Source organism: Aegilops tauschii, chromosome 1 (genome assembly GCF_002575655.3).
Source record: "Aegilops tauschii subsp. strangulata cultivar AL8/78 chromosome 1, Aet v6.0, whole genome shotgun sequence".
NCBI lineage: Eukaryota > Viridiplantae > Streptophyta > Magnoliopsida > Poales > Poaceae > Aegilops > Aegilops tauschii.
The window spans coordinates 447,634,245-447,706,333 of NC_053035.3; the positions used below are offsets into that span (position 1 = coordinate 447,634,245).

The 72,089-nt window shown below is 46.8% G+C and overlaps 1 protein-coding gene across 3 annotated transcripts; it reads left to right on the forward strand.

Moving 5' to 3' along the window:
• Positions 1 to 18,505: 18,505 nt before the first annotated feature.
• Positions 18,506 to 23,514, forward strand: LOC109751075 (pentatricopeptide repeat-containing protein At4g14050, mitochondrial). Of its 3 annotated transcripts, XM_073500605.1 has the most exons (4): positions 18,506 to 21,594; positions 21,693 to 21,823; positions 22,121 to 22,239; positions 22,923 to 23,514. In XM_073500605.1, the coding sequence occupies exon 1, from the start codon at positions 18,558 to 18,560 to the stop codon at positions 21,357 to 21,359; it is 2,802 nt and encodes a 933-aa protein (XP_073356706.1). In that variant the 5' UTR covers positions 18,506 to 18,557; the 3' UTR covers positions 21,360 to 21,594; positions 21,693 to 21,823; positions 22,121 to 22,239; positions 22,923 to 23,514. The 3 variants fall into 3 exon arrangements, with proteins under 3 accessions (XP_073356706.1, XP_020165571.1, XP_073356701.1); XM_020309982.4 differs by having other exon boundaries at positions 21,693 to 22,239; XM_073500600.1 differs by having other exon boundaries at positions 18,506 to 22,239.
• The last annotated feature ends 48,575 nt before the right edge of the window (positions 23,515 to 72,089 follow it).

The window sequence follows — 72,089 nt, forward strand, 5'->3', positions numbered from 1 at the left end:
GAGAGATCACATCAAAGCTTAATCATTTTTATAAGGGGAGAGAATGCTCAGGGGGAGAGTGTAGAAACCCCGGATGCTTGGTGTTCAAGAGGAGAGAAGTCACATGTCTTTAAGAGGGGAAAGACATGTTCATATTTGATTGTTTGCATTAGCTCTGTTTCTTGTCTTTGCTCTAATTTTCTGTTCCCTATCTTCTCCCAGTATCCCATGCTAGATTCAGGGGGAGCAAGACATCTAAGGGAAGGAAATTCTTGAATTCATTGCACATCTTTACCTTTGGGGACATGTCTATATCCAATAGAGTACTTAGTACTCACTCTCTACATGTCATCCCAGTCTTGGTACTCTTGTGGTTTCTTTTGTTTGCTCTAGCTAGTAGGTGCATCTGTGTTATCTAACCTTGTTTACTCAGGTTCATTCCTTCCTAAGCCAACTCAAGACCACAAGGTAAGTATATGCATCACAGTCATGTGTATGAGGATTTCTTGCTGTTGTACATACTGTTTGCAAGAAGGACTCATGAGCATGAAGGTACGTTTCCCATATTCACATCATTTGCTCCGATGCATATAGCCAAGATACATGTAACACATTGCTTACTCTGTCATGCTTATGCATTCACATGCTCCTATATTCCATATTTACATGTTTGCATACATGTAGGGGGAGCCTATGCATGCTACATGTCTTTCCAAAGCTTTACTTGCTATTCTCTATATCTTTATCTAAAGCTTTGATGTATGTTGTCATCAATTACCAAAAAGGGGGAGATTGAAAGCACAAGTGCTCCCTGGGTGATTTTGGTAATTAATGACAACATATCTCTTGTTGGACTAATGATTCTACCTAGTATGTTTCAGATAAGTTCAACAATGGAGTGGCATGGACTAGATGATGTGGAACCCCTTCAAGATGCTGAGGACAAAGGATTGGCTCAAGCTCAAAGCTCAGGACTCTACATTTTCTATTTTAGTGGTCCAAGATCACATTGAGTCCATAGGAAAGCCAATACTATTAAGAGGGGATGAGGTGTTGCTTAATGGCTTGCTTGCTCAAAGTGTTTAGTGATATGCTCCAAAGCCCTCAACTACTTTCTCACATCCACATATGTCCCAAACCAAAAGTCAAACTCGGCCCCACCAAAACTTTCTATCCGGCGCCACCGAGTTCAGTTGACATAGCCACTGCTAGAAACCCTAATCAGTTCCGTCTCACCGATGGGATCTCGGTCTCGCCGAGATGGGCTTGCAAACTCTCTGTTGCCTATTGCAATAATATCGGTCCCACCGAGATAAGCAATCGGTCCCACCGAGTTTGCTTGGCCAACTCTCTGTTTTGCTTATTACCCAAATCGGTCCCACCGAGTTTGTGTAATCGGTCAAACCAAGTTCAGGCTTTACCCTAAACCTAGCACATCGGTCCTACCGAGTTGATCATATCGGTCCCACCGAAATGCCTAACGGTCACATTATGAACTAAATCGGTCTGACCGAGTTTCACGATTTGGTCCCACCGAGTTTGGTAAATTGTGTAACAGTTAGATTTTGTGTGGAGGATATATATACCCCTCCACCCACTCTTCATTCGTGGAGAGAGCCATCAGAACATGCCTACACTTCCAACATACATTTTTCTGAGAGAGAACCACCTACACTTGTGTTGAGGTCAAGATATTCCATTCCAACCACATAAATCTTGATCTCTAGCCTTCCCCAAGTTGCTTTCCACTCAAATCATCTTTCCACCAAATCCAATCCTATGAGAGAGAGTTGAGTGTTGGGGAGACTATCATTTGAAGCACAAGAGCAAGGAGTTCATCATCAACACACCATTTGTTACCTCTTGGAGAGTGGTGTCTCCTAGATTGGCTAGGTGTCACTTGGGAGCCTCCGTCAAGATTGTGGAGTTGAACCAAGGAGTTTGTAAGGGCAAGGAGATCGTCTACTTCGTGAAGATCTACCCGAGTGAGGCAAGTCCTTCGTGGGCGACGGCCATGGTGGGATAGACAAGGTTGCTTCTTTGTGGACCCTTCGTGGGTGGAGCCCTCCGTGGACTCGCGCAACCGTTACCCTTCATGGGTTGAAGTCTCCAACAACGTGGATGTACGATAGCACCACCTATCGGAACCACGAATAAAAAATCTTCGTGTCTCCAAATTGCGTTTGCACACTCCAATCCCATCCCTTTACATTCTTGCAACTTGCATGCTCTACTTTCCGCTGCTCATATACTCTTGTCATGCTTGCTTGATATGTATTGTGAATGTTTAAACTTGTGCTAAAACTCCACATCAACTTAAGGAAATTAAAAACTGCAACCTTTCTTTTTAGAGTCTATTCATCCCCCCCTCTAGACACCTCTTCTCGATCCTTTCAAATAGGCATACCTGAGATATAATGTTTTATTCATTGCCCGTTGACAACCTTCGGGTTAGTACCTTCGAAATTATTTATTTTGATAGCTCCAGACCGGTAAACCTCCTCGATGACATAGGGGCCTTCCCATTTTGAGAGGATTTTGCCTGCAAAGAATCTGAAACGAGAGTTTTACAAAAGAACATACTCTCCGACTTTAAACTCACGTTTTTGAATTCTTTTGTCATGCCACCTTTTAACTTTTTCTTTGAATAACTTTGCATTTTCATAAGCTTGGGTTCTCCATTCATCTAATTGTTGGAAATATGCCCTAGAGGCAATAATAAATGGTTATTATTATATTTCTGTGTTCATGATAATAGTCTTTTATTCATGCTATAATTGTATTGTCCGGAAATCGTAATACATGTGTGAATACATAGACCACAACCTGTCCCTAGTAAGCCTCTAGTTGACTAGCTCGTTGATCAACAGATAGTCATGGTTTCCTGACTATGGACATAGGATGTCATTGATAACGGGATCACATCATTAGGAGAATGATGTGATGGACAAGACCCAACTTAAGCATAGCATAAAAGATCGTGTAGTTTCGTTTGCTAGAGCTTTTCCAATGTCAAGTATCTTTTCCTTAGACCATGAGATCGTGCAACTCCCGGATACCGTAGGAGTGCTTTGGGTGTGCCAAACGTCACAACGTAACTGGGTGACTATAAAGGTGCATTACGGGTATCTCCGAAAGTGTCTGTTGGGTTGGCACGGATCGAGACTGGGATTTGTCACTCCGTGTAAACGGAGAGGTATCTCTGGGCCCACTCGGTAATGCATCATCATAATGAGCTCAATGTGACTAAGGCGTTAGTCACGGGATCATGCATTGCGGTACGAGTAAAGAGACTTGCCGGTAACGAGATTGAACTAGGTATTGGGATACCGACGATCGAATCTCGGGCAAGTAACATACCGATTGACAAAGGGAATTGCATACGGATTGATTGAATCCTCGACACCGTGGTTCATCCGATGATATCATCGTGGAACATGTGGGAGCCAACATGGGTATCCAGATCCCGCTGTTGGTTATTGACCGGAGAGGCGTCTCGGTCATGTCTGCATGTCTCCCGAACCCGTAGGGTCTACACACTTAAGGTCCGGTGACGCTAGGGTTGTAGAGATATATGTATGCGGAAACCCGAAAGTTGTTCGGAGTCCCGGATGAGATCCCGGACGTCACGAGAGGTTCCCGAATGGTCCGGAGGTGAAGAATTATATATAGGAAGTCCAGTTTTGGCCACCGGGAAAGTTTCGGGGGTTATCGGTATTGTACCGGGACCACCGGAAGGGTCCCGGGGGTCCACCGGGTGGGGCCACCTGTCCCGGAGGGCCCCGTGGGCTGAAAGTGGAGGGGAACCAGCCCCTAATGGGCTGGGGCGCCACTTTGGGCCTCCCCCCCATGCGCCTAGGGTTGGGAACCCTAGGGGGGGGAGTTTCCCCTTGCCTTGGGGGGCAAGGCAACCCCTTCCCCCTTGGCCGCCGCCCCCCCTTGGAGATCCCATCTCCAAGGGCTGCGCACCCCCCTTGGGGGCCTATATAAAGGGGGGGAGGGAGGGCAGCACACTACAGCCTTTGGCGCCTCCCTCCTCCCCTGCAACACCTCTCTCTCGCGCGCAGAAGCTCGGCGAAGCCTTGCCGGAGAGCCGCTACATCCACCACCACGCCGTCGTGCTGTTGGATCTCCATCAACCTCTCCTCCCCCCTTGCTGGATCAAGAAAGGAGGAGACGTCGCTGCACCGTACGTGTGTTGAACGCGGAGGTGCCGTCCGTTCGGCACTCGGTCATCGGTGATTTGGATCACGGCGAGTACGACTCCGTCATCCACGTTCATTGGAACGCTTCCGCTCGCGATCTACAAGGGTATGTAGATCCACTCCTTTCCCCTCGTTGCTAGTAGACTCCATAGATGCATCTTGGTGAGCGTAGGAAAATTTTAAATTATGCTACGATTCCCAACAGTGGCATCATGAGCCAGGCCTATGCGTAGTTACTATGCACGAGTAGAACACAAAGAAGTTGTGGGCGTTGATGTTGCCAATTCTTCTTGCCGCTACTAGTCGTTTCTTGTTTCGGCGGCATTGTAGGATGAAGCGGCCCGGACCGACCTTACACGTACGCTTACGTGAGACAGGTTCCACCGACTGACATGCACTAGTTGCATAAGGTGGCTAGCGGGTGTCTGTCTCTCCTACTTTAGTCGGAACGGATTCGATGAAAAGGGTCCTTATGAAGGGTAAATAGAAATTGGCAAATCACGTTGTGGTCATACGTAGGTAAGAAATCGTTCTTGCTAGAAACCTACAAACCACGTAAAAACTTGCAACAACAATTAGAGGACGTCTAACTTGTTTTTGCAGCAAGTGATATATGTGATATGATATGGCCAGAAGATGTGATGAATGATATATGTGATGTATGAGATTGATCATATTCTTGTAATAGGAATCACGACTTGCATGTCGATGAGTATGACAACCGGCAGGAGCCATAGGAGTTGTCTTTATTATTTTGCATGACCTGCGTGTCATTGAATAACGCCATGTAATTTACTTTACTTTGTTGCTAAACGGTTAGCCATAGAAGTAGAAGTAATCGTTGGCGTGACAACTTCATGAAGACACAATGATGGAGATCATGATGATGGAGATCATGGTGTCATGCCGGTGACGAAGATGATCATGGTGCCCCGAAGATGGAGATCAAAGGAGCATGATGATATTGGCCATATCATGTCACTATTTGATTGCATGTGATGTTTATCATGTTTTTGCATCTTATTTGCTTAGAACGATGGTAGCAAGTAGGATGATCCCTTATAATAATTTCAAGAAAGTGTTCACCCTAACTGTGCACCGTTGCGAAGGTTCGTCGTTTCGAAGCACCACGTGATGATCGGGTGTGATAGATTCTTACGTTCGCATACAACGGGTGTTGACGAGCCTAGCATGTACAGACATGGCCTCGGAACACACGCAATACACTTAGGTTGACTTGACGAGCCTAGCATGTACAGACATGGCCTCGGAACACGGAGGACCGAAAGGTCGAGCATGAGTCGTATAGAAGATACGATCAACATGGAGATGTTCACCGATCTTGACTAGTCCGTCTCACGTGATGATCGGACACGGCCTAGTTGAGTTCGGATCATGTTTCACTTAGATAACTAGAGGGATGTCTATCTGAGTGGGAGTTCATTAGATCATTTGATTATATGAACTTAATTATCATGAACTTAGTCTAAAAATCTTTACACTATGTATTGTAGATCAAATGGCCCACGTTGTCCTCAATTTCAACGCGTTCCTAGAGAAAACCAAGCTGAAAGATGATGGCAGCAACTATACGGACTGGGTCCGGAACCTGAGGCTCATCCTCATAGTTGCCAAGAAAGATTATGTCTTAGAAGCACCGCTAGGTGAAGCACCAATCCCTGAGAACCAAGACGTTATGAACGCTTGGCAGCAGCGTGCTGATGATTACTCCCTCGTTCAGTGCGGCATGCTTTACAGCTTAGAACCGGGTCTCCAAAAGCGTTTTGAGAAACATGGAGCATACGAGATGTTCGAGGAGCTGAAACTGGTTTTTCAAGCTCATGCCCGGGTCGAGAGATATGATGTCTCCGACAAGTTCTTCAGCTGTAAAATGGAGGAGAACAGTTCTGTTAGTGAGCACATACTCCGAATGTCTGGGTTGCACAACCGCTTGTCTCAGCTGGGAGTTAATCTCCCGGATGACGCGGTCATTGACAGAATCCTCCAGTCGCTTCCACCAAGCTACAAGAGCTTTGTGATGAACTACAATATGCAGGGGATGGAAAAGACCATTCCCGAGGTATATTCAATGCTAAAATCAGCGGAAGGGGAGATCAAAAAGGAACATCAAGTGTTGATGGTGAATAAAACCACTAAGTTCAAGAAGGGCAAGGGTAAGAAGAACTTCAAAAAGGACGGCAAGGGAATTGCCGCGCCCGGTAAGCCAGTTACCGGGAAGAAGTCAAAGAATGGACCCAAGCCCGAGACTGAGTGCTTTTATTGCAAGGGAAGTGGTCACTGGAAGCGGAACTGCCCCAAATATTTAGCGGACAAGAAGAAGGCCGGCAACACCCAAGGTATATGTGATATACAAGTAATTGATGTGTACCTTACCAGTACTCGTGGTAGCTCCTGGGTATTTGATACCGGTGCGGTTGCTCATATTTGTAACTCAAATCAGGAACTACGGAATAAACGGAGACTGGCAAAAGACGAGGTGACGATGCACGTCGGGAATGGTTCCAAGGTCGATGTGATCGCCGTCGGCACGCTACCTCTGCATCTACCCACGGGATTAGTTATAAACCTCAATAATTGTTATTTAGTGCCAGCTTTGAGCATGAACATTGTATCTGGATCTCGTTTAATTCGAGATGGCTACTCATTTAAATCTGAGAATAATGGTTGTTCTATTTATTTGAGAGATATGTTTTATGGTCATGCCCCGCTGGTCAATGGTTTATTCTTGATGAATCTCGAACGTGATGCTACACATGTTCATAGTGTGAATACCAAAATATGTAAAGTTGATAATGATAGTCCCACATACTTGTGGCACTGCCGCCTTGGTCACATTGGTGTCAAGCGCATGAAGAAGCTCCATGCAGATGGACTTTTGGAGTCTCTTGATTACGAATCATTTGACACGTGCGAACCATGCCTCATGGGTAAGATGACCAAGACTCCGTTCTCCGGAACAATGGAGCGAGCGACCAACTTATTGGAAATCATACATACCGATGTGTGCGGTCCAATGAGCGTTGAGGCTCGCGGAGGATATCGTTATGTTCTCACTCTCACTGATGATTTAAGTAGATATGGGTATGTCTACCTAATGAAACACAAGTCTGAAACCTTTGAAAAGTTCAAGGAATTTCAGAGTGAAGTCGAGAATCAACGTGACAGGAAAATAAAATTCTTACGATCAGATCGTGGTGGAGAATATTTAAGTCACGAATTTGGTACACACTTAAGGAAATGTGGAATAGTTTCACAACTCACGCCGCCTGGAACACCTCAGAGAAATGGTGTGTCCGAACGTCGTAATCGCACTCTATTGGATATGGTGCGATCTATGATGTCTCTTACCGATTTACCGCTCTCATTTTGGGGTTATGCTTTAGAGACTGCCGCATTCACTTTAAATAGGGCACCGTCTAAATCCGTTGAGACGACACCGTATGAATTATGGTTTGGGAAGAAACCTAAGCTGTCGTTTCTAAAAGTTTGGGGATGCGATGCTTATGTCAAGAAACTTCAACCTGAAAAGCTCGAACCCAAATCGGAAAAATGCGTCTTCATAGGATACCCTAAGGAAACTATTGGGTATACCTTCTACCTCAGATCCGAAGGCAAGATCTTCGTTGCCAAGAACGGGTCCTTTCTAGAGAAGGAGTTTCTCTCGAAAGAATTGAGTGGGAGGAAAGTGGAACTTGATGAGGTGATAGTCACCCCTTCCGAACCGGAAAGTAGCGCAGCGCGGGAAAATGTTCCTGTGGTGCCTACACCGACTGGGGAGGAAGTTAATGATGATGATCATGAAGCTTCAGATCAAGTTACTGAACTTCGTAGGTCCACAAGGACACGTTCCGCACCAAAGTGGTACGGCAACCCTGTCCTGGAAATCATGTTGTTAGACAACGGTGAACCTTCGAACTATGAAGAAGCGATGGCGGGCCCGGATTCCGACAAATGGCTAGAAGCCATGAAATCCGAGATAGAATCCATGTATGAAAACAAAGTATGGACTTTGACTGACTTGCCCGATGAGCGGCGAGCCATAGAAAACAAATGGATCTTTAAGAAGAAGACGGACGCAGATGGTAATGTGACCATCTACAAAGCTCGACTTGTCGCTAAGGGTTATCGACAAGTTCAAGGGGTTGACTACGATGAGACTTTCTCACCCGTAGCGAAGCTGAAGTCCGTCCGAATCATGTTAGCAATTGCCGCATACTATGATTATGAGATATGGCAGATGGACGTCAAAACGGCATTCCTTAACGGCTTCCTTAAGGAAGAGTTGTATATGATGCAGCCGGAAGGTTTTGTCGATCCTAAGAATGCTAACAAAGTATGCAAGCTCCAGCGCTCAATCTATGGGCTGGTGCAAGCATCTCGGAGTTGGAACATTCGCTTTGATGAGATGATCAAAGCGTTTGGGTTTACACAGACTTATGGAGAAGCCTGTGTTTACAAGAAAGTGAGTGGGAGCTCTGTAGCATTTCTCATATTATATGTGGATGACATATTATTGATGGGAAATGATATAGAATTCTTGGAAAGTATAAAGGCCTATTTGAATAAATGTTTTTCAATGAAGGACCTTGGAGAAGCTGCTTATATATTAGGCATCAAGATCTATAGAGATAGATCAAGACGCCTCATTGGTCTTTCACAGAGTACATACCTTGACAAGATATTGAAGAAGTTCAGTATGGATCAGTCCAAGAAGGGGTTCTTGCCTGTATTGCAAGGTGTGCAATTGAGCACGGCTCAATGCCCGACCACGGCAGAAGATATAGAAGAGATGAGTGTCATCCCCTATGCCTCGGCCATAGGGTCTATTATGTATGCCATGCTGTGTACCAGACCTGATGTAAACCTTGCCGTAAGTTTGGTAGGAAGGTACCAAAGTAATCCCGGCAAGGAACACTGGACAGCGGTCAAGAATATCCTGAAGTACCTGAAGAGGACTAAGGATATGTTTCTCGTCTATGGAGGTGACGAAGAGCTCGTCGTAAAGGGTTACGTCGACGCTAGCTTCGACACAAATCCGGATGACTCGAAGTCACAGACCGGATACGTGTATATTTTGAATAGAGGAGCAGTAAGCTGGTGCAATTGCAAGCAAAGCGTCGTGGCGGGATCTACATGTGAAGCGGAATACATGGCAGCCTCGGAGGCAGCACAGGAAGCAGTCTGGATGAAGGAGTTCATTACCGACCTAGGGGTGATTCCCAATGCGTCGGGCCCAATGACTCTCTTATGTGACAACACTGGAGCTATTGCCCTTGCGAAGGAGCCCAGGTTTCACAGGAAGACCAGGCATATCAAGCGTCGCTTCAACTCCATTCGTGAAAGTGTTCAAAATGGAGACATAGATATTTGTAAAGTACACACGGACCTGAATGTAGCAGATCCGTTGACTAAACCTCTCCCTAGGGCAAAACATGATCAACACCAGGACGCAATGGGTGTTCGATTCATCACAATGTAACTAGATTATTGACTCTAGTGCAAGTGGGAGACTGTTGGAAATATGCCCTAGAGGCAATAATAAATGGTTATTATTATATTTCTGTGTTCATGATAATAGTCTTTTATTCATGCTATAATTGTATTGTCCGGAAATCGTAATACATGTGTGAATACATAGACCACAACCTGTCCCTAGTAAGCCTCTAGTTGACTAGCTCGTTGATCAACAGATAGTCATGGTTTCCTGACTATGGACATAGGATGTCATTGATAACGGGATCACATCATTAGGAGAATGATGTGATGGACAAGACCCAACTTAAGCATAGCATAAAAGATCGTGTAGTTTCGTTTGCTAGAGCTTTTCCAATGTCAAGTATCTTTTCCTTAGACCATGAGATCGTGCAACTCCCGGATACCGTAGGAGTGCTTTGGGTGTGCCAAACGTCACAACGTAACTGGGTGACTATAAAGGTGCATTACGGGTATCTCCGAAAGTGTCTGTTGGGTTGGCACGGATCGAGACTGGGATTTGTCACTCCGTGTAAACGGAGAGGTATCTCTGGGCCCACTCGGTAATGCATCATCATAATGAGCTCAATGTGACTAAGGCGTTAGTCACGGGATCATGCATTGCGGTACGAGTAAAGAGACTTGCCGGTAACGAGATTGAACTAGGTATTGGGATACCGACGATCGAATCTCGGGCAAGTAACATACCGATTGACAAAGGGAATTGCATACGGATTGATTGAATCCTCGACACCGTGGTTCATCCGATGATATCATCGTGGAACATGTGGGAGCCAACATGGGTATCCAGATCCCGCTGTTGGTTATTGACCGGAGAGGCGTCTCGGTCATGTCTGCATGTCTCCCGAACCCGTAGGGTCTACACACTTAAGGTCCGGTGACGCTAGGGTTGTAGAGATATATGTATGCGGAAACCCGAAAGTTGTTCGGAGTCCCGGATGAGATCCCGGACGTCACGAGAGGTTCCGGAATGGTCCGGAGGTGAAGAATTATATATAGGAAGTCCAGTTTTGGCCACCGGGAAAGTTTCGGGGGTTATCGGTATTGTACCGGGACCACCGGAAGGGTCCCGGGGGTCCACCGGGTGGGGCCACCTGTCCCGGAGGGCCCCGTGGGCTGAAAGTGGAGGGGAACCAGCCCGTAATGGGCTGGGGCGCCACTTTGGGCCTCCCCCCATGCGCCTAGGGTTGGGAACCCTAGGGGGGGAGTTTCCCCTTGCCTTGGGGGGCAAGGCAACCCCTTCCCCCTTGGCCGCCGCCCCCCCTTGGAGATCCCATCTCCAAGGGCTGCGCACCCCCCTTGGGGGCCTATATAAAGGGGGGGGGAGGGAGGGCAGCACACTACAGCCTTTGGCGCCTCCCTCCTCCCCTGCAACACCTCTCTCTCGCGCGCAGAAGCTCGGCGAAGCCTTGCCGGAGAGCCGCTACATCCACCACCACGCCGTCGTGCTGTTGGATCTCCATCAACCTCTCCTCCCCCCTTGCTGGATCAAGAAAGGAGGAGACGTCGCTGCACCGTACGTGTGTTGAACGCGGAGGTGCCGTCCGTTCGGCACTCGGTCATCGGTGATTTGGATCACGGCGAGTACGACTCCGTCATCCACGTTCATTGGAACGCTTCCGCTCGCGATCTACAAGGGTATGTAGATCCACTCCTTTCCCCTCGTTGCTAGTAGACTCCATAGATGCATCTTGGTGAGCGTAGGAAAATTTTAAATTATGCTACGATTCCCAACACTAATGAGCTTATATCAAATAGCCTCTTTTCACCAGCAAGTTTGAAGTCATAGTTAAGTTCTTTAACTGCCCAATATGCTTTATGTTCTAACTCAAGAGGTAAATGACAAGCTTTTCCATAAACCATTTTATAAGGAGACATACCCATAGGATTTTCATAAGCTGTTCTATAAGCCCAAAGTGCATCATCTAATTTCCTAGACCAATTCTTCCTGGACCTATTAACAGTCTTTTCCAAAATAAATTTTATTTCTCTATTGCTAAGCTCAACTTGACCACTAGACTGAAGATGATAAGGTGATGCAATTCTATGGTTAACATCATACTTAGCAAGCATCTTAAGAAAAGCACCATGAATAAAGTGTGAACCACCATTAATCATTAAATATCTAGGGACTCCAAACCTTGGGAAAATAACTTCCTTGAGCATTTTAATAGAGGTGTTGTGATCAGCACTACTAGTTGGAATAGCTTCTACCCATTTAGTAACATAATCAACAGCAACCAAAATGTGTGTATACCCATTAGAAGAAGGAAAAGGTCCCATGTAATCAAATCCCCAAACAACAAATGGTTCAACAGCAAGTGAGTAATTCATAGGCATTTGTTGACGCTTACCGATATTACCTATTCTTTGACATTGATCACAAGATGAGACATACTTACGAGCATCCTTGAAGAGAGTAGGCCAATAAAATCCAGATTGCAATACCTTGTGAGCAGTTCTGTCTCCAGCACGATGCCCTCCATAAGGTTCGGAGTGACATTTCCGTAGAATTTGTCCCTGTTCATGCTCAGGTACACAACGTCTAATAATACCATCTACTCCTTCTTTATGAAGATGTGGGTCATCCAAAAAGTAATGTCTTAAATCATAGAAGAATTTTTTCTTTTGTTGGTAAGTAAAGCTAGGTGGTAAATATTTAGCAACAATGTAATTAGCATGGTCAGCATACCAAGGAGTACTATTAGCAACATTTATTACTGCTAACTGCTCATCAGGAAAACTATCATCAATAGGTAGTGGGTCATCAAGCACATTTTCAAGCCTAGACAAGTTATCAGCTACGGGGTTCTCAGCTCCTTTTCTATCAATGATATGTAAATCAAATTCTTGTAACAAGAGAACCCAACGAATAAGTCTAGGTTTAGCATCTTTCTTCTCCATAAGATATTTAATAGCAGCATGGTCTGTGTGAACAGTTACTTTAGAATCAACAATATAAGGTCTAAACTTATCACAAGCAAAAACCACTGCTAAGAATTCCTTTTCAGTAGTAGCATAATTTCTTTGAGCACTGTCTAGAGTTTTACTAGCATAATGAATAACATTCAATTTCTTATCAACTCTTCGTCCTAGAACAGCACCAACAACATAATCACTAGCATCACACATAATTTCAAAAGGCAAATTCCAATCAGGTGGTTGAACTATAGGTGCAGTAATTAAAGCTTTCTTGAGTGTTTCAAAGGCTTCAAGACAATCATCATCAAAGACAAAAGGAATATCCTTTTGCAAAAGATTAGTAAGAGGCCTAGAAATTTTAGAAAAGTCTTTGATAAATCCCCTATAGAAACCAGCATGACCTAGGAAACTACGAATACCTTTGATGTCCTTCAGACACGGCATTTTCTCAATAGCATCAACCTTAGCTTGGTCCACTTCAATACCTCTTTCAGAAATTTTATGACCCAAGACAATGCCTTCATTAACCGTAAAGTGGCACTTCTCCCAATTCAAAACAAGATTTGTTTGTTCACATCTCTGCAAAACTCGATCAAGATTGCTTAAACTATCATCAAAAGACTTCCCATAAACAGGAAGTCATCCATGAATACCTCAACAATCTTTTCACAAAAGTCAGAGAATATAGCCATCATACATCTTTCAAAGGTAGCAGGTGCATTACATAAACCAAAAGGCATACGTCTATAAGCATAGGTTCCAAAAGGACAAGTAAAAGTGGTCTTTTTTTGATCGGGTTGAGAAACAGGTATTTGTGAAAAACCAGAATATCCATCAAGGAAGCAAAAGTGTGTGTGCTTAGAAAATATTTCAAGCATTTGATCAATAAAAGGCAAAGGGTAATGATCTTTTCTAGTTGCTTTATTTAATTTTCTAAAATCAATTACCATTCTGTAGCCTATAACAATTCTTTCTGGAATAAGTTCATTCTTATCAATTACCATTCTCTGTAGGTGCTATGTCTTCCCTAATTTCTTGATATAACTTGTAAAGAATAGCACTCACACTAGCACCCATGTCACATAAACCATGATAACAGTGATCTCCTATTTTAACTGAAATAACAGGCAGGCCAACAACTGGTCTATTTTTATCCCTTTTTCGGGTTTAGCAATTCTAGCAGCTTCTGCACAGAAGTAAATAACATGCCCATCTATGTCTTATTCTAATAGATCTTTAACCATAGCAACATTAGGTTCCACTCTAATTTGTTCATCAGATTTAGGTGTTCTAACATAACTTTTGTTAACCACAATTGAAACTTTAGCATGTTCCTTTATCCTAACAGGAAAAGGGGGTTTCTCAATATAAGCAGTAGGAACAACTAGATCAACATTATAGAGTATAGTTTCTTCTTTAACTAGTACCGGTTCTTTAATTTCTTCTTTAATAGGTGGGTGATATTTAAGCCACTTCTCTTTAGGGAGTTCAACATGAGTAGCAAATGATTCACAAAAGGAGGCTACTATCTCACAGTCAAGTCCATATTTAGTGCTAAACTTTTGAAAAGCATCGGTATCCATAAAAGATTTAACACAATCATACTTAAGCTTTATACCTGACTCTTTACCTTCGTCGAGTTCCCAATCTTCAGAGTTGAGTTTAATTCTTTCCAGAAGATCCCACCGGAATTCAATAGTTTTCTTCATAAAACAACCAGCACAAGAAGTATCCAGCATGGTTTGATCATTACGAGAAAGCCGAGCATAAAAGTTTTGAATAATAATTTCTCTTGAGAGCTCATGATTGGGGCATGAATATAACATTGACTTAAGCCTCCCCCAGGCTAGAGCGATACTTTCTCTGTCACAAAGCCAAAAATTATATATATACAATTCCGATCACGATGAACTAGATGCACAGGATAATTTTTTTGATGAAACTCCAATTTTAAACGATTCCAATTCCATGATCCAATATCATCGCATAGCCTATACCATGCCAATGCTTTTCCCTTCAAAGATAAAGGGAAAAGCTTTTTCATAACTTCATCCCTAGGTAAACCTGCAATCTTAAACAATCCACAAATTTGTTCCACATATATCAAGTGCATGTCAGGATGTTCGGTTCCATCTCCTACATAAGGATTAGCTAGCAGTTGTTCTATCACACCCGAAGGAATTTCATATTCAATATTTTCAGTAGGTGCAGTACGTTGAGGGGCAATTAATTATGGTTCCGGACAAGGTGAAGATACCCCGAACAAACCCCTCAAAGGATTGTTTTCCATAGTAACAAGTGACAATAAATTTCAGCACACTATATAAATGTTTCCTTACCAAGTTCCACTTACCAAAGGCGCTTCACTCCCCGACAACGGCGCCAGAAAATAGCCTTGATGGCCCACAAGTATAGGGGATCAAGTGTAGCTCTTTTCGATAAGTAAGAGTGTCGAACCCAACGAGGAGCAGAAGGAAATGACAAGTAGTTTTCAGTAAGGTAATGTCTGCAAGTGCTGAAATTGTAAGTAGTAGAGTAGTTTGATAGCAAGATAATTTGTAACGAGCAAGTAATGATAATAGTAACAAGTATGCAGCAAGGTATCCCAATCCTTTTGAGGCAAAGGACAGGCCAAAATGGTCTCTTATGATAAGCAAAGCGTTCTTGAGGGTACACGGGAATTTCATCTAGTCACTTTCATCATGTTGGTTTGATTCGTGTTCGCTACTTTGATAATTTGATATGTGGGTGGACCGGTGCTTAGGTGTTGTTCTTACTTGAACAAACCTCCTACTTATGATTAACCCTCCCGCAAGCATCCGCAACTATGAGAAAAGTATTAAGAATAAATTCTAACCATAGCATTAAACTCTAGGATCCCATCGGTCCCTTACGGAATAGTGCATAAACTAGGGTTTAAGTTTCTATCACTCTCGCAACCCACCATCTATTTACTACTCCACAATGCATTCCCTTAGGCCCAAAATATGGTGAAGTGTCATGTAGTCGACGTTCACATGACACCACTAAGGGAATCACAACATACATACCATCAAAATATCGAACACATATCAAATTCACATGATTACTTGCAACATGATTTATCCCGTGACCTCAAGAACGAAAGTAACTACTCACAAACAATAAACATGCACATGATCAGAGGGGTATTAATATGCATAATGGATCTGAACATATAATCTTCCACCAAATAAACCATATAGTAATCAACTACAAGATGTAATCAACACTACTAGTAACCCCTAGCAACAATCTATAGTTCTGGTAACAAGATACAAGAGATGGACTAGGGTTTGAGATGAGATGGTGCTGGTGAAGATGTTGATGGAGATTGCCCTCCCCAAGATGGGAGAGCTGTTGGTGATGATGACGACGATGATTTCCCCCTCCGGGAGGGAAGTTCCCCCGACAGAATCGCTCCGCCGGAGGGCAAAAGTGCTCCTGCCCAAGTTCCGCCTCGAGACAGCGGCACTCCGTCCCGAAAGTCTTCTCTTTATTTTTTCTAGGTCAAAATGACTTATATACCAGAAGATGGGCACCGGAGGTGGGCCGAGGAGGCCACAACCCACCAGGGCGCGCCAGGCCCCCCTCTGGTGCCCCCCCCTCTGGTGTTTATTGGCTCCAGTATTTCTTAAATATTCCATAAAAATCCTTGTGGAGTTTCAGCTCATTTGGAGTTGTGCAGAATAGGTGGCCTGACGTAGCTTTTTCAGGTCCAGATTTCCAGCTGCCGGAATTCTCCCTTTTTGTGTGTACCTTGCAAATTATGAGAGAAAAGGCATTAGAATTGCTCCAAAAAGCATTATTATGGATAAAAACATTATAAATAACAGTAAGAAAACATGATGCAAAATGGACGTATCAGTTGCCGCGCCGGTCTGCCTCCATTGATGCCTCACGGGCGGCGCAGTGAAGGCGCCACCGACGCGCGTCCGCCCGCTCCCACCACGCGTCGCCCGGCATGCAGGCTCTCGCCGCCCGCCGTGACTATAAGAGCCGATCCCCCGTCGGTGAACGCCACAGCTGCCACACTTCACCTCACATCGCCACACAAAGCAGCACACTCCCCCCCTTCCCGCCGACGAGCAAATGGCTGAGAGGTTCCCAGGCGACGGTGCGGCGGCGAACGGCTTCGGCCGCCGCCATCTCCAAGAGCTGGAGGCGCGCCTCCCCTACGAGGCCGACTATCCGGCGCCCCCGGACATGCGTGTGTCGGGGTCGTGGAAGCTGAGCGTCGGCGGTGTCCCGGTGCCGCCGGTGCCCGAAGGGGCGGCATGGCGGGCCGAGATCGCCCGCATCCGCTCGTCGCTGATGAAGGAGCAGCGGAAGGAGCCGAGGTACGCCGCCGACAGCCACACGCTGTGGACGATGTACTTCGAGCGCCGCCGCGAAGACCAGATCGCCTCCACCAACGGCATCCTCCCCTGCGGACGCCTCAACGTCGATGGGCGGCGCGACTGGTGGGGCGTGCCCGGCCCCACCCTCGAGGCCATCCTCGACCACATCGAGACCGGCAACACGCCGCGGCTCGAGTACCCGCCGCGGTCGTCCTTCTCTCACCGCCGTGGTAGCTCCTGGATGCTGCGGCGAATGGAGCCGGGGACGTCCTCGTCGTCGGGCTCCGACTCGCTCTCCTCCGGCTCGCCGGCGCTCCACCCCGTCAAGCCGGAGCCGGAGGAGACGCCGCTCCGGCGCCGCACCCACAGCGGCGCCCTCGTCATCAACGAGGCTGCCCGCCCCTCCCCGCGCTCCCTCCGCCTGGTCCGGCCGAAGCCCGAGCCGGGGCTGCTCCCCGTGCAGCCGGAGCACGCGGACATGGTGGCCCCCGACGACGAGGCCGCCCTCAAGTGGGCGAGGGAGGATTACGTCCGTGAGCAGGTGCTCCGCCAGCGCCGGGCATATGCGGAGCTCCAGGCCCGGTGCCGCGGACGCAAGGAGGGTGTCGTCATCATCCTCGACAGTGACGAGGAGGACGAGGTCGGGCCGTCCAACCCCCCACCGCGCGTCGGCGACCCTGGCCAGGGGTGCAGTAGGGACGGCGGCGGCTCCGGCGGGGGGCGCGACGACGACGACTACACCTGTTTCTACAGGCTTCTCGGCATGTAGATGGCGGACGGTGTCCACGGCGCAGCAGGGCTAGGCGTAGTTTGGCGTAGTTTGCATGTTTTATCTGTTTTTGTACAAATTTCAATGAAGTTTCGCCGAGTTTGTGCAAATTTGTATGAAATATCGCCGAGTTCGCACGATTTTATCGGCGACCTGGGGGCGTCGACTGAGAACGCAGTCGCCCCCACACGGCAAGCAAGCGCCGGTTCGCCCCCAGGCGGCTCTTTTTCGGCGTCCTGAGGGGCCGAACGGCTAGAGATGCTCTAAGGTTGTCAAAAAATAAGGATGGCTGCTAGACCGGTACACTTTGAAACGATTAGGCCTTGTACTTTTATGTCTCATTTCTGTACAAGGTGATTAGGGGGTGCTTGCGGATATAGACCCTTTTTTTCGTAATCACCGATGTTTATTTGTAGATGATAGACATTGTTTTTATTTTAGACGCTTAATTAGGTACCTCTCCCATAGAGGTAAGCACGGGTGCTTAAGAAAAAGTCAATTTATTTTACTAAGCATCCCTCTATGCATGCCTTAGAGGGTGTGCTTCTCATTATAATCTCTCCGGTCTTTTTTATTCCGCGTATTAGATTTGTGTCAAGACTTATATACTGACTAAAAAGAACCGACGGAATCTACGAAATTACTCTACGTTTTTCAAAAGTGGAGACGGGTAATGAGTAAGCCGTGTCCCTGTTATCCATGACAAGTTTCCAGTTCCCATCTTAACGGGTGCATTTGTTCCCAACTTCCCCTGACATGTGGGCCCAAATGTAGGTCACCACCATAATTCGCCGTTTTTCCGGTTTTTTGATGCTGTTCCCCACCAAATGGAGCAAGCCCATGGCGCGCTGCCTGCTCCTCCGCCGCCGCCTCACGGCCGCGGCTGCCACCGCTGCAGCCACGGCGCCGCTCCCCGCGAGGAGCGCCCACCGGGTGTTCGACAGGAGCGCGCACACCGACCGTATCCAGGAGCTCGCGTGGCTCGGCCGCCTGCGGGAGGCCCGGGAGGTGTTCGACGCCATGCCACACCGCAGCATCTTCGCCTGGAACACCATGATCTCCGCCTACTGCAACAGCGGGATGCTCGAGGACGCGAGGTCCCTCGTCGACGCCATCTCCGGAGGGAACGTGCGCACGAGCACCATCCTGCTGTCGGGGTACGCCCGCCTCGGCCGCGTGCTCGACGCCCGCAGGGTGTTCGACGGAATGCTCGAGCGGAACACCATCGCGTGGAACGCCATGGTCAGCTGCTATGTCCGCAACGGGGACGTCACTATGGCGCGCAGGCTGTTCGACGCGATGCCGAGCAAGGACGTCACGTCGTGGAACTCGATGCTCACCGGGTACTGCCACAGCCGGCAGATGGTGGATGCATGGCATCTGTTTGAGCAAATGCCAGAGCGCAACTTGGTTTCTTGGACAGTGGTGATCTCTGGGTATGCTAGAATCGAGCAGCATGGCAAGGCTTGGGACATCTTTCGCATGATGCATCGTGAAGGCGTGTCACCAGACCAGTCAAACTTCGCGTCTGTGCTTTTAGCTGTGACAGGTCTACGGGATCTTGGTGTTCTAGAGGGCCTACGCCCTTTAGCCCTTAAGACAGGCTTTGAGAGTGATGTGGTCATTGGGACATCGATGTTAAATGCGTATACTAGGGATGCAAGTGCGCTTGACACTGCAATGAAATTCTTTGAGGGTATGCCAGAGAGGAATGAGTACACATGGTCAACTATGATCGCTGCACTATCTCATGGTGGTCGAATCGATGCTGCTACTGCCGTCTATGAAAGAGACCCTGTAAAGTCCATTCCATGCCAGACTGCACTGCTCACAGGCTTAGCTCGATGTGGCAGGATTACTGATGCAAGGATTTTATTTGATCAGATTCCTGATCCTATTGTTGTGTCCTGGAACGCCATGATTACTGGGTATATGCAGAATGGAATGGTTGATGAGGCAAAGGAGCTGTTCGATAGGATGCCTTTCAGGAACACAATATCCTGGGCTGGAATGATTGCGGGGTATGCACAGAATGGAAGGAATCAAGAAGCTTTGGATTTACTCCAAGCACAGCATAGGAACGGGATGTTACCTAGCCTATCTAGTTTGACCAGTAGCTTCTTTGCTTGTTCAAATATTGGAGCTCTTGAGACAGGAAACCAAGTGCATTCACTTGCGGTCAAGGCCGGTTGCCAGTTCAATAGCTATATAGGTAATGCTCTCATTACTATGTATGGCAAGTGCGGAAACATGGAGTATGTGAGACAGGTCTTCAGTCGAATGCGAGTGAAAGACACTGTGTCATGGAACTCCTTTATTTCGGCACTTGTGCACAATAATATGCTGGAGGATGCAAGACATATATTTGACAATATGCTCAGTCGGGATGTTGTCTCTTGGACTACGATAATATCTGCATATGCACAGGCTGAGCGGGGGACTGAGGCAGTGGAGTTTTTCAAAATAATGTTACACAAGCATGAAGTACCAAATTCCCCGATATTAACTATACTTCTCAGCATGTGTGGAAGTCTTGGTGCTCCTAAGCTTGGGCAGCAAATCCACACAGTAGCCATCAAACACGGAAGGGATTCAGAACTTATAGTCGCTAATGCTCTCATGTCAATGTATTTCAAGTGTGGTTCTGCAGATTCTCATAAGGTTTTTGATTCAATGGAGGAACGGGACATATTTACATGGAATTCCTTCATTACAGGTTGTGCACAACATGGCCTTGGCAGAGAGGCCATCAAGATGTATAAACATATGAGATCTGCAGGGGTGTTGCCAAATGAGGTCACTTTTGTGGGGCTTTTAAATGCATGCAGCCATGCTGGTTTGGTAGATGAAGGTTGGCAATTTTTCAAGTCAATGAGCAGGGATTATGGACTGACTCCTCTGCTGGAACACTATGCGTGCATGGTGGATCTACTTGGGCGAACTGGTAATGTGCAAGGAGCTGAACAATTTATATATGATATGCCTATTGAGCCAGATGCAGTGATTTGGAGTGCTCTTCTTGGGGCATGCAAGATTCACAAGAATGCGGAAATCGGTAGAAGGGCTGCTGAGAGACTCTTTGCTATTGAGCCATCAAATTCTGGCAACTATGTCATGTTATCAAATATATATTCTTCTCTAGGGATGTGGGTAGAAGTTGCGGAGGTACGGAGAATTATGAAACAACAAGGTGTCACAAAAGAGCCTGGCTGTAGCTGGATGCAGATTAGGAACAAAGTGTACTCATTTGTCACTGGAGATAAACAGCATGAGCAAATTGAAGAGGTAGAATCTACCCTCCAGGATTTGTACACTTCGTTAAGGACTGCAGGCTATGTACCTGACACTGAATTTGTTCTCCATGACATCGATGAAGAGCAGAAGGAGAGTTCCCTTCTGTATCACAGTGAGAAGCTTGCTGTTGCTTATGGCCTTCTTGTTACACCCCAGGGCATGCCTATACAGATAATGAAGAACCTTAGGATATGTGGTGACTGTCACACTTTCTTCAAGTTTGTGTCACAAGTCACCAAGAGAGATATTGACATTAGGGACGGAAATCGGTTTCATCATTTTAGGAATGGAAGTTGTTCATGTGGTGACTTCTGGTGATACCCTGTTTTGACTTCTTTTTTTCTATAAGCCCCAAAGTAGATACATTCTGATGATTCCAGATGAGATGTTGGGTTGCCATTCAGAAAATTTTGTTGAGTTATAACACACAAAGCAGAGAAGAGTATACTGACTGACTATGTTGCTATGCTGTGGCCTGCCATGGGTTCGTGGATGCAATATTGAGATAGCCAACAGTCTGTTAACCCCCTAGAAGCGCCTGGATTGGAATCTGGTGAGTGCTTAAAATATATGCTTATCCAGTTTGCTTTTCGCTGCATGTCAATTATCAATCTATTCAACAGCAAACCTTGTGACCATTTTGCATGGTAGCGAAAAGCAAACAGGAAACAAAGGGAAGCTGGATAGGTGCAGCTGAAAGACTTAAACATCATCTCATTGCTCATGCAAGAGCGCGATGCTGCATGACAGATAAACTATCAATGTATATCAACTGTATGCAGGCAAGTTGACACTGTTGATGAAAAGAGACATTTCCTATGTCGCCTAATTCCTGTTCTCTTACCATGCGTGTTCAGTGTAACGGCCTAGTCTTAGTGTTGTATAGGATTCTTTTCTATCAGTGCAATGAAACGCAAAGCTTTTGTGTGTTCCCGGGAGGGAATCCTATGGCTCGACAAGAGAAGAAATTGATACTGAATTCATACCTCTTCCTGGGTTGACGCTTGGACAGACATGCTCTCTACCAAATGAAACCATTAGAGATGTGACTAACATATATGGATAACTTTTGGCTGCAGTTTTTGTAGGTTAACACGGGATAAATCTGCTGAAGATTTATTCAGGGCATTACATAATGCACGTGCAAAGCATATTGTTGATTGGAAGTATGGGGTCCATAATACAACAAAACTTTCCGGTAATCCATACCTCATTCAGTTCTATCATGTTGGCCATAATGTTCTTCTTCGCTGAGGTTCAATTGTTTATGAATAAAGTCATAGCTAGTGCTGTCAAAAGTGTTCTGGGTTGACAAACTATTGTAGCTTGTCTCGAGCCCAGTTAAGCTGAGATCGAGCTTGTCTAAATTAGGCTCGAATCCATACTTGTATATAATATAACATATGTATGTATTATGTATGTATTCCATTTCAAGCCTTACCAGGTGGAACTCGAGCATATTGTAAGCTTGGCCTGAGCCCAGTTGAGCTGAGATCGAGCTTGTGAAGATTAGGCTCAAATTCATACTTGTGTAATATACCACATTAATGTGCCAGGCCAAGCTCAACCATATATTATACTCATATATGTGTATTTACAGAATAATTCGGCCTTAGTATAGTCATATATGTGTATTTGTAGAGTTACGGATCCTTATCAAATCAAGCTAGAGTCAATTCAAGCTTTGATGAGTTCCACTCTGCTCCAGCTAGTTGGCAGCCCTGGTATATGATAGGCTAGCAACATCACCATGATGTCTGTTTCTCTCAGCAACATGTACATTGTTTAAACAATAATGTGGCATTGAAGATTTCAATTGTCTGAATTGCTTGTACTCAATTTGATGTGCTAATCACTGTTGTCCTTTTTTGGTTGTGGCAGGGAACTATGGCTGAATGACAGTGATGTTATGTGTGTCATATATCATGGGTGATCATTCTGTTTATGTCGAAAGGCCTTTATATTCTTGTAAACTGAGAGTTTGCAGACCCCACACATGATCTGGCTCTGAAGATAACTTAGACAAGATTATCGGTGGAAGCTAACTTTCTGTCTTACTCAAAAGGCTTGCTGACATCCCAAATTGCAGCTTTTGTAACTATATATGGGAGATTCAAATTGATGTGTGACCACACTCGTATGACTTTTGAAAAATGATGGTACCCGTGGGAGAGGTAAATGGACGGTGCTGCAAATTTATGCCAAATCTGTTTCAACCCATACTCTAGTCAAATGTGGGAGTTTGTGGGTAACTGAATAAATAAATTGGAGAAAAGTAGTTCCTGGATGATAGACTGTACGTATGATAGTACATGTACAGCAGTTGTAAACCAGCCCCTGTGTACACCACGATGCCCACGTAGTGGCGCACGATGGTCTGAGTAGTGGCACACGATCACCCGACGGTGCTCCCTGTAACCTGTATATATCGCCCCGTCGATGGATGAATCAAGTGTGTCGTGTTGAGTCTCCTACCTAGCTTCTCCCTTAACATGGTATCAGATGCTCCTGGTCTGACCAATCCATTTGCTAAGTGTGTTGAGTCTCCTACCTAGCTTCTCCCTTAACACTGAAGATTCTAGTAGTTCTGTAGTGAAAATCACTACGAAACTACGAGTACTACGTAACATTCTAGCAGTTCTGTACTGAAGATTCAAATGTAGTTCTATATAGTGGAATGTGTAAGGCTGTTCACAATCCTGCCTGATTTTGTCCTTCAGTGTCAGTGTCAGTTCATTCGTGTGTAGCAGACCGCAGAGATGATTCGTAAGATGCAGAGGTGATTTTCTGGGAGTTTACAACATGGTGCATCTGACTTTGGCCACCCTGCTGCATGTGGTTCCAATTAAAATGGGAGTCTGGAGCTCCTTCACTCCAAAAATATACAGTACAATGTATGTGCATGTGACGATGCATAACAAAGCCATTTGCGCAATATGATAGCAGCCTGCCATACATGGTGCATATCTAGGACGTGTTCGGATTCTCTCCACTCCTCAACTCCGCTCCTGGAGTTGGTGGAGCTGTGCCGAACACCTGAACTCTGCGGAGTTGAAAATCTGGAGTGGAGCAGGCTACAATGCAATTCCACGGAGCTACAGTTTTCAGGATCTCAAATCTTTAAAATCAGAGAGTTGGTAAGATTTACAAAAGGATTACCACCGCCAAGTGGAAAACGGTTCGAGCGGCCGCGCCCGACTCGCTCGCGTATACGGTTCTGCCTCTCCTCGTGAATCGGGAGCGAAGCTGCTTGCCGAACAGTTTTTTCAGCGCTATTTTTTTACAAGGAGCAGCATCTTGGATGGAGGAGTGGGAGTTGAGGATTCAGAGGAGCTGGACCATTTCCGAACAGGCTCCTAATCTACGACCCTCTGTTTTCAGTAGTACCAAATTCTGTACTACGATAGCAGGAAGCGTTCCCAAGTGGGAACACATCCTTACTCTCCTCCAACAGAGAGGGTTCCCAAGTAAGTTCAGAGATTGGATCATGGCACTCCTTTGCTCTTCTTCCTCAAGGATCCTTTTGAATGGCGTAGCCGGCCCCCTCATCAAGAATGGCCATGGTCTTCAGCAAGGGGACCCCCTCTCCTTCCGCTTCGTCATCGCTACTGACCCGTTACAACAAATCATTGAATTGGCAACACGTAAGGGGTTTGTCCATATGATTCATCGGAGGGGTGCCATGGTGCGAACCTCCCTCTATGTGGATGATGCGGTGATGTTTATGGCCCCAATTAAAAGAGATACTGACAAACTTTTGGTCATATTGAGAGGTTTCAGGGAGGTCACGGTCTTATGCACCAACTTTCATAAAAGTTCAGTGGTGCCCATTCGATGCAACCATCTAAACTTTGGACATATTTTTCAAAACTTGCAGATGTCTAGAACTTAGTTCCCAATGAGATAATTGCCCCCCCCCCCCTTTCATTTGAGAATTGAAGAAGGTGGATCTTCAATTTCTTGAGGACAAAGTTGCAAACAAGTTGGTCACTTACGAAGGCCAAAACATCACCACGATTGGGCGCACAACCCTTGTCAAGTATGTGATCACCTCCCAAGCGGTCTACTTCACCATGCCTCTTGTTATTCCACCAAGTTTCCTACATAATGTCAACGATCTTGAATGGGCATCCTTTGGCCCGGCTCCGATAGGACGACGAATGCGAAATGCAAGGTCAATTGGGTGGTCGTTTGCCGGCCACATGAGTATGATGGCTTAGGGGTCCTCAACACCTCCAAGTTCATGTGCGCTTTGCGCTTGAGATGGCCTTGGTACGAGTGGAAGGAACCAACCAAGATGTGGGTTGGCATAGGAATTCCATGTGACGAGGAGGACCTCAACTTTTTCTATGCCTCAACAACCATCGCCATGGGGAATGGTACCAAGACCCCCTTTTGGGGCTCTCCATGACTCCTTGGGAGAAAACCCACAGACATCGCTCCTCTCATCTTGGAGGCCTCTTTGAGAAAGAATTGGAAGGTGCGAGAGGCTCGAAAGGAAAATGCGTGGATCCTCAAGATCAACCGATCCACCATCGTTTTCATTGAGCACATCCGCCAATTATTTTCCTTTGGATGCTCGTTCGCGACTTCCATCTCGATGAACACTTCGAGGATGCCATTGCATGGAAGCACACGATTAGTGGGCACTACTCAGTGACCTCCACATAAAAGGCTCAATTCTTAGGCTTGATTCTCTCTCATGTGGAGCAAATGGTTTGGAAGGTTTGTGAAGGAAATATGCCCTAGAGGCAATAATAAAGTTGTTATTTATATTTCCTTATATCATGAAAATGTTTGTTATTCATGCTATAATTGTATTAACTGGAAACTTAGTACATGTGTGAATACATAGACAAACAGAGTGTCACTAGTATGCCTCTACTTGACTAGCTCGTTAATCAAATATGGTTAAGTTTCATAGCCATAGACATGAGTTATCATTTGATGAACGGGATCACATCATTAGAGAATGATGTGATTGACTTGACCCATTACGTTAGCTTAGCACTTGATCGTTTAGTATGTTGCTATTGCTTTCTTCATGACTTATACATGTTCCTATGACTATGAGATTATGCAACTCCCGAATACCGGAGGAACACTTTGTGTGCTATCAAACATCACAACGTAACTAGGTGATTATAAAGATGCTCTACAGGTGTCTCCGATGGTGTTTGTTGAGTTGGCATAGATCGAGATTAGGATTTGTCACTCCGATTGTCAGAGAGGTATCTCTGGGCCCTCTCGGTAATGCACATCATTATAAGCCTTGCAAGCAATGTGACTAATGAGTTAGTTGCGGGATGATGCATTACGAAACGAGTAAAGAGACTTGCCGGTAACAAGATTGAACTAGGTATTGAGATACCGACGATCGAATCTTGGGCAAGTAACATACCGATGACAAAGGGAACAACGTATGTTGTATGCGGTTTGACCGATAAAGATCTTCCTAGAATATGTGAGAGCCAATATGAACATCCAGGTTCCGCTATTGGTTATTGACCGGAGACGTGTCTCGGTCATGTCTACATAGTTCTCGAACCCATAGGGTCCGCACGCTTAATGTTCGGTGACGATCGGTATTATGAGTTTATGTGTTTTGATGTACCGAAGGTAGTTCGGAGTCCCGTATATGATCACGGACATGACGAGGAGTCTCGAAATGGTCGAGACATAAAGATTGATATATTGGACGGCTATATTCGGACACCGGAAGTGTTCCGGGTGATTTCGGAGAAAACTGGAGTGCCGGAGGGTTACCGGAACGCCCCCCCCCCCCGGGGGGGGGGGAACTAGTGGGCCTAGATGGGCCTTAGTGGAGAGAGAGAGGGGCTACCAGGGCAGGCCGCGCCGCCCTCCCCCTTGAGTCCGAATTGGACTAGGAGGGGGGTGGCGCCTGAAGGAAATATGCCCTAGAGGCAATAATAAAGTTATTATTTATTTCCTTATATCATGATAAATGTTTATTATTCATGCTAGAATTGTATTAACCGGAAACATAATACATGTGTGAATACATAGACAAACAGAGTGTAACTAGTATGCCTCTACTTGACTAGCTCGTTAATCAAAGATGTTTTTGTTTCCTAACCATAGACATGAGTTGTCATTTGATTAACGGGATCACATCATTAGGAGAATGATGTGATTGACTTGACCCATTCCGTTAGCTTAGCACTTGATCGTTTAGTATGTTGCTATTGCTTTCTTCATGACTTATACATGTTCCTATGGCTATGAGATTATGCAACTCCCGTTTACCGGAGGAACACTTTGTGTGCTACCAAACGTCACAACGTAACTGGGTGATTATAAAGGTGCTCTACAGGTGTCTCCGAAGGTACTTGTTGGGTTGGCGTATTTCAAGATTAGGATTTGTCACTCCGATTGTCGGAGAGGTATCTCTAGGCCCTCTCGGTAATGCACATCACTATAAGCCTTGCAAGCAATGTGACTAATGAGTTAGTTGCGGGATGATGCATTACGTAACGAGTAAAGAGACTTGCTGGTAACGAGATTGAACTAGGTATTGAGATACCGACGATCGAATCTCAGGCAAGTAACATACCGATGACAAAGGGAACAACGTATGTTGTTATGCGGTTTGACCGATAAATATCTTCGTAGAATATGTGGGAGCCAATATGAGCATCCAGGTTCCGCTATTGGTTATTGACCAGAGACGTGCCTCGTTCATGTCTACATAGTTCTCGAACCCGTAGGGTCCGCACGCTTAAAGTTCGATGACGGTTATATTATGAGTTTATGTGTTTTGATGTACCGAAGGTAGTTCAGAGTCCCGGATGTGATCACGGACATGACGAGGAGTCTCGAAATGGTCGAGACATGAAGATTGATATATTGGACGACTATATTCGGACACCAGAATGGTTCCGGGGGTTATCGAATATATACCGGAGTACCGGGGGGTTACCGGAACCCCCCGGAGGTTATTGGGCCTCATGGGCCCAAGTGGTGGAAGAGGAGAGGCGGCCAAGGGGTAGTCGCGCGCCCCTCCCCCCCCAAGTCCGAATTCGACAAGGAGGGGGGCGGCGCCCCCCTTTCCTTTCCCCCTCTCTCTCCTTCCCTCTCCTCTCCTACTCCAACATGGAAGGGGGGAGTCCTACTCCCGGTGGGAGTAGGACTCCTCATGGGGCGCGCCAAGGGTGGCCGGCCCCCTCCCCCTCCTCCGCTCCTTTATATAGGGGGAGGGAGGCACCCCCTAGAGACACGACAATTGATCCCTTGGATCTCTTAGCCGTGTGCGGTGCCCCCCTCCACCATAATCCACCTCGATAATATCGTAGCGGTGCTTAGGCGAAGCCTTGCGTCGGTAGAACATCATCATCGTCACCACGCCGTCGTGCTGACGGAACTCTCCCTCAAAGCTCGGCTCGATGGGAGTTTGAGGGACGTCATCGAGTTGAACGTGTGCTGAACTCGGAGGTGCCGTGCGTTCGGTACTTGATCAGTCGGATCGTGAAGACGTACGACTACATCAACCGCGTTGTGCTAACGCTTCCGCTTTCGGTCTACGAGGGTACGTGGACACACTCTCCCCTCTCGTTGCTATGCATCACCATGATCTTGCGTGTGCGTAGGAATTTTTTTGAAATTACTACATTCCCCAACAGTGGCATCCGAGCCAGGTTTTGTGCGTAGATGTTATATGCACGAGTAGAACACAAGCGAGTTGTGGGTGATACAAGTCATACTGCTTACCAGCATGTCATACTTTGGTTCGGCGGTATTGTTGGATGAAGCGGCCCGGACCGACATTACGCGTACGCTTACGCGAGACTGGTTCTACCGACGTGCTTTGCACACAGGTGGCTGGCGGGTGTCAGTTTCTTCAACTTTAGTTGAACCGAGTGTGACTACGCCCAGTCCTTGTGTCGGTGTCAAAACTGGAGGATCTCGGGTAGGGGGTCCCGAACTGTGCGTCTAAGGCGGATGGTAACAGGAGGCAGGGGACACAATGTTTTAGAGGGTCCCGAAAAAGACCGTACTAGGGGCATTATGCGGGAGAAATCCTTAAAGATTTTATGACCACTCGAACAGCTGACCAGCTCTCGCCGTATCATGGCAGTCAGTTTTCGGCTTTCTCTACTGAGGTGCTCGTCCGGAAGAACCGGGACACAATCGCAGTAGTTCTCCCAGTGCTACCTTAGCCGATATAGCGGAACGTAAGGTACCAAAACATGGTAGCCGGGCCAACCCAACTATTGACCCAAGACATGATTTGGAGCTGATGCATATAATGCTATAGGTTCGGGGTGCCGAACTTCCATGAAGGTGTTCGGACTTTATTGCCATGTTATGGGTAAAACGAAGCCCCTGGCATATTTTAAGGCATATCGCTGTGTATGGATGCCATTTGACAAAAGAATTTTGATAAGAAATAACAGCAGGTAAACGTCATATAAATCCACATGTTGTATTTGAATAGTACGTCTATGCGTATGAGTACAAGTAATGTGATAGAAATGGAATATGATTGCGGAACCTGCTGAGACCAGGGGGGAGAAGCTGAGTGCGGATCCGTGATATAGCCGGATGGTCATTGCGGGGAATGTCTAAGGATTCCCTTGCACGTTCAAGCTGCCTCCGTATGGCCCGTCCTGGTCGGCGCAAAGGTGAACCTGCGAAGGAAATGTAAGAAATATTTGCGTGCCGGAGAGCGGTTGAGCCGCTGAGCTCGGCCTGTCCTGGCCTTTGCCGGAGTGTTTAATTGAGCTCTGGACGAGCCGGGCTATCCTTCCGCGAAGCAGTTCGGAGTCCCTTGACGGTGTCCGGGAGCCTGGACGTCGACTCGAGGTTCGGCTGCAAGGTGCTGCTCGTTGCTTCTGCTGCTAAAGCAGTGGTGTATTTGTTTGTGTCGGGGGAAGGTTCGGCCTTGCCATTGACCGTGATGACGCGCGTGGACCGGGCATCTTGAGCTTATGGTAGGCATAATGTGGCACCGCGTTGAATCGAGCGAACGCGGCTCGTTCGAGCAGTGCGTGATAATCACTGCGGAAAGGGACGATTTCGAAGATTAACTCTTCGGTACGGTAATTTTCTGGTGATCCGAAGACTACCTCAAGGGCAATGGAGCTTGTACAGCTGGCTTCCACACCTGGTATAATGCCTCTGAAAGTGGCTTTAGTGGGTTTGATCGCCGAATGATCGATGCCCATCTTGCACACTGTGTCCTGGTAAAGCAGATTTAGGCTGCTGCCTCCGTCCATAAGGACTCGAGTGAGGTGGAACCCGTCTATTATTGGGTCGAGGACTAGTGCGGTTGGATTGCCATGATTGGCGTTAACCGGACGATCCGTGCGGTTGAAGGTGACCGGCCCTAGTTTATATTGTGGGACGGCTAGTTCCGTTAAGTCGGCATCCTTAAGGGTGCGTATCCGGTCCGAGTTGGTAATTTGGGTGGTATTTACCACATTCACCAATTGAATATGCGGGGGAAACTTCTTTTGCCCTCTCCCGTGTTCAGTGATCTGGGCTCTTCGTCGCCATCATCGCTTTGGGACCCCCCCTTCTCCGTTTTTGGCGCTTGCCCTGCCGTGTTGTTTGAAGACCCAGCATTCTCTGTTGGTATGGGTGGCTGGCACTCCTGGGGTGCCATGAATTTGGCATTGGCGATCGAGTATGCGGTCCAAACTGGATGGACCCGAATTATTATTTTTGAGTGGCCCCTTCCGCTGACCGGACTTTGAGCCCCTGAATCCGGCATTGACTGCCGTATCTTTGGCGTTTTCACCATATTTGCGGTGCTTGTGTTTGTTGCGTCGTGGTTCGCCGTTGCTATCCCTGGCCTTTGATGTGCCAGGTTTGCTTGCTGTATTGTTACTATGAGCCAACCGGCTATCTTCGCCCGCGCAAAAGTGGGTCATAAGTGTCGTGAGGGCTGCCATGGATTTTGGCTTCTCTTGACCGAGGTGTCGGGCGAGCCATTCGTCATGGATGTTATGTTTAAATGCCGCTAAGGCCTCTGCATCCGGACAGTCGAAAATTTGTTTTTTCTTAGTTAGGAACCGGGTCTAGAATTTCCTGGCCGATTCCCCTGGCTGCTGAGTTATATGACTTAAATCGTCAGCATCCGGCGGTCGCACATAAGTGCCCTGGAAATTGTCCAAGAATGCATCTGCCAGGCTCTCCCAATTTCCGATGGAGTTTGCCGGCAAGCTATTAAGCCAATGTCGAGCCGGCCCTTTGAGTTTTAGCGGGAGATACTTGATGGCATGTAGGTCATCCTCGCGGGCCATGTGAATGTGGAGGAAGAAGTCTTCTATCCATACCGCGGGGTCTGTAGTACCATCATATGATTCAATTTTTACGGGTTTAAACCCTTCTGGGAATTCGTGATCCATTACTTCATCAGTGAAGCATAGGGGGTGTGTGGCGCCTCTGTGCCGGGCTATATCACGACGTAGTTCATCCGAGTCTTGTCTGCTGTGTTTGGCCCGACCGGATTTGCTTTTAGTGTATCCGGCGTGACGATCATCGTCACGTGTTGGGGCGCGACCCCGTGATTCGTAGATCGACCTTGCATGTTTTTTTGTTTTCCAATACGTCTCGCAGGTCCCGCGTATTGCCCCGGGCCTTGGTATTTTTGTTTGAATGGCGGCGGGGTGCGGGCTGGTCTTCGGGCTGATATGCCTCTCTGTCTCGGCCATGAGGTCGCCGATCAGCCGCATCATACGCTGGTGATGTAGGTTTTAATGCTTCCTCTTCGAGTTGAGGTAGCAACCTGTGCTTTGGGTAACTCTTGGTTGGGCGCTCGAGTTCGTATTCCTCGGCTGCCAGGACTTCAGTACATCTATCCGCTAGCAAATCTTGATCAGCTCGAAGGTGTTGTTGCTTTTTCTTCAGGCTGTTTGCTGTGGCTATAAGCCGGCGCTTGAAGTGCTCCTGCTCGACGGGATCCTCAGGCACGACAAATTCTTCGTCGCCGAGGCTCACTTCGTCTTCGGAGAGAGGCATGTAATTGTCATCCTCTGATTCTCCGTTTGCTGCCTGTTCCGGAGGGCTAGCTTGTTCATCCTCCCGCTCGAAGTCTGGCTGGAGGGGATTATCGTCGTCTTCGGCACTATCCGGAGCGTTATTGTCTCTTGTGCCGGTATCGCTGCTTTTGCTATGGCGAGACTTAGAGCGGCGGCGCTGACGTCGGTGCTTGGGTTGCTTCTTGGAGGGATTATCCTCCGTTGTCTTATAGCCATCCCCTTCTTTGGGGGTGTCCACCATGTATATGTCATACGATGAGGTGGCAGTCCAGCGCCCTGTGGGCGGTGGTTCTTGTTCGTCTCCTGCATCGTCGTCCATACCGTCGATGTCTTCGGAGCCGAAGTCGAGCATGTCGGTTAAATCGTCGATAGTGGCTACTAAGTGGGTGGTGGGTGGGGCGCGAATTTCTTCGTCGTCCGCATCCCATTCTAGCCGGACATAGTTCGCCCAAGGGTCTCCCGACAGGGAGAGAGACTTCAACGAGTTTAGTACGTCGCCAAAAGGCGAGTGCTGAAAGATATCCGCGGAGGTAAACTCCATGATCGGTGCCCAATCGGATTTGATGGGCACGGACACAAGCGGCTCGGAGTCCGTGGCCTGGGACGAATCCAACAGTACGGCAACACGGGTCTCGTAGGAGGTGAAGTCAGTATTTGGCGCTATCGCCACTGAGTGTGCGGCCTCTGTGGCGGGGTCCATCCACCCATCCACAGATGGCGCAATTTGTTCCAGATTGAGGGCCGGAGTAGTTGCAGGTGTGATCTCCCGAACACAGTCCGACGGCAGAGCTAAATCATGCTCGTCGTGATCGTGCGGCGCACCTGATATGGGCTCGAATCCGTCGAAGATCAAGTCTCCGCGGATGTCGGCAGTATAGTTCAAGTTTCCAAACCTGACCTGATGGCCAGGGGCGTAGCTATCGATCTGCTCCAGATGGCCAAGCGAGTTAGCCCACAGTACGAAGCCGCCGAATACGAAGATCTGTCCGGGGAGGAAAACCTCACCCTGGATCGCATTATTGCCGATGATCGAAGGAGCCATCAAGCCTTACAGTGACGGCACAGTGGAACTCTCAATGAAAGCACCAATGTCGGTGTCAAAACCGGCGGATCTCGGGTAGGGGGTCCCGAACTGTGCATCTAAGGTGGATGGTAACAGGAGGCAGGGGACACAACGTTTACCCAGGTTCGGGCCCTCTCGATGGAGGTAATACCCTACTTCCTGCTTGATTGATCTTAATGATATGAGTATTACAAGAGTTGATCTACAACGAGATCGTAGAGGCTAAACCCTAGAAGCTAGCCTATGGTATGATTGTTGTCGTCCTACGGACTAAACCCTCTGGTTTATATAGGCACCGGAGGGGGCTAGGGTTACACATAGTCGGTTACAAGGCAGGAGATCTACATATCCGTATTGCCAAGCTTGCCTTCCACGTCAAGGAGAGTCCCATCCGGACACGGGACGAAGTCTTCAATCTTGTATCTTCATAGTCCAACAGTCCGGCCAAAGGATATAGTCTGGCTGTCCGAGGACCCCCTAATCCAGGACTCCCTCACCTTGAGAAGGTTAAAATAGCACTAACTTGACGAACTATCGTTGTGGTTTTGATGTGTAGGTAAGAACGGTTCTTGCTCAGCCCGTAGCAGCCACGTAAAACTTGCAATAACAAAGTAGAGGACGTCTAACTTGTTTTTGCAGGGCATGTTGTGATGTGATATGGTCAAGGCATGATGCTATATTTTATTGTATGAGATGATCATGTTTTGTAACCGAGTTGTCGGCAACTGGCAGGAGCCATATGGTTGTCGCTTTATTGTATGCAATGCAATCGCCCTGTAATTACTTTACTTTATCACTAAGCGGTAGCAATAGTCGTAGAAGCAATAGTTGGCGAGACGACAATGATGCTACGATGGAGATCAAGGTGTCGCGCCGGTGACGATGGTGATCATGACGGTGCTTCAGAGATGGAGATCACAAGCACAAGATGATGATGGCCATATCATATCACTTATATTGATTGCATGTGATGTTTATCTTTTACGCATCTTATCTTGCTTTGATTGACGGTAGCATTATAAGATGATCTCTCACTAAATTTCAAGATAAAAGTGTTCTCCCTGAGTATGCACCGTTGCCAAAGTTCGTCGTGCCCAGACACCACGTGATGATCGGGTGTGATAAGCTCTACGTCCATCTACAACGGGTGTAAGCCAGTTTTGCACACGCAGAATACTCAGGTTAAACTTGCACTGGTAGAAAAGAGGGCTTTGGTTCAGGCCGGGTCAGCCCATTAGTCCTGGTTCAGTCCAGAACCGGGACCAATGGGGGCACTGGTCCCGGTTCGTGAGGCCAGGGGCCTGCCGGGCCTTGTGGGGGCATTGGTCCCGGTTCGTCTGGCCCCTTTGGTCCCGGTTGGTGGGACGAACCGGGACCAATGGGCCTCGCTCCTCGCCCACCACCATTGGTCCCGGTTGGTGGCTTGAACCGGGACCACAGGCTGCCCTTTAGTCCCGGTTCATGCCACGAACCAGGACCAATGAGGTGCCTATATATACCCCTCGCCCGCGAGCAGAGCACTCCAGTGCTCTGTTTTTCTCTGGCCGACGAGGGGAGGGCTTTGTGGTGCTCTAGCTCACCTCCTATGCACATGAGGTGTTCGATGAAATGCCCGAGCCACACTAGTTAAGCTTTATCCTCTCGAAGCTCGACCTCAAAGCTCCATTTTCCTCGAGATTTGTCTAGGTTTAGCGGCCCGTCACGTCCCATTCCCGTCTTCACCGCCGTCGATCACCCGCGCCGATCTCGTCGCCGGCACCACCGTGGTGAGCCTCTTGTTCTTATCTTCTTTCTGAAAGAAAAAAAATTCTTACTTTAGATAGATACTTGTCTAATTTTCTTACTATTGTATTGCTTGTTATTATGTAGTGCAATGGTTTTGGTATCCGCCCCCGTCGGCCCTCATCCTGTCTATGATTCGGATGTGGTATATATTATCTTTATAACTATTGGTTCATTTATTGTTTATGAAAATTATGCCGACCAACGTGACATAGATTTTATTTATCTAGGAGGTATGTGAACCGGAAATTCCAACCGACCCTATTGTCGAGAGCTTAAATTTAGTTGAAGAAGAAAACAATTTCTTGAAGGAAAAAATAAAAAAATTGAGGAGGAGAAGATGGTATTGGAGTTGCATGTTGCGGATGTCGTCGATGATCACAAGATCAAGATGGATGCAATGCACTTGAAGATTAGAAAGATTAGAAAATATGCCATTCATACCGAGGCTTGGTATCATTATGCTGTTGGATCAATTGTTACCATGGTTGCGATTATGATCGCATTTGTTTTCGCATTGAAATGTTTTACATAGTTTCAATGTACGGTTTAATTAATTAGATGCTCTGGAGAGCTATATGTTGTTAGATGAGAACTATGTATGTACTTTGGTTTTAATGTGATGATGAACTTCTATTAATTTGGTCACTTAATTATCTATTCTTGATGTTCTGTAATGGTTTTTGACACACTTAATTATATATAATGCACGCAGATGAACCGGCAATGGATGTACGGTGACAGACACACCTCCGAGTACATTAAGGGCGTGCATGATTTTCTCGAAGTGGCTGAGGCAAACAAGCAGAATGGTTTTATGTGTTGTCCATGCCCTAAATGTGGGAATACGAAGTCTTACTCTGACAGGAAAATCCTTCACACCCACCTGCTTTACAAGGGTTTCATGTCACACTATAATGTTTGGATGAGGCACGGAGAAATAGGGGTTATGATGGAAGACGGCGAAGAAGAAGAGGACGATGACAACTATGTGCCCCTGAATACGGTGATGCTGCAACGGGAGAAGCTGCTGAAGATCAAGAGGAACCAGACGATGTGCCCAATGATGCTGCAACGGGGGAAGCTGCTGAAGATCAAGAGGAACCAGTGCCCGATGATGATGATCTCCACCGGGTCATTGTCGATGCAAGGACGCAATGCAAAAGTCAAAAGGAGAAGCTGAAGTTCGATCGCAAGTTAGAGGATCACAAAAAAAGGGTTGTACCCCAATTGCGAAGATGGCAACACAAAGCTCGGTACCGTACTGGAATTGCTGCAGTGGAAGGCAGAGAATGCTGTGCCTGACAAAGGATTTGAGAAGCTATTGAAAATATTGAAGAATAAGCTTCCAAAGGATAACGAATTGCCCGACGGTACATACGCAGCAAAGAAGGTCGTATGCCCTCTAGGATTGGAGGTGCAGAAGATACATGCATGCCCTAATGACTGCATCCTCTACCGCGGTGCGTACAAGGATCTGAACGCATGCCCGGTATGCGGTGCATTGTGGTATAAGATCAGACGAGATGACCCTGGTGATGTTGACGGCGAGCCCCGCAGGAAGAGGGTTCCTGTGAAGGTGATGTGGTATGCTCCTATAATACCATGGTTGAAACGTCTGTTCAGAAACGAAGAGCATGCCAAGTTGATGCGATGGCACAGTGAGGACCGTAAGAAAGACGGGAAGTTGAGAGCACCCGCTGGCGGGTCGCAGTGGAGAAAAATCGAGAGAAAGTACTGGGCTGAGTTTGCAGCTGACCCAAGGAACGTATGGTTTGGTTTTAGCGCGGATGGCATTAATCCTTTCGGGGAGCAGAGCAGCAACCGCAGCACCTGGCCCGTGACTCTATGTATGTATAACCTTCCTCCTTGGATGTGCATGAAGCGGAAGTTCATTATGATGCCAGTTCTCATCCAAGGCCCTAAGCAACCCGGCAACGACATTGATGTGTACCTAAGGCCATTAGTTGAAGAACTTTTACAGCTGTGGAATGGAAACGGTGTACGTACGTGGGATGAGCACAAACAGGAGGAATTTAACCTGCACGCGTTGCTGTTTGTAACCATCAACGATTGGCCCGCTCTCAGTAACCTTTCAGGACAGACAAACAAGGGATACCACGCATGCACGCACTGTTTAGATGACATTGAAAGTATATACCTAGACAAATGCAGGAAGAATGTGTACCTAGGCCATCGTCGATTTCTTCTGACCAACCATCAATGTCGAAAGAAAGGCAAGCATTTCAAAGGCGAGGCAGATCACCGGAAGAAGCCCGTCATGCGTACCGGTGATCACGTACTTGCTAGGGTCAATGATTTACACGTAATCTTTGGAAAGGGTCCCGGCGGACTAGCTGTTCTGAATGACGCTGAGGGACACGCACCCATGTGGAAGAAGAAATCTATATTTTGGGACCTACCCTACTGGAAAGACCTAGAGGTCCGCTCTTCAATCGACGTGATGCACGTGACGAAGAACCTTTGCGTGAACCTGCTAGGCTTCTTGGGTGTGTATGGGAAGACAAAAGATACACCTGAGGCACAGGAGGACCTGCAACGTTTGCACGAAAAAGACGGCATGCCTCCGAAGCAGTATGAAGGTCCTGCCAGCTACACTCTTACGAAAGAATAGAAAGAAATCTTCTTTGAATGCCTGCTCAGTATGAAGGTCCCGACTGGCTTGTCTTCGAATATAAAGGGAATAATAAATATGCCAGAGAAAAAGTTCCAGAACCTAAAGTCTCATGACTGCCACGTGATTATGACGCAATTGCTTCCGGTTGCATTGAGGTGGCTTCTACCGGAAAATGTCCGATTAGCCATTGTGAAGCTATGTGCATTCCTCAATGCAATCTCTCAGAAGGTGATCGATCCAGAAATCATACCAAGGCTAAGGAGTGATGTGGCGCAATGTCTTGTCAGTTTCGAGCTGGTGTTCCCACCATCCTTCTTCAATATCATGACGCACGTCCTAGTTCATCTAGTCGACGAGATTGTCATTCTGGGGCCCGTATTTCTACACAATATGTTCCCCTTTGAGAGGTTCATGGGAGTCCTAAAGAAATATGTCCGTAACCGCGCTAGGCCAGAAGGAAGCATCTCCATGGGCCATCAAACAGAGGATGTCATTGGGTTTTGTGTTGACTTCATTCCTGGCCTTAAGAAGATAGGCCTCCCTAAATCGCGGTATGAGGGGAGACTGACTGGAAAAGGCACGCTAGGAGCGGACTCAATAATATGCAGGGACAGGCATTCTTGGTCTCAAGCACACTACACAGTTCTACAGAACTCTACCTTGGTGACCCCGTATGTCGATGAACACAAGAACAGTCTGCACTCCAAACACCCGGAGCAGTGTGAGAACACATCAGGACTTTCAGCAGTTGGTTGGAAACACGTCTCAGAGGTGACACCACTGTTTGTGATGAGTTGTACTCGTTGTCCAGGGGACCATCTTCGACTGTATTGACTTACAAAGGATACGAGATAAATGGGAATACATTTTACACGATCGCCCAAGATCAAAAGAGCACCAACCAAAACAGCGGTGTTCGCTTTGATGCAGCAACCGAGAGGGGAAAGGATACATATTATGGTTACATAATGGACATACGGGAACTTGACTACGAAAATGATTTTAAGGTCCCTTTGTTTAAGTGCAAATGGGTCAATCTGTCAGGAGGCGGGGTACAGGTAGACCCACAGTACGGAATGACAACAATGGATCTGAGCAATCTTGGGTACACTGACGAACCGTTCGTCCTAGCCAATGATGTGGCACAGGTTATCTATGTGAAGGACATGTCTACCAGACTGAGAAAAAGAAAAGATAAGGAAGCGAATACATCATACGATGAGCCAAAGCGCCACATAGTTCTTTCAGGAAAAAGGGACATTGTGGGAGTGGAGGGCAAGACAGACATGTCTGAAGATTATGAAAAGTTTCATGAAATTCCTCCCTTCAATGTCAAGGCCAACCCAAGCATCCTGATAAACGATGAAGATTATCCATGGTTACGGTGCAATAAGCAAATGACACAAGCGAAGAAAAAGTGAAGACTTTCTCCCGCAACTATTATGATGATACCATGCCAACTTTGTAACAGACGAGTATGATACCATTGTCCGTTTTGTACACGAAGTGCATCCAGTTTTTGCCGTCACCCTCTCAACTTTCTTGCACATGCTACCATGCCAACTTTCAACCTTTTCAGAGTTCATTTGAAATGCTTTTCAATTTCAGGGTCTTATAGCTCAAAATAATCAATAAATGCATGAAAAATAACAACTCAAGTCAGAAAGGGTTGAAAATTGATGATGTGGCTTTGAATGGTGCATTTTGAACACACAAAAAGTCAGGAGTTCAAATAGGTTTAAAAAAATGAAATCCCTTTGTAACAGACGACTTTCCGTATGAAATCCTGATACTTCGAAAGAGATTGTCTGTTTTATACACGAAGTGCATCCAGTTTTTGCCGTAACCCTCTCAACTTTCTTGCACATGCTATGTGGATGAAATGATGATACCATGCCAACTTTCAACCTTTTCAGAGTTCATTTGAAATGCTTTTCAATTTTAGGGTCTTATAGCTCAAAATAATCAGTAAATGCATGAAAAATGGTGCATGAAAAATAAAAAATAAAATAAATAAGTAATTAGAAACAAAATAATATAAACTTTAATAAAATATATAAGTAGAAACAAAATAAAATAAACTTTAATAACATAAATAAAATTTATGAAACTAAAATTATCAAAGTATTTTCTGTTCAAAACATTATAAGCAACCTCTAGTATTATTGAAACTAAAATTATATAAAATTGATGCAACTAAAATTATCGAAGTATTTTCTGTTCAAAATCATTAAAAGCAAAAAGAATTTTCATAAAGAACTTTTTTTGTTAGAAACTTTAATTGCAAAAAGAATTATCATAAAGTAAAATAAATAAGTAATTAGAAACAAAATAAAATAAAATAAATATGTTTTTTGTTGTAAGTAGAAACAAAACAAAATAAATAAAGCAAAAAAGAAAACAAAAAAACAGGCAAAAAATAAAAATTATGCCACCTACTGGGCCACCACGGCCTGAATACGACTAGAAACCCATCCATGGGCCAGGATTCAGGCCCGCAGAAGGCCCAGTAGGCCCACAGGCATGTACAGAGAGGTTAGGCCCGTAAGCCTACTTTAGAGAGGAGCTCGACAGCTTAGGCGCACCGCACCTTATAAACAGGTGCGGCTCTCTCTCAGCTAGCGAGGTGGGACTAAACTCCCATCACCACGCCGCTGTGCAAGGCTTTCCGTCCCGGTTGGTGGCACCAACCGGGACTAAAGGGGGCCTTTGGTCCTGGTTGGTGGCACCAACTGGGACCAATGCCCCCCCTTTAGTCCCGGTTGGTGCCACCAACCGGGACCAAAGGCCGCCTTTGGTCCCGGTTGGTGGCACCAACCGGGACTAAAGGGTGTCTTTGGTCCCGGTTGGTGCTATGAACCGGGACCAAAGGCCTGGGTATATAAGTAGCACTTAGGAAAATTTGACGAACTCATCGCCAGTTGGCCCGACGACGCCGAGCTCATCGACACCGCCAGGCTGCCCAAATCGACGCCGTCCGCTGGCCCGACGCCTCCCGCCGCCCAGACGCCGTTCGTGCGCCCCCGTCGACGCCTCCCGCTGCCCCGACGCCGCCCGCCGCCCCCGCCGACGCCATCGTCGTCGCCCGCGCCCATCGTCGCCGTCGCCCGCGCCCGTCGTCGCCGTCGCTGCGGGGAAGCACCACGCCGGCTCCCGCGACCCGTTCATCCCCGAGGCCGTTCGTCCGCCGCCGCAGCGATTCCGGCTAGTGACCTCGACCCCTCCCCGCATTGTGAGCCCCTGCCTCCTCCCCGTTCCTTCTCATTGCCGTCCCCGCACGCCATCCGTAAGCGCGCGCCACCGCCAACCATCGTCGCCGTCGTCGACCACCGGCCTATTTTTCATTTTTTTGTTACGATGTATGTATGTATGTATGTATGTTCACTGTATAATGCTCTGTATATGTTGTATATGCTCATTTAAGAAAATGTTCATATGTACATTTAAGAAAAAAAGTAAATGTATGTATGTTCATATGCAAAGAATTATTTTTGGATGAAATGAGATGAGATGAGATGTGTTTTGTGTTGGAGAAGAAAAGAGGAAGAAGGAAGAAGGAAGAAGAAGGAAAAGAGGGTCGAGGGGGGGTCGATATACCCCCTCCCCGATAACATTTTTTTTCCATGTATATATGCAAAAGTTACATTTTTAGAAAAGTTTTATATATCTAGCTAGGAAAGGAAGAAGAAGAAAAAGAATGAGAGGAAAAAGGAAAATAAGAAGAGGAAGAAAGGAGAAGAAGAGGAGAGGAAGAAGAGGAGAAATAAATAAGAAGAAGAAAAAAGAAAAAAAAGAAGAGGAGAAGAAGAAAGGAATAGAGGAGAAGAAGAGAAAATAGAATATCTATTTTCTCTTCTTCTCCTCTATTCCTTTCTTCTTCTCCTCTTTTTTTTCTTGTTTTTTTATTCAATCTTCTCCTCTATTAATATCTTCTTCTCCTCTTTTTATTTCTTCTTCGTCTTCTTATTTTTTATCGGATATGTCGTTGTCGATATACCCCGTGTCCCGATAACTTCAACACGAGGGGGGGGTTCGACCTACCCCCTCCCCGATAACATTATTTTCCCATATATATATGTCGTCCTTGTCGATATAACCCCCTCCCGGATAACTTCGACCGTGATAACTTATACCACGGGAGCACCCCCCGGCCCTCTCGCTCGACCAAAACTCTCGAGGACACCCAAACCCTAGAAAAAAACGATGTCGGTCTCCTACCCCTCCCGCCGCGCCCCTACCCTTGAAGCGTTGCCGAGGCCACCCCAAACCCGGAATAAGCTAGGTCTACGTTTGCACTAATATATCCACCTGCTGTCATGTTTGGGTAATAATTGCCATGTTGTAATATTTGCAGAAACAATGGAGCACAGACGAGACGAGGAAGCAGAAGAGGTGTTGGGGGATATAATCTTAGACGGAGGTGATGTCTTGTCGTATCATAACGACAATGATGATCTGGAAGAACAAGGTGAAGAAGAAGACTACGGTGATCGAAGAATGGAGGAGGAAAGACATGATTATGATGGCTCCGGCGACCCAATGCTGGTGCCAGAAGGAGCCCGTGGTGACGGCTCCGGTGACCGAACAGAGTCCGGCCAGGTAAATATATTAGTTAAGCCTGTGCTGACTAGCTAATTGATGCATTCATTGTTTTGGTATGTACACATATTAATTAACTCTCGTCTTTCTTCTTTTTTCTAGCCCTCCGGATTGAGCACAACTTCGGTAAAGAGACGAGGCCCGAAGAGAAAGTTGCGCTCGGATGAAAGGTTTGAGATCACAGCAATCGCACGCGACGGCCAACCGATTGAACCCATCCGGACAAAGGATGCATTTGCTGTCAGTGCGGGGTTCTTGTTAGGGACAAGATCCCGATCAGCATCCACCAATGGTATAAGCCTAAGAAGGAAGACCCTGAGGTGTCTTATGTCAATGATATGCAGAAAGATGATCTTTGGACTGAGCTGAAGGCAAATTTCACCCTACCGCCAGAGGAGGATCCGGAGAAGCCAGTTAAAGAGCAATTAATCAAGTCTCATGCTCTTAAGAAGATGGCAGACCTATTCAGGAGGTGGAAGAATGAGCTGAAAACGTTTGTCGACAAAGAAGAGACACCAGAATTCATCGGCAAATATGAGAAGATCAGAGATCACTGGCCCGCATTTGTGTCCCACAAGACATCGGAAAAGAGTAAGAAGTTGTCAGTGACAAACAAGAAAAATGTTGCGAAGAAGAAGCTTCACCATCGCACGGGGTCAGGTGGCTACCTCAAAGCCCGGCCTAAGTGGGCCAAGGCTGAGAATGATCTGCTTGATAAAGGGATCGAACCAGAGACAATGAACTGGCCAGACCGTTGCCAGACTTGGTTCTTCGGAGCTGGCGGAAAATTGGACCCTGTATCAGGGAAGTGCGTTTGGACGGACGAGCTTTTGAGAATACCAGTCAAGAGGCTTCAGCACTATATCGATGCAGCGCAGCAAGGGAAGTTCATTCCAGACAGAGAGAACGACGAGCTCACAATGGCCCTCGGGAATCCTGAGCACCCTCGACGGACACGAGACACGCCAGGCTCCGTTCCGTGGAAGGCTGGTTTTCCGGACGCAGGCGGTTACAAAAGCCAGGAGAGGAGGAAAAAAGTGGAGCAGACCCAAATTCAGAAGCTGCACAAAAGGGTTCAACCGCTAGAGGAACGAGACGGCAATCGACATGCCGAAACTACCCCCGAAGCTACCCCGCCATCTCAGCGGAGAAGCAGCGTGGCTTCCACCGAGCTGCTTCAGCCGGAGCATGTCTTGACGGCTCCTGCTAGCTACCCCGTGGATGCTATCACGGAGTCTCAACATTGCCACCTTATGACGCAATGGCAGAACTTCAAAGTCAAGGCGGCTGTCGGCTCTGTTCGGCCTCCTGAACCCGGCGCAACTTTTCACTGTCGTCCGATTCCAGAAGGATATGCTAGGGTGACGGTGGACGAAATAACGGAGGGATTTGAGGACCTCCAGCTTGACCACCCTACCGGTGAAGGGGAGACTCGGCTGGGTTCTGCTCTGAAGACTCCATGCCTATGGTTGAAGGAGCTCATCAACCTTCCGAACTGGACGCCTCCGGCGAGTAAGGGCACTCTGCCTCATCCTCTGCCTCCTCCTCCGGCAAGTGATCAGGGCACTCAGCCTCCTTCTCCAGCGCGTGGTGGCACTCCGCCTCCTCCTCCGGCGAGTGATCAGGGCACTCAGCCTCCTTCTCCGGGGCGTGGCGGCACTCCGCCTCCTTCTCCGCCTGTGCCGGCGCGCCCGAGCAGCCAGCCTCCTCCTTCTTCGCCTCGTCAGCAAGGGCGGAAGAGACCCGCCGCCGCTCAGGCTGCTCCGGCGCGTCGTAGTCCTTCTCCTCCGCCTCGTAAGCAAGGAAAGAAGACAGCCGCAGTCGCTCTGTCTGCCCTGCCGGCGTCTAGCAGTACAGCCAGAGGCGGGAGGCAATACAGATTCGGTCCTTCTTTGAAGACTCCAGAGAAGTTACCATACGAGAGGACCGAGGAGGAAACCACGAAGATCGTGCGAGCCGAAGTGACGAACTTCTTTGAAGGGGTGCACAAAGAAACATCCACCTCCAGAGGAGAAGGTAGATCCGGTGAAAGCGAAGCGCACTCTGGCTGCCCTGACAAAACCACCAAAGTCTCCGCCGAGAGGCAACTATGAGCGCATTATTGCAAAGACATTTGTCGAAGCGGAGCGGTCGGGAAGTACTGCCAGTGATCAAAGGTTAAAAGAACGACGAGCTGGGAAAAAAATTGCCCAACTCGGCGAACAAGCGAACCAATCGTGCCCCCCGCTCAAGGTGTCTAGCGACATCGTCGCTAATACTCCGAGGATGGTGCCCGGTTATAGCAATCTTGGAGATTACCTGCCCGACGATGTACATTATGATTTCTTGGAGGTGGACGAACACAAATACCATTACGGGAAGCCTCTCGTCAAAGATGAAAGATCTCTAACAACGATGATGCAAAGATTACATGATTGGTACATGAAAACCTGCTGAGAGTCTGGGGGGAGGAATACTTTGACGCTGAGAGTTAAAGAGGAGCATGACCTTGTTGGAATTGAATTGTTGAATGTTCCATTTGAGGAGTTCTTCCAGTTTTTCAATCAAAAGGCCCTCGATAAGTCAACGATCACTTGCTACTGTCTGTAAGTAGTACTACTTCTGTCATTAAGTCTCTCTATATAGGTCAGCTCTTTCATTGCATGTATTTATAATTATCCTCACTATATTATGCAGATTGAAGATCGCCGAATTGAAGAAAAGACAAATCGGTAATATTGGATTCATTAACACAAATCTCATAGATGCAACTGAGGTTAAATATCATGCCGAAAATACCGAGGCCAGCTTGCTACGATCGTTGGTAATAAATGAAAACAAAGATATAATACTCTTTCCTTACAACTTCAAGTGAGTGTTACTGTCTTGTGCATATTCGGTTTCCCTTATTAGTCCAGGTTATAGTAATGTAATTGATGACTTATGCATGCGTGCGCAGCTTCCACTATATTCTCCTAGAGATTAAGCTTGAGCAGGGACTAGTAACCGTCTTAGACTCGAGACAAAAAGATCCCCAGGACTATGCGGACATGACTCAAATGCTCGAGAAGTAAGTTAAATCAATCATTATCCACCATATCAGCAACTTTGTTCATTTCCTGATATCAAGTAATTGTTTTCTTTGTCTGGAAGGGTTTGGAGAAAATTCACCAAAAAAGCTCCGGGACTGCCGAAGAAGCTGCAATTTAGACACCCGAAAGTAAGTACTATAGTAGCATGTTCCGCGCATCTCCTAGTGATTCAAGCGCTAGTTTCATCAATACCATTTAGCATGCTTGCTTATCAGTTTGATTGACCTCTATTTCTTGTAAAGTGGTTGTGGCAGGAACCCGGGAGTAAGTACTGTGGATACTACGTTTGCGAGTCCATCCGCTACATGACCTGTGAGCGGGGCTACTCTGACGAACAATATGAAGTGCGTAAGCAATAATATTCACAATTTTATTTTATTACCATAATTTGTGTTGAGTTTCATTTATTCATATATATATGTATTGACCCCTTCTTCAAATTAGATCTTCCGGATGCGGGATGAACTCCAACCAGAAGATCGTATGCGAGCAATTCAAGAGGAATTGGCGGCATTCTCCTTGACCACGTGATCGCTGAAAACGGAGAATACTAGTGGACCCTGTGTTCTTACAATTTAATTAGGAGATTATATTGTAGGAGATAATTATTGTATATATGTAGCCAGTAGTGTCGGATAGATATACGAGAACTTGTTATTCGACCAATCTCTCGGAGAAGGAGAGGTGGTCGATATCACTTCTCTCTGTATGCATATGTTCATGACGATCTTCTGTTTCCTTCATTTGCTTACTAGCTAGCGTGTCTAGTCCTCTCTATACGTATATAGTACGTAGCGTCAACCAAGCACGGAGATAAGAGAGGACACTTCTCTCTATTAATTAGCTAGCTAACACAATATATGAAACACCTAAATTAACCCCCCAAAACCCCCACCCCCCTTTCAAAAAAAATACAAAAACCCCAGCCCCTGAAATGTTGACGCGTGGATGCCTATTGGTCCCGGTTAGTGCCACCAACTGGGACCAAAGGCCCTCCTGCCTGGGCTCGCCGCACCGGCCACGTGGAGGCCCATCTGTCCCGGTTCGTGTAAGAACCGGGACTAAAGGGCTAGGGCATTAGTAACGACCCTTTAGTCCCGGTTCAAAAACCGGGACAAAAGGCCCTTACCAACCGGGACAGATGACCCTTTTTCTACTAGTGTTGACGAGCCTAGCATATGCAGATATGGCCTCGGAACATTGAGACCGAAAGGTCGAGTGTGAATCATATAGTAGATATGATCAACATAGTGATGTTCACAATTGAAAACTACTCCGTTTCACGTGATGATCGGTTATGGTTTAGTTGATTTGGATCACGTGATCACTTAGATGATTAGAGGGATGTCTATCTAAGTGGGAGTTCTTAAGTAATATGATTAATTGAACTTAAATTTATCATGAACTTAGTACCTGATAGTATTTTGCATGTCTATGTTGTTGTAGATAGATGGCTCGTGCTGTTGTTCTGTTGAATTTTAATGTGTTCCTTGAGAAAGCAAAGTTAAAAGATGATGGTAGCAATTACACGGACTGGGTCCGTAACTTGAGGATTATCCTCATTGCTGCACAGAAGAATTACGTCCTGGAAGCACCGCTAGGTGCCAAACCTGCTGCAGGAGCAACACCAGATGTTATGAACGTCTGGCAGAGCAAAGCTGATGACTACTCGATAGTTCAGTGTGCCATGCTTTACGGCTTAGAACCGGGACTTCAACGGCGTTTTGAACGTCATGGAGCATATGAGATGCTTCAGGAGTTGAAGTTAATATTTCAAGCAAATGCCCGGATTGAGAGATATGAAGTCTCCAATAAGTTCTACAGCTGCAAGATGGAGGAGAATATTTCTGTCAGTGAGCATATACTCAGAATGTCTGGGTATAACAATCACTTGATTCAACTGGGAGTTAATCTTCCAGATGATAGCGTCATTGACAGAATTCTTCAATCACTGCCACCAAGCTACAAGAGCTTCGTGATGAACTATAACATGCAAGGGATGGATAAGACGATTCCCGAGCTCTTCGCAATGCTAAAGGCTGCGGAGGTAGAAATCAAGAAGGAGCATCAAGTGTTGATGGTCAATAAGACCACCAGTTTCAAGAAAAAGGGCAAAGGGAAGAAAAGGGGGAACTTCAAGAAGAACAGCAAACAAGTTGCTGCTCAGGAGAAGAAACCCAAGTCTGGACCTAAGCCTGAGACTGAGTGCTTTTACTGCAAGCAGACTGGTCACTGGAAGCGGAACTGCCCCAAGTATTTGGTGGATAAGAAGGATGGCAAGGTGAACAAAGGTATATGTGATATACATGTTATTGATGTGTACCTTACCAGAGCTTGCAGTAGCACCTGGGTATTTGATACTGGTTCTGTTGCTAATATTTGCAAATCGAAACAGGGACTGCGGATTAAGCGGACACTGGCTAAGGACGAGGTGACGATGCGCGTGGGAAACGGTTCCAAAGTCGATGTGATCGCCATCGGCACGCTACCTCTACATCTACCTTCGGGATTAGTATTAGACCTAAATAATTGTTATTTGGTGCCAGCGTTGAGCATGAACATTATATCTGGATCTTGTTTGATGCGAGATGGTTATTCATTTAAATCATAGAATAATGGTTGTTCTATTTATATGAGTAATATCTTTTATGGTCATGCACCCCTGAAGAGTGGTCTATTTTTGATGAATCTCGATAGTAGTGATACCCATATTCATAATGTTGAAGCCAAATGATGCAGAGTTGATAATGATAGTGCAACTTATTTGTGGCACTGCCGTTTGGGTCATATTGGTGTAAAGCGCATGAAGAAACTCCATACTGATGGACTTTTGGAATCACTTGATTATGAATCACTTGGTACTTACGAACCATGCCTCATGGGCAAGATGACTAAAACGCCGTTCTTCGGAACTATGGAGCGAGCAACTGATTTATTGGAGATCATACATACTGATGTATGTGGTCCAATGAATGTTGAGGCTCGTGGCGGGTATCATTATTTTCTCACCTTCACAGATGATTTAAGTAGATATGGGTACATCTACTTAATGAAACATAAGTCTGAAACATTTGAAAAGTTCAAAGAATTTCAGAGTGAAGTTGAAAATCATCGTAACAAGAAAATAAAGTTTCTACGACCTGATCGTGGAGGAGAATATTTGAGTTACGAGTTTGGTCTACATTTGAAACATTGCGGAATAGTTTCGCAACTCACGCCACCCGGAACACCACAGCATAATGGTGTGTCCGAACGTCGTAATCGTACTTTACTAGATATGGTGCGATCTATGATGTCTCTTACTGATTTACTGCTATCATTTTGGGGTTATGCTTTAGAGACGGCCGCATTCACGTTAAATAGGGCACCATCAAAATCCGTTGAGACGACGCCTTATGAACTGTGGTTTGGCAAGAAACCAAAGTTGTCGTTTCTTAAAGTTTGGGGCTGCGATGCTTATGTGAAAAAGCTTCAACCTGATAAGCTCGAACCCAAATCGGAGAAATGTGTCTTCATAGGATACCCAAAGGAAACTGTTGGGTACATGTTCTATCACAGATCCGAAGGCAAGACATTCGTTGCCAAGAATGGATCCTTTCTAGAGAAGGAGTTTCTCTCGAAAGAAGTGAGTGGGAGGAAAGTAGAACTTGATGAGGTAACTGTACCTGCTCCCTTATTGGAAAGTAGTTCATCACAGAAACCGGTTCCTGTGACGTCTATACCAATTAATGAGAAAGTTAATGATGATGATCATGAAACTTCAGATCAAGTTGTTACTGAACCTCGTAGGTCAACCAAAGTAAGATCCGCACCAGAGTGGTACGGTAATCCTGTTCTGGAGGTTATGTTACTAGACCATGACGAACCTACGAACTATGAAGAAGCGATGGTGAGCCCAGATTCCGCAAAATGGCTTGAGGCCATGAAATCTAAGATGGGATCCATGTATGAGAACAAAGTGTGGACTTTGGTTGACTTGCCCGATGATCGGTAGGCCATCGAGAATAAATGGATCTTCAAGAAGAAGACTGACGCTGACGGTAATGTTACTGTCTATAAAGCTCGACTTGTTGCAAAAGGTTTTCGACAAGTTCAAGGGGTTGACTACGATGAGACTTTCTCACCCGCAGTGATGCTTAAGTCTGTCCGAATCATGTTACCATGTGCCGCATTTTATGATTATGAAATTTGGCAAATGGATGTGAAAACTGCATTCCTGAATGGATTTCTGGAAGAAGAATTGTATATGATGCAACCGGAAGGTTTTGTCGATCCAAAGGGAGCTAACAAAGTATGCAAGCTCCAGCGATCCATTTATGGACTGGTGCAAGCCTCTCGGAGTTGGAATAAACGTTTTGATAGTGTGATCAAAGCATATGGTTTTATACTGACTTTTGGAGAAGCCTGTATTTACAAGAAAAGTGAGTGGGAGCTCTATAGCATTTCTGATATTATATGTGGATGGCATATTGTTGATCGGAAATGATATAGAATTTCTGGTAGCATTAAGGGATATTTGAATAAGAGTTTTTCAATGAAGGACCTCGGTGAAGCTGCTTATATATTGGGCATCAAGATCTATAGAGATAGATCAAGACGCTTAATAGGACTTTCACAAAGCACATACCTTGACAAAGTTTTGAAGAAATTCAAAATGGATCAAGCAAAGAAAGGGTTCTTGCCTGTGTTACAAGGTGTGAAGTTGAGTAAGACTCAATGCCCGACCACTGCAGAAGATAGAGAGAAAATGAAAGATGTTCCCTATGCTTCAGCCATAGGCTCTATCATGTATGCATTGCTGTGTACCAGACCTGATGTGTGCCTTGCTATTAGTTTAGCAGGGAGGTACCAAAGTAATCCAGGAGTGGATCACTGGACAGCGGTCAAGAACATCCTGAAATACTTGAGAAGGACTAAGGATATGTTTCTCGTTTATGGAGGTGACAAAGAGCTCGTCATAAATAGTTACGTCGATGCAAGCTTTGACACTGATCCGGGCAATTCTAAATCACAAACCGGATACGTGTTTATATTGAACGGTGGAGCTGTCAGTTGGTGCAGTTCTAAACAAAGCGTCGTAGCGGGATCTACATGTGAAGCAGAGTACATAGCTGCTTCGGAAGCAGCAAATGAAGGAGTCTAGATGAAGGAGTTCATATCCGATCTAGGTGTCATACCTAGTGCATCGGGTCCAATGAAAATCTTTTGTGACAATACTGGTGCAATTGCTTTGGCAAAGGAATCCAAATTTCACAAAAGAACCAAACACATCAAGAGACGCTTCAACTCCATCCGCGATCAAGTCCAGGTGGGAGACATAGAGATTTGCAAGATACATATGGATCTGAATGTTGCAGACCCGTTGACTAAGCCTCTTCCACGAGCAAAACATGATCAGCACCAAGACTCCATGGGTGTTAAAATCATTACTGGGTAATCTAGATTATTGACTCTAGTGCAAGTGGGAGACTGAAGGAAATATGCCCTAGAGGCAATAATAAAGTTATTATTTATTTCCTTATATCATGATAAATGTTTATTATTCATGCTAGAATTGTATTAACCGGAAACATAATACATGTGTGAATACATAGACAAACAGAGTGTCACTAGTATGCCTCTACTTGACTAGCTCGTTAATCAAAGATGGTTATGTTTCCTAACCATAGACATGAGTTGTCATTTGATTAACGGGATCACATCATTAGGAGAATGATGTGATTGACTTGACCCATTCCGTTAGCTTAGCACTTGATCGTTTAGTATGTTGCTATTGCTTTCTTCATGACTTATACATGTTCCTATGACTATGAGATTATGCAACTCCCGTTTACCGGAGGAACACTTTGTGTGCTACCAAACGTCACAACATAACTGGGTGATTATAAAGGTGCTCTACAGGTGTCTCCGAAGGTACTTGTTGGGTTGGCGTATTTCAAGATTAGGATTTGTCACTCCGATTGTCGGAGAGGTATCTCTGGGCCCTCTCGGTAATGCACATCACTATAAGACTTGCAAGAAATGTGACTAATGAGTTAGTTGCGGGATGATGCATTACGTAACGAGTAAAGAGACTTGCCGGTAACGAGATCGAACTAGGTATTGAGATACCGACGATCGAATCTCAGGCAAGTAACATACCGATGACAAAGGGAACAGCGTATGTTGTTATGCGGTTTGACCGGTAAAGATCTTCGTAGAATATCTGGGAGCCAATATGAGCATCCAGGTTCCGCTATTGGTTATTGACCGGAGACGTGTCTCGGTCATGTCTACATAGTTCTCGAACCCGTAGGGTCCGCACGCTTAAAGTTCGATGACGGTTATATTATGAGTTTATGTGTTTTGATGTACTGAAGGTAGTTCGGAGTCCCGGATGTGATCACGGACATGACGAGGAGTCTCGAAATGGTTGAGACATGAAGATTGATATATTGGATGACTATATTCGGACACCGGAATGGTTCCGGGGGTTATCGGATATATACCGGAGTACCGGGGGGTTACCAGAACCCCCCGGAGGTTATTGGGCCTCATGGGACCAAGTGGTGGAAGAGGAGAGGCGGCCAAGGGGCAGGCGCGCGCCCGTCCCCCCCAAGTCCTAATTGGACAAGGGGGGGGGGCGGCGCCCCCCTTTCCTTTCCCCCTCTCTCTCCTTGCCTCTCCTCTCCTACTCCAACATGGAAGGGGGGAGTCCTACTCCCGGTGGGAGTAGGACTCCTCATGGGGCGCGCCAAGGGTGGCCAGCCCCCTCCCCCTCCTCCACTCCTTTATATACGGGGAGGGAGGCACCCCCTAGAGACACAACAATTGATCCCTTGGATCTCTTAGCCGTGTGCGGTGCCCCCCTCCACCATAATCCACCTCGATAATATCGTAGCGGTGCTTAGGCGAAGCCCTGCGTCGGTAGAACATCATCATCGTCACCACACCGTCGTGCTGACGGAACTCTCCCTCAAAGCTCGGCTGGATCGGAGTTCGAGGGACGTCATCGAGTTGAACGTGTGCTGAACTCAGAGGTGTCGTGCGTTTGGTACTTGATCGGTCAGATCGTGAAGACGTACGACTACATCAACCGCGTTGTGCTAACACTTCCGCTTTTGGTCTACGAGGGTACGTGGACACACTCTCCCCTCTCGTTGCTATGCATCACCATGATCTTGCGTGTGCGTAGGAATTTTTTTGAAATTACTATGTTCCCCAACAGCTCCCCCCCTTTCCTTCCCTTCTCCCACTCCTTCCTTCCCCCTCCTAGTTGGACTATGAAAGGAGGAATCCTACTCCTGCTAGGAGGAGGATTCCTCCCCTCCTTGGCGCACCCTAGGGCCGGCTGGCCTCCCCCCTTTCTCCTTTATATACGGGACAGAGGGCACCCTAGAAAACACAACAGACATTGTCTTAGCCGTGTGCGGTGCCCCCCTCCACCATAATCCACCTCGGTCATATCGTTAAAGTGCTTATGCGAAGCCCTGTGCCGTTAGCTTCATCATCATCATCGTCACGCCGACGTGCTGACGAAGCTCTCCCTCGACACTCAACTGGATCAACAGTTCGTGGGACGTCTCCGAGCTGAACGTGTGCAGATCGCAGAGGTGCCGTACTTTCGGTACTAGGATCGGTCGGATAGTGAAGACGTACGACTACATCAACCGCGTTGTCATAACGCTTCCGCTTTCGGTCTACGAGGGTACGTGGACAACACTCTCCCCTCTCGTTGCTATGCATCACCTAGATGGATCTTGCATATGCGTAGGAATTTTTTTGAAATTACTGCGTTCCCCAATAGTTTGAACGCCGCCAAAAGTTAACTTCTTTGCTTGGTTGGCAATTTAAGATAGGATTTGGACCGTCAATAGGTTGGCCAAGCGGGGGTTGAACAATTGTGGTGTTTGTCTCCTTTGCAAGAGGGAACAAGAATGCGAAACACATCATTTCTTCAAATGTCGTACTCCCTTAGGCTTTAGAACTTAATCATTAAGAAGCTTCACCTTGAGAACATGGAAACATCTTCATGGCCTTTGGAGGGCTCCGTCAAGGATTGGTGTACAAGTATAACCGGTGTGGGCATCCCTCACCGAAAATCCATGACTTCCGTTTACCATGCTTGTGTTCTAGACCATTCGGAATGAGAGAACCGCATGTATCTTCCGCCACAAGAACGCCCCATGAAAATCTTACTCAACATTATCATCACTAAGGCGAACCTGTGGATCACCATGGGTGCGAAGAAAGTAAGAAACTAGGGTCAATTGTATTGTGAGAATAATCTCCATGTGGTGTCTAAGGGTCATTTGTAACCAACTCTATTCTCTTTTTTTCTCGAATATGCATGAGTATTAAAGAAGAAAGGCAAAGAGTGCCTCCACCATTGGTTACAGGATTTATATTACATGCTAATCCTCACCACTCACCCACCTCTCTACCCTACTAAAGAAGGAAGTTACATTTCCTTTTAGTAGTCCCGCAGAGGACCAGACCACACCCTCCTCTCTCACTCTTTGTAACAGCTGATCGATAGACGGCCGTGCTCCATCAAATACAATAGCATTCCCGTGCTTCCACAACTCCCACCAAACAAGCACGAATATGGTGCGTAGATCCTTCGTGCTCAAATTGTTTGCTCCCTTCTTGTCAATGGCCCACTCGGCCAGCACATCGTGAGGGAAGGGGGTCCATTCTGGCTTGCCCAACGAGCCACAAATGGCCGCCTAAGCAGTCCAAGAAAAGACACACGTAAGCATTATATGATTGATCGTTTCTTCCTCTTGATCGTAGAACGGGCATGCATCCTGGTGAGGTAGACCCCTTCACGCAAGGCGATCCGAAGTCCAGCATCGGTCCTTCATTGCCAGCCAAGTAAAGAATCTGCACTGCAAAGGGGCACGCGACTTCCATGTTAGAGCCGCCGTAGGGATGACCTCCCTTCCGCAAAAGCCAGCCACGTATGCCGATCTGACCGAGAAGTGTCCCTTCGCCTCCCACGACCAGGCTATTTCATCCGGCAAATCCTCATTAGCTTCCCAAGCAGAAAAACTTTTCTATTTTTCATTCTGAAATGTTCTTTTTATTATAATAAAGAGTAGGTGAATCAACTTACTAATTAAAAAAATTAGTTGATTCGTTCCCAATAGCCATGAGATGATCATCTTAGGGTGATCCTTTTGTCAACGGATGCTCCTATTACACTCCGCCTGCCAAAGTGCAAGGAACTCTTGCAACGTATCCGGTCCAAGGTTGGGGCCAAGATCCACTGCCCAAGACCCGTTCTCCATAGCTGCATAGACTAACCTCCTCCCTCGTGTCCGTGGTGCAATCAACTCATAAACTATGGGAGCAATCTCCTGAACTCTTCGCCCATCGATCTAACCATCGGTCCTCCCAAAAAAGCATTGTCCGACCCAGAATGTGCTGTAGACCTCATGGATGCCTGACACGGAATGGTTGCTTCTTCGGCAACCTTGATTTTGAACTCACTCCACGGTCTTGTCTCATTAGTTCTTTTTAGCCACGGCCAATGAACCTGCATGGCCACATTCATCCATCTAAGATTGGGCAGCCCCAATCCACCTGCCCATTTGGGCGTGCACACCATGTCCCATGCAACCGCGCAGTTACCACCGTTTGCTTCTGCTCTTCTGCACCACAAGAACCCTCGACAAATCTTGTTCATGGCCGCGATAGTTTTCATATGGAGATCCAGCGCCATCATTGCATGGATAGGCATGGCGCACAGCACAGATTGCGCCAGGGTTAGACGGCCACTCTTCGGCATTAGTGCTGCCTTCCACCTTGGTAGTCTATTTGCCATGTGATCAACCAAGTATTGTAGTTGTGCTGCTGATTGCTTTCTAAGCGATAGTGGCAGCCCGAGATACTTTATTGGGAAGGATCCCAAGGGGCACTGTAGGGCATTGCATGTCATTGCTATCTCCTCCTCGGAACACCTTATGGGTAGAGCTGCTGATTTGCTCATATTAATTTTCAGCCCAGCCGCCTCACCAAACAACTCCACGATGCACTTGCACACATCCAGGTCCACTAGACTCAGCTTGACAAAAAGGACTACGTCATCCGCAAAGATGGATAAACGCTTCCTCATGCCCTCACGTGCAAGAGGCGCCAGCACGCCTCTACTTGCAGCCACCTCAAACATCCTCTATAGGAGCTCCGTGGTAAGAATGAAGAGCATAGGGTGCCTCAGCCCTTTGCAGTTGCAAATCGTGCCGCCCGGATCACCATTCACCATGACCTTGGTGATAGAGGTTGCAAGTATCCCACATATCCATGCTCTCCACCTTGGCCCAAAGCCCAGCTGCTGCAAAACCTCAATAAGGAAGGGCCATTTCACAGAGTCAAATGCTTTTGATATGTCAAGCTTTAGCATGACAGTTGAGTTTCTCAGGGCATGCAGGCGTCTTGCCATACTCTGCACAAGCATGAAGTTATCATGTAGCGATCTGCCCTTGACAAACGCACTTTGATGATTTCCAACCAATTTGGGCAGATCCCCCACCAATCGGCACGCTAACACTTTTTCAAAGATCTTGATGGCCCCGTGGACAAGATTTATGGGCCTGAAATCACCCACCTCCAAGGCTCCCTCCTTCTTGGGCAAGAGCGAGACAAGAGATTTATTGGTCGAGGCCAGTCCTCTCATATCACCATTGTAAAAGCAACCCATCGCCCTCATAAAGTCCTCCTTGATGATACTCCAACACGCTGCATAGAACCTTCCAGTAAACCCGTCCGGTCCCGGAGCTTTGTCGAGGGGCATGCTCTTGATCACCTTCTCCACCTCCTCCTCCGTAAACGGCAGCTCAAGATGTGACAAGTCGAGATGTGGAAGGCCCAACATGTCCAAATTCAGCGTGTGATTCCTACTCTCCGAGTCGCCAAAGGTCGCGCCAAAGTAAGCGTCCACCGCTGAAGCAACCTCGTCCTGTCCAGCATAAATATTGCCATTGTACCGAACTGTACGTATGATGTTCTTCCTTTGCATGTGGCTGGCCTGCTGATGGAATAGCCTTGTGTTTCCATCCCCTTCCCGCAACTGCATAAGCCTTGACCTCTGCCTAGCAATCGTCCTCTCCAGAGAACTCAACCCAAGGAGTTTCTTCTTCAAGCATTTCCTCAACTCCCTCTCAGCATCCGACAAAACTCTACTCTCCATACCAGTATCAAGTTGTTTAATGACTTCAAGAGCAATTTGCAACTTCACATTGCCGATCCAATTCTCTTCTTAACTAATAGACGAGGTAAATTTTATGCCTCCGTTTCAGAAAACAAAATAGCAGAAGTCGTCCAACAAACCGACTAATCTAATAATATAAGCGGTACATTGTTGGTCACTCGGAAAACGTTTTCAATAAAGTAGTATGGAGAATCGTTCCACGGCCATACCATGCATTCCAGTGCATTCCGCCCCAGGCCGGCTCAGCCAGCCAACCATTTTTTAACATGCTACAATCGCAGATGTTTACATACGCGCACAATATTCATCTGTATGAACACATGCACGCATACCTAATCCCTATGAGCAGCTTGTAGTCAACGGAAACGTCTTCTCTCACTAAACAAACGTCGTCGACGAGAAGACTGAAATAAATCCAAAACAATAAGTCTTTCAGTCCAAGAAACCTAAACCATCCGAGGTTCACTTCAAGCGGCCAATTATTAGCGGTGGAACTGAAGCGATAACACTGCACGGGTGCACCGACGGCCTCCGAGTCCCTGTCACTGCTGCAGCAACAGCAGTCCATCCATCTTTTTAGGGAGCCAGAGCTTCAAGGGAAGGCTCGCGTTATGCCGCCCAGGAGGTCCAGGCAGCGTTCCTGCTACACCAAATCTGGCAGAACGATAAGACTCTATGAGAAACCACCAGATCCTGTCGAGGCAAGAGAAAGCGAAAGCGCAGCCGTGTTGGTGGATCGAAAAAAACAAGGAAGCGCAAGTTGCATGCGGCCTCAACTTGGGCATCAGCCGAGCAACGGGAGGTCGCCACCTGTAGATAGACACCTGCCACGGCCCCAAGCTAAGCCAAGAGCGGTGCACGCAAAGCGACGGCGCCGAAACCGTGGTCGCGGGCTCGCGTGGGCGAGAAGTATGTGCAAGAGTTGGCTACTTGGGCTGCCGCCGCCGCCGACGTGCCCCCGCACGATGCCATCTCCTGGCATGGTATGGTATGGTTAAACCGCGCGCCCCGCTCGCCGTTCCCCCGCTAAACCCGCGGCGTTGCAAGTGTTTCCAGTGTTCGGATAGGGCCGGGCTGGGCTTGGATTACGACATGCGACTCCTTCCGTGGTCACCGGATAAACAAACAAACTAGGACGATGCGTCCATGAATCGTTGCTCGGTCCGTACGGTACATGAGCAGTCAAAATTCACAGTTGCAACAACGACTTGGTCATCCAAGTTCAGCCTGCCTAGCTGCATCTGGCTCCACAATCTCAAAACACTCGCGAGGGAGGGAGGGATTAGGGGGGATGTTTCTCTCCTACTCCCCTTGCTTGTCCGTCCCCAACGATGGTGACAACACTGTAAACATCACCCTTTGTCCATGATGACAGACATCTTTGTCCGTAGCCGCTAGCCAGAGCATAGAGTGAGGGGAAACCACCCATCTCCGTCCCTCTCCGACCCACGTACTTGCATCGACCATGTCCGTAGCCACCGGGTTCATGTACACGTACTTGCATCGACCATGACAACCGCACGGCTTGATTGCCCAACTCACTGACTGATTAAACACGTAGTATCACTGATTAAGCGCATAGTATCACTATCACTAGCTATGAACTGCAACGCTTTTTTCCACGGACCTGATGCATCACCTCACCAGCAGATGAACAACCTACATCCTAGGCATGTAACCACATCTATCTATAGGATGCCAAACCACCCACTACCGAGAGAGAGAGAGAGAGACTTTTAACATCTTTACAATTTGCACATCAGCCAAAACAATAAGCAAGTCTATAACCAGAACGCACTACAGAGCCGCCCAGTTTTTCAGGTAGAGGCAGAGCATAGTCTTTGAGCAGAAGGATTCCGTCCATACACTATTTTGTAGACTTCGTTTTCTACCCAAGATAGCCTCTTGGAAACCTCCTTAAGTGTTTTTTTGCACTCCTTTTCTCTGCAGAATCACCCATTAATCCAACAAAGAACACATGGTAAATATTACATTGATAGGATTTGAAAGGAAAACACGTTCAAAACAGGATCTGTTCCTTGTTTTCCAAATTGTCCAGATCAAAGCAGCAGAACCGTTAGAAACAACAGCCCTGTCCTTACCGAAATAGGATGGTATCCAGTTTTGACAAAGATCAAAGAAAGATAAAGGTAATTTTGGGTTACCCAGCGATCCACAGTTGCAACAACGACTTGGTCAAGTTCTGCCTGCCAGCTCGACCGGGACCGCGGCGTCTCGCTTCCCTCTTGCTTTTACTACTCAACAACCTCAAAACACTCACAAGGGATTAGGGGGGATGTTTCTCGTACTCCCTTTGTTTGTCCGTCGCACCGATGGATGGTGACAAACACTGTAAACGTCACTCTTTGTCCATGACAGACATCTTTGTCCGTAGCTGGTAGCCAGAGCAGAGTGAGAGGAAACCATCCACCTCCGTCCCTCTCCCAACCCACCGGGTTCATGTACATGTACTTGCATCGACCATGAAAACCGCACGGCTTGATTGCCCAACTCACTGGTTAAGCACATAGTATCACTGATTAAGCGCATAGTATCACTAGCTATGACTCCAACGGTACACTTTGATTATATAGATAGATCGTCGGGGGCAAGCCCCCCCTCCCCCAACACACACCTTGATTATACCAAACTGGTAGATTGTTAACCTCTCTTCTTTTGGTACAAGAGGCTTTCCCCTTCCTCTCTTAACTCCCATGCCTTTGAGCCAATCAATAGAATTTAAGTCCCATAGATCATAAACTCCCGTTCTTCACGTGTTCTCGTTCCCTACCAAAAAAAGAACTGTTGGTACCATGTGATCTCGTTTGAGTACAAGTTAGAATTGATTGAGGCTTACTAGTAGCGGACAAGACGGTGAACATGCCCTCAAGGGCCAAGGAAAGTTCTTCGGACGAGCCATGCGCGTTGAGATCCACGAACATGCCCTCAAGGGCCAAGGAAAGTTCTTCGTACGAGCCATGCGCATAGAGATCCACCTTCCTGGCCACGACCTATCCATCAATCTGCACCTTCACCCGCTGCCCTTTCTTCCCCTGAACCTTGTGCGAGTCAGCTTCATTGGTGAAGACCTTGCTCGATTCGGGGTCCGAAGAACTGTCTCTTGCCTGACCCAATACTGAAGACCTTGTTCCATCGTTATTTGAAGAATGTCCCTCGCCTGGCCCAACACGCCCTTGGCCATCCCACCGCCCAACCTCCAACCCTGCCAAAACAAACATGACGTATAAGTCGAATAGTGTCAAAAACGCTCACATATTATGGAATGGAAGAAATATAATTTAAAATTATTTGATTTTAAATTCAAATTCGTTTGAATTATTTAGGCAAAAACCCTTGATGGCGTGCGCACGTCGGTGCGTGAGTGCCTTTTTATCACTATAGTTTGAATAATTCGGGGCAAAAACCCTCCACAATTCTGATTATCACTAGCTATGTTTATATAGATCATCACGGGGCCAAGCCCCCCTCCCTCCCCCAAACACACACAAACAGACCCACCCACCCCGTTCCATTATACACCCACCCCCACCGCACGGCTTGATTTCCCAACTCCCTGGTTAAGCACATAGTATCACTGATTAAGCGCATAGTATCACTAGCTATGACTGCAACGGTACACTTCGATTATATAGATAGATCATCGGGGGCAAGCCCCCCCCCCCCCAACACACACCTCGATTATACCAAACTGATAGATTGTTAACCTCTCTTCTTTTGGTACAAGAGGCTTTCCCCTTCCTCTCTTAACTCCCATGCCTTTGAGCCAATCAATAGAATTTAAGTCCCATAGATCATAAACTCCCGTTCTTCACCTGTTCTAGTTCCCTACCAAAAAAAGAACTGTTGGTACCATGTGATCTCGTTTGAGTACAAGTTAGAATTGATTGAGGCTTACTAGTAGTGGACAAGACGGTGAACATGCCCTCAAGGGCTAAGGAAAGTTCTTCGTACGAGCCATGCACGTTGAGATCCACGAACATGCCCTCAAGGGCCAAGGAAAGTTCTTCGTACGAGCCATGCGCATTGAGATCCACCTTCCTGGCCACGGCCTATCCGTCAATCTGCACCTTCACCCGCTGCCCCTTCTTCCTCTGAACCTTGTGTGAGTCAGATTCATTGGTGAGGACCTTGCTAGATTCGGGGTCCGAAAAACTGTCTCTTGCCTGACCCAACACTGAAGACCTTGTTCCATCCTTGTTTGAAGAATGTCCCTCGCCTGGCCCAACACGCCCTTGGCCATCCCACCGCCCAACCTCCAACCCTGCCAAAACAAACATGACGTATAAGTCGAATAGTGTCAAAAACGCTCTCATATTATGGAATGGAAGAAATATAATTTAAAATTATTTGATTTTAAATTCAAATTCGTTTGAATTATTTAGGCAAAAACCCTTGATGGCGTGCGCGCGTCAGTGCGTGAGTGCCTGTTTTGAAGGAAATATGCCCTAGAGGCAATAATAAAGTTATTATTTATTTCCTTATATCATGATAAATGTTTATTATTCATGCTAGAATTGTATTAACCGGAAACATAATACATGTGTGAATACATAGACAAACAGAGTGTCACTAGTATGCCTCTACTTGACTAGCTCGTTGATCAAAGATGGTTATGTTTCCTAGCCATAGACATGAGTTGACATTTGATTAACGGGATCACATCATTAGGAGAATGATGTGATTGACTTGACCCGTTCCGTTAGCTTAGCACTCGATCGTTTAGTATGTTGCTATTGTTTTCTTCATGACTTATACATGTTCCTATGACTATGAGATTATGCAACTCCCGTTTACTGGAGGAACACTTTGTGTGCTACCAAACGTCACAACGTAACTGGGTGATTATAAAGGTGCTCTACAGGTGTCTCCGAAGGTACTTGTTGGGTTGGCGTATTTCGAGATTAGGATTTGTCACTCCGATTGTCGGAGAGGTATCTCTGGGCCCTCTCGGTAATGCACATCACTTAAGCCTTGCAAGCATTGCAACTAATGAGTTAGTTGTGGGATGATGTATTACGGAACGAGTAAAGAGACTTGCCGGTAACGAGATTGAACTAGGTATTGAGATACCGACGATCGAATCTCGGGCAAGTAACATACCGATGACAAAGGGAACAACGTATGTTGTTATGCGGTCTGACCGATAAAGATCTTCGTAGAATATGTGGGAGCCAATATGAGCATCCAGGTTCCGCTATTGGTTATTGACCGGAGACGTGTCTCGGTCATGTCTACATAGTTCTCGAACCCGTAGGGTCCGCACGCTTAACGTTTTGATGACAGTTATATTATGAGTTTATATGTTTTGATGTACCGAAGGTTCTTCGGAGTCCCAGATGTGGTCACGGACATGACGAGGAGTCTCTAAATGGTCGAGACATGAAGATTGATATATTGGAAGCCTATATTTGGATATCGGAAGTGTTCCAGGTGAAATCGGGATTTTACCGGAGTACCGAGGGGTTACCGGAACCCCCCGGGGGCTTAATGGGACATAATGGGCCTTTGTGGAGAAGAGGAGAGGCGGCCAGGGCAGGGCCGCTCGCCCCTCCCCCCTAGTCGAATAGGACAAGGAGAGGGGGGCGGCGCCCCCCCCTTTCCTTCCTCTCCTCCACCTCTTTCCCCTCCACTCCTAATCCAACTAGGAAAAGGGAGGGAGTCCTACTCCCGGTGGGAGTAGGACTCCACCTGGAGCGCCCCTCCTGGCCGGCCGCACCTCCCCCCTTGCTCCTTTATATACGGGGGCAGGGGGGCACCCTAGAGACACAACAATTGATCGTTTGATCTTTTAGCCGTGTGCGGTGCCCCCCTCCACCATAGTCCACCTCGATAATACTGTAGCGGTGCTTAGGCGAAGCCCTGCGTCGGTAGAACATCATCATCGTCACCACACCGTCGTGCTGACGAAACTCTCCCTCAACACTCGGCCGGATCGGAGTTCGAGGGACGTCCTCAGGCTGAACGTGTGCTGAACTCAGAGGTTCCATGCGTTCGGTACTTGATCGGTCGGATCGTGAAGACGTACGACTACATCAACCGCGTTGTGCTAATGCTTCCGCTTTCGGTCTACGAGGGTACGTGGACAACACTCTCCCCTCTCGTTGCTATGCATCACCATCGTTGGAGAAACTTGACGAACTATCGTTGTGGTTTTGATGCGTAGGTAAGAACGGTTCTTGCTCAGCCCATAGCAGCCACGTAAAACTTGCAACAACAAAGTAGAGGACGTCTAACTTGTTTTTGCAGGGCATGTTGTGATGTGATATGGTCAAGACATGATGAGATATAAGTTGTTGTATGAGATGATCATGTTTTGTTGAAGTTATCGGCAACTGGCAAAAGCTTTATGGTTGTCTCTTTATTGCATAAGATGCAAGCGCCAAATAATTTCTTTACTTTATCGCTATGCGATAGCAATAGTTGCAAGAGCAATAGTTGGCGAGACGACCATGTGACGACACATTGATATAAATCAAGATGATGGAGATCATGGTGTCATGCTGGTGACAATGGAGATCATGACCATGCTTTGCAGATGGAGATCAAAGGCACAAGATGATGATGGCCAATCATGTCACATATTATGATTGCATGTGATGTTTATCTTTTATACATCTTATTTTGCTTAGTTCGGCGATAGCTTTATAAGATGATCTCTCACTAAATTTCAAGGTATAAGTGTTCTCCCTGAGTATGCACCGTTGCGAAAGTTCTTCGTGCTGAGACACCACGTGATGATCGGGTGTGATAGGCTCTACGTTCAAATACAACGGGTGCAAAACAGTTGCACATGCGGAATACTCTAGTTAAACTTGACGAGCCTAGCATATAACAGATATGGCCTCGGAACACTGAGACCGAAAGGTCGAGCGTGAATCATATAGTAGATTTGATCAACATAAATGATGTTCACCATTGAAACTACTCCATCTCACGTGATGATCGGACATGGTTTAGTTGATATGGATCACATGATCACTTAGAGGATTAGAGGGATGTCTATCTAAGTGGGAGTTCTTAAGTAATATGATTAATTGAACTTTAATTTATCATGAACTTAGTCCTGGTAGTATTAGCATATCTATGTTGTAGATCAATAGCTCGCGATGTTGCTCCCCGTTTAATTTTATATGTTCCTAGAGAAAACTAAGTTGAAAGATGTTAGTAGCAATGATGCGGATTGGATCTGTGATCTGAGGTTTATCCTCATTGCTACACAGAAGAATTATGTCCTTGATGCACCGCTAGGTGATAGACCTATTGCAGGAGCAGATGCAGACGTTATGAACGTTTGGCTAGCTCAATATGATGACTACTTGATAGTTTAGTGCACCATGCTTAACGGCTTAGAATCGGGACTTCAAAAAATGTTTTGAACATCATGGACCATATGAGATGTTCCAGGAGTTGAAGTTAATATTTCAAGCAAATACCCGAGTTGAGAGATATGAAGTCTCCAACAAGTTCTATAGCTAAAAGATGGAGGAGAATGTAGGGGATCGTAGCAGAAATTTAAAATTTTCTACGCATCACCAAGATCAATCTATGGAGTCATCTAGCAACGAGAGAGAGGAGTGCATCTACATACCCTTGTAGATCGCGAGCGGAAGCGTTCAAGTGAACGGGGTTGATGGAGTCGTACTCGTCGTGATCCAAATCACCGATGACCGAGCGCCGAACGGACGGCACCTCCGCGTTCAACACACGTACGGTTGGGGAAGACGTCTCCTCCTTCTTGATCCAGCAAGGGGGAAGGAGAGGTTGATGGAGATCCAGCAGCACGACGGCGTGGTGGTGGAAGTAGCGGGGATCTCGGCAGGGCTTCGCCAAGCTCAGCAAGAGGGAGAGGTGTCACGGGAGGGAGAGGGAGGCGCCAGGGGCTGTGGTGCGGCTGCCCTCCCTCCCCTCCACTATATATAGGGGCCCTGGGGGGGCGCCGGCCCCTGGGAGATCCAATCTCCAGGGGGGCGGCGGCCAAGGGGGGTGGCTTGCCCCCCAAGCCAAGTGGGGCGCCCCCCACCCCTAGGGTTTCCAACCCTAGGCGCAGGGGGGGCCCAAGGGGGCGCACCAGCCCACTAGGTGCTGGTTCCCTTCCCACTTCAGCCCATGGGGCCCTCCGGGATAGGTGGCCCCACCCGGTGGACCCCCGGGACCCTTCCGGTGGTCCCGGTACAATACCGGTGACCCCCGAAACTTTCCCGGTGGCCGAAACTGGACTTCCTATATATAATTCATCACCTCCGGACCATTTCGGAACTCCTCGTGACGTCCGGGATCTCATCCGGGACTCCGAAAGACTTTCGGATTTCCGCATACTAATATCTCTACAACCCTAGCGTCACCGAACCTTAAGTGTGTAGACCCTATGGGTTCGGGAGACATGCAGACATGACCGAGATGACTCTCTGGTCAATAACCAACAGCGGGATCTGGATACCCATGTGGGCTCCCACATGTTCCACGATGATCTCATCGGATGAACCACGATGTCGAGGATTCAATCAATCCCGTATACAATTCCCTTTGTCAATCGGTACGTTACTTGCCCGAGATTCGATCGTCGGTATCCCAATACCTTGTTCAATCTCGTTACCGGCAAGTCACTTTACTCGTACCGTAATGCATGATCCCGTGACCAACCACTTGGTCACTTTAAGCTCATTATGATGATACATTACCGAGTGGGCCCAGAGATACCTCTCCGTCATACGGAGTGACAAATCCCAGTCTCGATCCGTGTCAACCCAACAGACACTTTCTGAGATACCTGTAGTGTACCTTTATAGTCACCCAGTTACGTTGTGACGTTTGGTACACCCAAATCACTCCTACGACATCCGGGGGTTACACGATCTCATGGTCTAAGGAAAAGATACTTGACATTGGAAAAGCTCTAGCAAACGAACTACACGATCTTTGCGCTATGCTTAGGATTGCGTCTTGTCCATCACATCATTCTCCCAATGATGTGATCCCGTTATCAATGACATCCAATGTCCATAGTCAGGAAACCATGACTATCTGTTCATCAACGAGCTAGTCAACTAGAGGCTCACTAGGGACATGTTGTGGTCTATGTATTCACACATGTATTACGATTTCCGGATAACACAATTATAGCATGAACAATAGACAATTATCATGAACAAGGAAATATAATAATAACCATTTTATTATTGCCTCTAGGGCATATTTCCAATAGTCTCCCACTTGCACTAGAGTCAATAATCTAGTTACATTGTGATGAATCGAACACCCATAGAGTTCTGGTGTTGATCATGTTTTGCTCTAGGGAGAGGTTTAGTTAACGGATCTGCTACATTCAGGTCCGTATGTACTTTACAAATATCTATGTCTCCATTTTGAACATTTTCACGAATGGAGTTGAAGCGACGCTTGATATGCCTGGTCTTCCTGTGAAACCTAGGCTCCTTGGCATGGGAATAGCTCCAGTGTTGTCACAGAAGAGAGTCATCGGGCCCGACGCATTGGGAATCACCCCTAGGTCGGTAATGAACTCCTTTATCCAGATTGCTTCTTGTGCTGTCTCTGAGGCCGCCATGTACTCCGCTTCACATGTAGATCCCGCCACGATGCTTTGCTTGCAACTGCACCAGCTTACTGCCCCACCATTCAAAATATACACGTATCCGGTTTGTGACTTAGAGTCATCCAGATCTGTGTCGAAGCTAGCATCGACGTAACCCTTTACGACGAGCTCTTCGTCACCTCCATAAACGAGAAACATATCCTTAGTCCTCTTCAGGTACTTCAGGATATTCTTGACCGCTATCCAGTGTTCCATGCCGGGATTACTTTGGTACCTTCCTACCAAACTTACGGCAAGGTTTACATCAGGTCTGGTACACAGCATGGCATACATAATAGACCCTATGGCCGAGGCATAGGGGATGACACTCATCTTTTCTCTATCTTCTGCCGTGGTCGGGCATTGAGCCGTGCTCAATTGCACACCTTGCAATACAGGCAAGAACCCCTTCTTGGACTGATCCATATTGAACTTCTTCAATATCTTGTCAAGGTACGTACTCTGTGAAAGACCAATGAGGCGTCTTGATCTATCTCTATAGATCTTGATGCCTAATATATAAGCAGCTTCTCCAAGGTCCTTCATTGAAAAACACTTGTTCAAGTAGGTCTTTATACTTTCCAAGAATTCTATATCATTTCCCATCAACAGTATGTCATCCACATACAATATGAGAAATGCTACAGAGCTCCCACTCACTTTCTTGTAAACGCAGGCTTCTCCATAAGTCTGTGTAAACCCAAACGCTTTGATCATCTCATCAAATCGAATGTTCCAACTCCGAGATGCTTGCACCAGCCCATAAATGGAGCGCTGGAGCTTGCATACCTTGTTAGCATTCTTAGGATCGACAAAACCTTCCGGCTGCATCATATACAATTCTTCCTTAAGAAAGCCGTTAAGGAATGCCGTTTTGACGTCCATTTGCCATATCTCATAATCATAGAATGCGGCAATTGCTAACATGATTCGGACGGACTTCAGCTTCGCTACGGGTGAGAAAGTCTCATCGTAGTCAACCCCTTGAACTTGTCGATAACCCTTAGCAACAAGTCGAGCCTTATAGATGGTCACATTACCATCCGCGTATGTCTTCTTCTTTAAGATCCATTTATTTTCTATGGCTCGCCGATCATCGGGCAAGTCAGTCAAAATCCATACTTCGTTTTCATACATGGATCCTATCTCGGATTGCATGGCTTCAAGCCATTTGTTGGAATCCGGGCCCGCCATTGCTTCTTCATAGTTCGAAGGTTCACCATTGTCTAACAACATGATTTCCATGACAGGGTTGCCGTACCACTCTGGTGCGGAACGTGTCCTTGTGGACCTACGAAGTTCAGCAGTAACTTGATCTGAAGCTTCATGATCATCATCATTAACTTCCTCCCCAGTTGGTGCAGGCACCACAGGAACATCTTCCCGCGCTGCGCTACATTCCGGTTCGGAAGGGGTGACTATCACCTCATCAAGTTCCACTTTCCTCCCACTTATTTCTTTCGAGAGAAACTCTTTCTCCAGAAAGGACCCATTCTTGGCAACGAAGATCTTGCCTTCGGATCTGAGGTAGAAGGTATACCCAATGGTTTCCTTAGGGTATCCTATGAAGACGCATTTTTCCGATTTGGGTTCGAGCTTTTCTGGTTGAAGTTTCTTGACATAAGCATCGCATCCCCAAACTTTTAGAAACGGCAGCTTAGGTTTCTTCCCAAACCATAATTCATACGGTGTCGTCTCAACGGATTTCGACGGAGCCCTATTTAAAGTGAATGCGGCAGTCTCTAAAGCATAGCCCCAAAATGAGAGTGGTAGATCGGTAAGAGACACCATAGATCGCACCATATCCAATAGAGTGCGATTACGACGTTCGGACACACCATTTCGCTGAGGTGTTCCAGGCGGCGTGAGTTGTGAAACTATTCCACATTTCCTTAAGTGTGTACCAAATTCGTGACTCAAATATTCCCCTCCACGATCTGATCGTAAGAAATTTATTTTCCTGTCACGTTGATTCTCAACCTCACTCTGAAATTCCTTGAACTTTTCAAAGGTCTCAGACTTGTGTTTCATTAGGTAGACATACCCATATCTACTCAAGTCATCAGTGAGAGTGAGAACATAACGACAGCCACCGTGAGCCTCAACACTCATTGGACCGCACACATCAGTATGTATGATTTCCAATAAGTTGGTTGCTCGCTCCATTGTTCCGGAGAACGGAGTCTTGGTCATCTTACCCATGAGGCATGGTTCGCACGTGTCAAATGATTCATAATCAAGAGACTCCAAAAGTCCATCTGCATGGAGCTTCTTCATGCGCTTGACACCAATGTGACCAAGGCGGCAGTGCCACAAGTATATGGGACTATCGTTATCAACTTTACATCTTTTGGTATTCACACTATGAATATGTGTAACATCACGTTCGAGATTCATTAAGAATAAGCCATTGACCAGCGAGGCATGACCATAAAACATATCTCTCATATAAATAGAACAACCATTATTCTCGGATTTAAATGAGTAGCCATCTCGCATTAAACGAGATCCTGATACAATGTTCATGCTCAAAGCTGGCACTTAAATAACAATTATTGAGGTTTAAAACTAATCCCGTAGGTAAATGTAGAGGTAGCGTGCCGACGGCGATCACATCGACCTTGGAACCATTCCCGACGCGCATCGTCACCTCGTCCTTCGCCAGTCTCCGCTTATTCCGCAGCTCCTGTTTTGAGTTACAAATATGAGCAACCGCACCGGTATCAAATACCCAGGAGCTACTACGAGTACTGGTAAGGTACACATCAATTACATGTATATCACATATACCTTTGGTGTTGCCAGCCTTCTTGTCCGCTAAGTATTTGGGGCAGTTCCGCTTCCAGTGACCACTTCCCTTGCAATAAAAGCACTCAGCCTCAGGCTTGGGTCCATTCTTTGGCTTCTTCCCGGCAACTGGCTTACCGGGCGCGGCAACTCCCTTGCCGTCCTTCTTGAAGTTTTTCTTACCCTTGCCTTTCTTGAACTTAGTGGTTTTATTCACCATCAACACTTGATGTTCCTTTTTGATCTCTACCTCCGCTGATTTCAGCATTGAATATACCTCAGGAATGGTCTTTTCCATCCCCTGTATATTGAAGTTCATCACAAAGCTCTTGTAGCTCGGTGGAAGAGACTGAAGGATTCTGTCAATGACCGCGTCATCCGGGAGATTAACTCCCAGCTGAGTCAAGCGGTTGTGTAACCCAGACATTTTGAGTATGTGCTCACTGACAGAACTATTTTCCTCCATCTACAACTGAAGAACTTGTCGGAGACTTCATATCTCTCGACCCGGGCATGAGCTTGGAAAACCATTTTCAGCTCTTCGAACATCTCATATGCTCCGTGTTGTTCAAAACGCTTTTGGAGCCCCCGTTCTAAGCTGTAAAGCATGCCGCACTGAACGAGGGAGTAATCATCAGCACGTGATTTCCAAGCGTTCATAACATCTTGGTTCTCTGGGATGGGTGCATCACCTAGCGGTGCTTCTAGGACATAATCTTTCTTGGCAGCTATGAGGATGATCCTCAGGTTCCGGACCCAGTCTGTATAGTTGCTGCCATCATCTTTCAGCTTGGTTTTCTCTAGGAACGCGTTGAAGTTGAGGGCAACGTGGGCCATTTGATCTACAAGACATATTGTAAAGATTTTAGACTAAGTTCATGATAATTAAGTTCATCCAATCAAATTATTCAATGAACTCCCACTCAGATAGACATCCCTCTAGTCATCTAAGTGAAACATGATCCGAGTCAACTAGGTCGTGTCCGATCATCACGTGAGACGGACTAGTCAACATCGGTGAACATCTTCATGTTGATCGTATCTTCTATACGACTCATGCTCGACCTTTCGGTCTTCCGTGTTCCGAGGCCATGTCTGTACATGCTAGGCTCATCAAGTCAACCTAACTGTATTGCGTGTGTAAATCTGGCTTACACCCGTTGTATTCGAACGTTAGAATCTATCACACCCGATCATCACGTGGTGCTTCGAAACAACGAACCTTCGCAAAGGTGCACAGTTAGGGGGAACAATTTCTTGAAATTATTGTGAGGGATCATCTTATTTAAGCTACCGTCGTTCTAAGCAAATAAGATGTAAAACATGATAAACATCACATGCAATCAAATAGTGACATGATATGACCAATATCATTTTGCTCCTTTTGATCTCCATCTTTGGGTCGCCATGATCATCTTCGTCACCGGCATGACACCATGATCTCCATCATCATGATCTCCATCATCGTGTATTCATGAAGTTGTCACGCCAACGATTACTTCTACTTCTATGGCTAACGTGTTTAGCAATAAAGTAAAGTAATTTACATGGCGTTATTCAATGACACGCAGGTCATACAAAAAATAAAGACAACTCCTATGGCTCCTGCCGGTTGTCATACTCATCGACATGCAAGTCGTGATTCCTATTACAAGAACATGATCAATCTCATACATCACATATATTTCATTCATCACATCCTTTTGGCCATATCACATCACAAGGCATATGCTGCAAAAACAAGTTGGACGTCCTCTAATTGTTGTTGCATGTCTTTACGTGGCTTCTATAGGTTTCTAGCAAGAACGTTTCTTACCTACGTAAAACCACAACGTGAAATGCCAATTTCTATTTACCCTTCATAAGGACCCTTTTCATCGAATCCGTTCCGACTAAAGTGGGAGAGACAGACACCTGCTAGCCACCTTATGCAACTAGTGCATGTCAGTCGGTGGAACCTGTCTCACGTAAGCGTACGTATAAGGTCGGTCCGGGCCGCTTCATCCCACGATGCCGCCGAAACAAGATAAGACTAGTAGTGGCAAGAAAATTGACAACATCTACACCCACAACAAGTTTGTGTTGTACTCGTGCATAGAAACTACGCATAGACCTAGCTCATGATGCCACTGTTGGGGATCGTAGCAGAAATTTAAAATTTTCTACGCATCACCAAGATCAATCTATGGAGTCATCTAGCAACGAGAGAGAGGAGTGCATCTACATACCCTTGTAGATCGCGAGCGGAAGCGTTCAAGTGAAACGGGGTTGATGGAGTCGTACTCGTCGTGATCCAAATCACCGATGACCGAGCGCCGAACGGACGGCACCTCCGCGTTCAACACACGTATGGTTGGGGAAAACGTCTCCTCCTTCTTGATCTAGCAAGGGGGAAATAGAGGTTGATGGAGATCCAGCAGCACGACGGCGTGGTGGTGGAAGTAGCGGGGATCTCGGCAGGGCTTCGTCAAGCTCAGCGAGAGGGAGAGGTGTCACGGGAGGGAGAGGGAGGCGCCAGGGGCTGTGGTGCGGCTGCCCTCCCTCCCCTCCACTATATATAGGGGCCCTGGGGGGGCGGCCCCTGGGAGATCCAATCTCCAGGGGGGCGGTGGCCAAGGGGGGTGGCTTGCCCCCCAAGCCAAGTGGGGCGCCCCCCACCCCTAGGGTTTCCAACCCTAGGCGCAGGGGGAGGCCCAAGGGAGGCGCACCAGCCCACTAGGGGCTGGTTCCCTTCCCACTTCAGCCCATGGGGCCCTCCGGGATAGGTGGCCCCACCCGGTGGACCCCCGGGACCCTTCCGGTGGTCCCGGTACAATACCGGTGACCCCCAAAACTTTTCCGGTGGCCGAAACTGGACTTCCTATATATAATTCTTCACCTCCGGACCATTCCGGAACTCCTAGTGACGTCCGGGATCTCATCCGGGACTCCGAACAACTTTTGGATTTCCGCATACTAATATCTCTACAACCCTAGCATCACCGAACCTTAAGTGTGTAGACCCTACGGGTTCGGGAGACATGCCGACATGACCGAGACGACTCTCTGGTCAATAACCAACAGTGGGATCTGGATACCCATGTTGGCTCCCACATGTTCCATGATGATCTCATCGGATGAACCATGATGTCGAGGATTCAATCAATCCCGTATACAATTCCCTTTGTTAATCTGTACGTTACTTGCCCGAGATTCGATCGTCGGTATCCCAATACCTTGTTCAATCTCGTTACCGGCAAGTCACTTTACTCGTACCGTAATGCATGATCCCGTGACCAACCACTTGGTCACTTTGAGCTCATTA

Bases quoted from the DNA above. Each gene is read 5' to 3' on its own strand.
- LOC109751075 (XM_073500600.1), top strand. From the start codon at position 18,558: ATGCTGTTCCCCACCAAATGGAGCAAGCCCATGGCGCGCTGCCTGCTC.